Source organism: Carlito syrichta, unplaced genomic scaffold (assembly GCF_000164805.1).
Source record: "Carlito syrichta isolate Samal-C Ts95f unplaced genomic scaffold, Tarsius_syrichta-2.0.1 Scaffold289238, whole genome shotgun sequence".
In the NCBI taxonomy this organism is placed as follows: domain Eukaryota; kingdom Metazoa; phylum Chordata; class Mammalia; order Primates; family Tarsiidae; genus Carlito; species Carlito syrichta.
The window spans coordinates 207,157-279,245 of NW_007233334.1; positions in this window are offsets into that span (position 1 = coordinate 207,157).

Below are 72,089 nucleotides of genomic sequence, written 5' to 3' on the forward strand. Positions count from 1 at the left end.
CTACTCTGGGCTAAAACATTCTATTTATCAACTCATTTATTCTATCCTCCAAGCTAGATGTGATTTGACCTGCAACAGAAATGAGATTCAGGGAGCTTTAAGATTTCTTGTACAATGTCTCTGAGCTAAGTGGTGGAATCAGTATGCAAATTCAGCACTTTCTACAAAGCTCACGTTCTTCCCACCCCACCAGGCTCTCTCCTGACAGACTCTCTTGACAAAAAGCAATCTGGTTTCCTTGACTGAACTTCCCGTCTACTCTTGCTTTGGCATAATTATGGTCTGAGTTTCTCAAACACCTGGACAGAAATGTGTTGCCAAGTAATGTAAAAAAATTGCGTCCCCCACAATTTTCATAATACAGCAATGTTGATGCCGCCAGCAGCTGCTGCTTTATATGGGGCCTGCGGAATAAAGCCAAAAGCAGTTAAGCTGGGCCAAGTGTGGGTGGCTCTTGGAGATTTAAAGTCTTCCATGAATTGATGATCAGAGACTTCTCTAAATCCCAGCTCGGTACCATATAAGGTCACACATATAGACAGTTTTGAGAATTTTTTTTAGACAGGATATCACTCTGTCACCCAACCTGGAGTGCAGTGATGCTGTCATAACACACTACAGCCTCAACCTCCTGGGCTCAAGTGATCCTCCTGCCTTAGCCTCCTGAGAACTGAAACTACAGACTTAAGACACCATATCTGACTCATTGGGGGGGGAATTGTTAGGATGGGGTCTTGATATGTTGTCTAGGCTAGTCTCAAAATCCTGGGATCAAATGATCCTTCTGCTTCAGCCTCCCAAAGTGCTGGAATTAGACATGAGCCAGCACTTGGTGGAAAAGCATTTTCTCAGGACAAATGCTTCATGCCTTCAGGACTTGTGGTCCATGTTTTTGTCTAAACCTTGCCTTTTGATTTCATTTCTACTGTTTCTAGTTTCCTCCTACCTCATATCTATTTTTGTTCTTTCCATTCCCACTGTCACTAATATCAGGTCAATTCACCTTTTATTATGATTTTTTAAATTAAAACAACCTGTAACTTATTTTCCCACTGCAGTCTAGTGGCCTCCCTAGTTTCCTGTTGCTTCTATAACAAATTATACAAACTGAATGACTTAGAACATTAGAAAGTAATTATTCTCTTATAGTTCCACAGGTCAGATGTCAGAAATTGCTTTCCCTGGGGGAAAATCAGGACATCAACAGCATTGGGTTCCTCTGGAGGCACTAGGAGAGAATCAGTTTTTCCTTGCCTTTTTGAACTTCAAGAGATTCCTCACATTCCTTGCCTCATGGCCCCATTGTCAAAGCCAGTCACTGTTGGCATAGAGATTCTTCCTCATTACACAGACTCTGATTCTTTCTCTTCTGCCTCTGTCTCCTACTTACAAGGACTCTTGTTATTATGAAGGGGACTCTGAAAAAGAAAGAAAGCAGAATTATATTTTGGAGGGGGCCACGTGGTAATACAGGCTTCCCCTGTTAGGTAAGTGTCCTAGAAACCCATCAGCATCAGTGTACTAGCTAGAATTGTTGTGAGAAGATGCTTTCAAATTCAGTGAAAATTTTTGGAGATTCTTTTAACTGATTTGCCCATTTGATGATGGGTGATTTACATAAACAACCTCCGCATGCTGTGTTGAGTTTCCAGCAATTTTTGACCAAAAACAGCATAACCCTTATGCCCCACCCTTCCTATTCACCCAATCTTGCCATGAGTGACTTTTTTTGTTTCCCTGGATGAAAAATGTCCTCAAAGGGAATTTTTGATTGATGTGGAAGAGATGAAATAAAAAATGGCAGAAGCATTAAAAGGCATCAAAATTGATGAATTCAAAAACTGTATTTGAACTGTAGAAAAACCCTCACAATAGGTTTATTGCATAAAGCAAAGAGTACTTTGAAGGTGACGGAAGCTTAAATATGTAAGAATAAATACACAATTTTTTATGAATAAATTCCAGGCTATTTTAGGTTCCCCGTATTGTACCCACCTTAATAATCTCCCTGACTTGACTTAACTCCCCATACTTAAATCACATCGACACAGTCCCTTTTGCCATCTAAAGTAATATATTCATAGGTTCTGGGCATTAGGATGTGAACATCTTTGTTCTTTGCTATGTCTCTAATGATTTGATCCCTGCTGAGCTAAAGACCCTTGTCTCCAGATCCCTCTCCAAATGCAGATGAACCACAGCAAATGACATACAGTATTGCCAATCCGCCTGAGTTTCCCCTTCTGTAAAATAGGAACATTAATAGATTTTTACAAGGGTGCTATAAGAAGTATTTAACTCCATTCACTGTCCTGAAAAACCTTCAAGCCCATATTGATATGTGTAATCCTGTGATTTGTATCTTTAAATTTTGCTGTCTCATAAGGTAGTAGCGTGTAACTAGCCATGTGTAACTATCTAAATTGAAATTAAATAGAATTAGAAATTCAGTCCCTTCATCACCTGAGCCACATTGCATGTGATGGCTAGCAGCTACAATATTGGGCATGGCAGGTGTAAAACATTTCCCTCATTGTGGAAGTACAATTAGACTTTCCTTTAAACCATTCACACATGATACCAGGTTGAATTACACAAAATTATTCTTTTGGTAAATCCAAAATAATCAACCATCAGTAATACTATAGGGTTAAACCAAATGCTTCTCAGATGCCCATAATCACTTCAGACTCAACGTATTCAACAGAAACTTTCTCACACTCTCCTTACCTTAAAAAAAATGGTCAACTAAGAATGAGTAGAATCTCAAACCTGGCTTATGCCTTTACTCTGTCTTATGCACAGAAAACAGTAGGAGCAGTTTCCAAATCAGTTTTATAAACCAATATTTTAAAAATTTGCAAAGTTTTTTATATATATAAAACAATAAGTATGTCCTGAGATTGAAACATGGCCTTTTGCAAAAACTGTCCTGCATTTTGGATATTTGCACCTGGAGTTCTCCCTCTCTCTCTCTTTAAATTTAATACAAGTATTTAGCATTCCTAAAGAGTTCTTGGCAAGAATAAACTTGGCTCTTCTGGTTTAAAAATTATGGATGTGGTGGTCACCATAGGGAAAATAAAGGCAATTTTTAGTGATTTAATGGGACACCTAAGACTCTAAGTTTTGCATTTTCGCATCTCTATAAAATTTCATTAAGCCTCGTATTAGATTTCCCTTAACTAACTTAAAAATCTTAGTTTCATATTTACTTATTTTGTACTCCATCAAGTAGCTAACACAGCTGCAGACCAAGGGAGAAATACTAGAAGGAAAAAACCGAGAGTGCAGGGATGTCTGATTTTTGATTGTTGAATCCCCAGCATCTAGTGCAATGTCTGTGACACATAGCAGATGCTCAAAAACTATTTAGGAGTGATTGAGATACTCAATATATACTGTATTAAATATTGAGAAAGATCAACCCATACGATTGTAATGTTATATAAACACTCCCACATTATTTAATATAGAATATAAGGACATGCAGGTTCATATTTTTGCATCTTAGAATGACAGTTCATGTTGGAGTCTTAGCTTTGTATGGTACAACACTCTCACTTTACAGATAAGGAAACTGATTCCAAAAACTAGCATAGCTTTCTCATTTGGTGACAGCAAATAAGTGCAAATGTAGCAACAGTAAAACCATGTGACAGTGAATTATTGTTAAAATAAACACAACAACAACAACAAACTACCATTTGTACAGCACTGACCAAGCGCCAGAGACTATTGTAGCTTCTTTAAATATATCAGCAATTTTAATCCTTATAGCAAAGCTATGAAGTGACTGACTTCACTATACCCATTTGACATAGGGAAAATTGAAGAACAGAGAGGTGAGATGACTCCCCCAAGATTGCCTGCTCATACCAAAGCCAGGAAGTATCCTTCCAGAGAAACTTCACTCTTAACCACCAGCTATCATACATTGCATGATGAATAACCACAAAATCTCACTGTAGTAAATCACTTTTGTAAGGAAAGGAATAACTTGCCTCAAAAATGCCTGACCTCTTCTGTTTAGGCAACCTGGCTAAGGATTCTCTGAGCACAGCCAAATGCAGGCTGAGAAGCTGAGCTGAAGATAGGAAGAAAAATTGCTCTCTGCAATCAAGTAATCAAAGTTTTAGAGTAGCCCTTCCTGACTCCTAAGAGATTGGTTTGCAGTTTTTTTCATTTTGACTTTCCCCCCCTCAACCCTGATCTGGACAACCACAGGACAGAAGAGTGGCATTCTTTCCTGATCTGACTTTGAGTCACTTTCCCTGCCTTATGTAAGTAATTTGATTCTTACAACCCTGCCCGTGCACCTGTGGCAGTGAAAAGGAGTCAACTTTTTTGTTTTGGTATGGTTTCATTTGACTGCAAACAAGGGTGGGACAGAACAGATGACAGCCTCTCTGAACTTGATATCTCTTTGAAGAATGAAACTAGATTTCTATTTAAAACACAGAAAATTCTCAACCTCAAAGGCCTTGAGTTAGCAGATGATCAGACATTTTCCAGGCAAATCTCTGGAAGATTGTCAAAACAAACACAGTCTTTCTTCTGGTCGTGGCAAACATCTCGCTTCAACTGTCTCATAGAAAGTAGAAAGATGACTACTTCCATAAAAAATAAAGTTGCCAACTAATGCAGAGAATTATGGTGTATCTAAACAAAAAAATATTTTTTATTGTCGTTTTCTTAAAATTTTTATCGTCACTTCCTTCTACAAAACAGAATAGTTACTCTTCCCCTACTCCCATAGGCCAGAAATAAGCATGATGTAAGGTTTTCTATACAAAACTGAAATTCCATATTTAAGAGTAATCTTAAACAAAATTGCAAAACCAATAGAAAACATTCCTTAACTACAGAAATACCCCCTTATGTTATTTTATATTTATAGTTTGAATATATTTGTATTTTTCTCCCTCATATTTTATTACCTAGAATGCCTTCTCTATTTGGTTACTAACAGTGTGTGGACAATATACTCTATATTTTGTGCCAGACACTAAAAGTACTCAGAATGTACTTATTAATTAAGTACATGATTGCATTTTATAGAGATTCATGACATTAACATTGTTGCCTTGAGACATTTATTTCAGGTGTTTGGAGATTCTTTTATCTTCTAAGCTTGAGGCTATGCCTTGGAAGGCAGACATGGTCACAAGTGTGTGCTCAAGATAAATTCATTTCTATGCTTTATTCAATCAGTCCAGTGATGTTCAAGAAAACATAGAAAAACCCTGCAGCTACAACAGCAATCAAACAAAACTTCCTCTTTAAGATTTACAAAACACAAAGGTTGTTTGGGACACTGTTCTCTTGCATGTTTTAGTATTGAATGGCATCAACAAATAAATATCTGCTTTGCATAATTTATAGTATCATGTACCTATTGCCAAAATATCATTGAATAATGAATAGCCACAAAAATCTCTGTGATCTAAAACAATTTGCCTTGATAGTCCATATATCTCAGAGGCCATCTGGATGGCTCTGATGAACTTAGCTAGGCTTACTTAGATGAATGAAGGGTGTCAGCTGGCAGTTGGCTAATCAAAGTTGACCTTTGGTGGATACATGGGTAACTTAATCCACTCCACATGTTGCTCATCCTCCAAAAGTTTAGCTGAGGAATGTCCTCATGGCAGAGGTTCAAGAGAAGGCAGAGTACACAAGAGTGACTCAAATCTATGCTTGCATCACATTGACTAACATCCCTTTGGCCAAAGCAAGTCACATAACTGAGCACAGAGCCAAAGGAAAAGATACATTGTCCTGCCCAAAGTGTGAAATTCAATTGGCCCAATTATGGGTCCAAGGAAGGATGATGAATTGAGAATATCTTTAGAATTTACCACACCCATCATTTGGAGAGAAAAAAATACATTAAAAAAATCCAATCTAATCACTAGTGAGATTAGATAATCTCTCAAAAAGATTAAAGACTATGTTTGAGTTCTAGAATAATAAACGAGATTAACAAAAGGTCCATGTAACATAGACAGTAGCAATTTGTGGGTTGAATCCTATATAAACATTGATCTATGACTATACACTGGAGATGTTTGAGGCAAAATAGGCAGAGAATATAAGGATAAGATAGAACAGTATCCATGAATATGAATATGGCAGAAAAGAGTCTCTGTGAAAAGTATTATTAATTAAATTGGTTTAACACTGATAGAATTTGACTGAAAACAAGCAAATAAAAATACTCTCTGGTCTCCATGCTGTTAGTCAAGTACTCTAAAGTACCTCAGGTCGTGGGTACATTTTATTATTCCAGCTTCCAATATAATTTACTGCTTCACATTCACACATTCTCTCATTTAGCTAAGATCTCTGAATAAGATCTCCCTAGAAGGGACTTTACTTATCTCAAAGATCCCTTCCCTACCCAGGAAGGTTCAACATCTCACCTACATCAACTTTCTACAGAGCTCTTGCCACCAAAAGAGACATTGTGCTGTTTATTGTGTGTATCTCCTTGCTGTCCAACCACACTCCATGTAATGTAAAAGTCTCTAAAAGCAGGGATGCTGCATAATCACTTCTTGCTATATCCCAATATCTAGCATAATTCTAGAACATTGCAGGTACTCCCTCCGATTTTTTAAGTTAATTGACTAATTGACTGAATGAATGAATAACTAAATTGCTATTACTTAATCCTATATGGATCCTTGGAATACAATTGAGCTGGTAGAGTGGCTTTAACAAAATGTGGCTATACTGAATTACGTAGTAATAGATATTTGACCAAAATAACTTCTTGGCAAATAAGCTGTGATAGTGACTGATACATGAAAAATTGGCTATATTTTATATATTACATATTATTTTATAGATGTTCAAAATTTCAAAATGCAAAATAACGCTCTTTCACTCTAAATACATAAAGTATATATTTTTCATAAAATTGCATCTTTCTGTGAAGTGTTTTTAAAGTTTCAATATAAATTTCTCTTGGAAGTCTAGGTCTCCTTAATCATCTTGGAAATCTATAGTACAAGTATAGATAAAGTTCTGAAAAGTTCTTAGTAAAAGAATCATTTGGTTGAACCCAGAAATCTCCAAACAAATTAGACCATGAATCTTTTGATTAATTCATTTACTGACCTGCATTACTTGTCACTTTCTTCGTTTGTTTGCATTGTACATAGCAATTTATATATTCAGTGGAATGTATTTTAAGAAAGATTTTCTATTTGGCGTTGCTTGCTTATAACTGAATGTCTTGCTTAAATTAAATATGGTTTTTCCTAAAAGTGTCCATGGCCCCATGAGCATGCCATGGCATTAGCCTGGGCAACAGAGTGAGACTCCAACTCAAAAACAAGTGTCCAAGCCCTCATCATGCACTTCTCTTTAAGAGACTCTTAGAATATCTGTCACTCAGTGACCAAGGTAGGCTTAATACTAGAACCAATCTTGGAGTCATTAGTAGAGACAATATTCAAGGTTGATGCAGCATTGAAGCGCAGAGATTAAGTACAGGTGAGACTTAGAGATGTTAAACTACGGACTGGACAGTCTGTCTGCCCTTGTAGGCCAAGTCTCTACCTTTCTCCACCCTATCCTCTGCTTCAAGAAGAGAATCTCTATAAACCTTATCTGAGGTTTCCTTTCCCTGTAGACTCTTGCTTGCTTCCCCAGAAAGACACTGATAAGAGACACTGACAAGAGATGGGGCCAGGAGTTTGGAGTGGGAGAGTGAAGTCCTAGTAGAGAGTTGGCAGTGCTTTTGCAAACAGTCCTTTTAGATTCTCTCTCTGTCTCTCTCTCTCTCTCTCTCTCTCTCTCTCTCTCTCTCTCTCTCTCTCTCTCTCTCACCCAATGACTACTACTTCTTCCCTCTGACCCTTCTGCTAGGACCTGAAATAGTGTCAGGTTTTTCAACTCCTGGTGTTTCACTTTATCTCCATGGCTTGCCCTAACCTTGACTATACCCTTGAAAAATAACTTTATCAATCTCTCCTCAGTCATCTGAGTGTATGGACTATCTTTTGCCTTCTAGGACTGGCTAAACCATTTTACTTGTATAGAATTCCATACCTAAAGAGTGAACAAGCCAGGATTTGAGCTCAGATCTTTCTAATCCAAGGTCTGCTCTTTTTATCATTACTCTAAATTTTATCCCTGATGAGGATATTGATGTTTTCATAAATTCTGAGTTTCTACTTACACATACACACACACACACACACACACACACACACACAGTAACACAATTAACAATTATTGAGAACTTACTATATACCAAACACTATTCTAAGTCTCTTATACATGCTAATTTCTTTAAAAGTCACCATAAGCCTAGAAAGTGAGTTACTGCTCAATATCATACAGCCAGTGAAGGGGATATGAACTTAGGAAGTGTGGGACAAGAAACTGAAATTTTAATCACTACTGTATACTGTATTGCCTTGGTAATATACAGCACAATGGTAATATACAGCAACATCAGGCTATAAGTATGTATATTTTACACTATAAAACTTTCCTTTTTCTCCAATGACCACTGTGTCAGTGCCCAAAGTAATCACAATTTTTAGTCATTATATGTACCTTTCATTATGAGAAACATACAAATAACAGACTACAGTTTCCCTAGTCCATTAGGAAGTACAAAAAGTACAAACCACTTGAGAAAAAATGATATATCCACAAAAAAGTTGGAATGCAAGAGAAAGCATGCCCATGACCCATGTTATTTTTAAATTTCACAAAATGCAATGAACAGAATTTTAGCCCTCATCTTGGATAAAAATGTCAAAAAGCACTCATTACCAAATGACATTTAGGCGCTTGAATATTTTTGCCATCTGTCTTCTTTCTGCCTCTCACCTGTACAAATGGCATTTATCTCTGTTGACATCCTGATTATAATGTTATCACTGCTTTTCATTTACTTCTACTACCCCATGACAGGTTTCTTTATTCACATGCCATTCATTTGACATTTATTTGCTTTCCTTAATTTGTGTTTAAATATGAATTCCTAAAATCTGCCTTGATTATATGTTGCTGCTAAGCTGATATCGCTCATTACTTTTAAGACTATTTTCAATAGAAATAGCTAGTAATATCCATTTGCCGTTTTTATGGAAGTAAGAATAACAGATAACACACATGGTTGATATCATACCTTGATTTTGAAATTCTGACATGTGAGAGTAGTAAGCTTATCTTTGACAAAAGCATTCTGTCTACGTAACGGTTAATTGTATATGTCAACTTGACTGGGTCACAGGATATCCAGATATGTTTAGGCATTATTCTGAATGTGTCTATAAGGGTGCTTTAGAAGATTTTAACATTTGAATTGGGGAACTGAGTAAAGCAGATGGTCCTTCCTGATGTGAGTGTTTATCATTTAATCCACTGAGGGCCTGATTAGCACAAAAAGGTGTGAAAAGTTGACTGCTTTCTTCCTGAATTTTGAGCTAAGACATCAATTTTCTATGGCCCTCTGTGCTCCTAGTTCTCAGGTCTTCAAACTAAGAGAGGAATCTATATCACTGACTATGTAGACAATTATCTCCACCACTGGCCTTAAAAGTACGATATTTGCCCTCCTGGGTCTCCAACTTGTAGACAATCAGTCACAGGAATTCTTAGTCTCTATAATGGCATGAAGCAATATTGTAGAGTAAATCTTTATTATTTATCATATAATGCTATATAATAAATACAATGTAATGGTGAATTGATTTTAAAAAATACATGCACGGCAGTTATGGAAAAAGACTAATTTGGCTAGAGGGAGAAAAAAGAGAAGGAGAAAACAAGCTATTAATGAAAGAATTTTAAATGACTGCATCCAAAATTAACAGAATGTATGTTATAACCTCAATTAAGTACTTATTTAAAATTATAGGTAAAAGGAAATTTAAAAATTTCAGTGTACAAATTTTAAGTTGTAAAAGCTTTAAAATTCATTGATTCATTCATACATTAATTCAACTACCACATCAAAAGTTCTTCTCTGTTCCTATGACCTGCAGTAATTAAAGCTGAACAATGATCAACAATAAAACTAAATAATTTCTTATGTTTTCAGACCACAGTGCAGAGCACTCAAAGATATCTTACCCTCTTAATATTGTTCAAAATAAGTGGAACATCTCAAGACTGTGGAGCAATTTCTTCACTAGATTTTAGTCTTTCAAATTGACTTTCCAATTAGTGTAATTGTTTGTGCTACCCAAGACACCCTCAAGTCCATGGAGACACTTAAGGTATCTTTTCAGGAAATATACAATCAGTAATTCAGAGCTATTCATCATCTTTGATGAACTGAAGTATTTTAAGATCCATGACTCTCACATTAGATGCTAATTTCATTTCTCCAATATTGAATTATTAGCCATTCTAAAATACCACCAGACAAGAACTATATAAAAAAAAATTACATCCATTTGTAATCAGCTACCATCTTGGTTAAATAAATCATCCATGTTTAATTTTGATAGACAAATAGCTTTCTCCAAAAGCAGTTTTATGGAATGCTGAGGAAAGTATACTCACCTAGAGAGGGTAATGTTAACTGCATTTATTCTAAATTAGACTCTGCATTTTGTCTACCCAGTGATTACTGTTTTCAAAAATAGACTCAACTCTTGTCTGAAAAGGCAGATTTAAACTAATGAATTGTGTATGTATTATAAACCTGCATTTCAACTTACATAAGGTTTATAAATTGTGAAATTTACCAATAAAAATGTTTGTGAGGCTTTTACCACTAAGTAAAGAGAAATGGTACCTTCCACATGCCTTTAAAGGAAAAAAATATATACATGCCAGGAGTAATTAGTAGAATCCAGATATATGCTGGATGAAGATTTCCCTACAATGTAAGATTTTAGTATCAAATCTGGTATCTCTGTCAGCAGATAAGAATGATTACAGCAAATGATAGAACCCTAAAATGCCACATTCAGTTATGTAGTCTTTTACTTACAAATCCATCACATTATATTATTATGTTTTTTCCCATTGAAATACCAGAAAATAGGCAAATCTCATCTCAGATGAGTTGACTTTTTTAATGGATGGTCACAGATACACATAATTCTTACATACTTGGCTTTTAAGTTATGCTTCTTTTTAATGAAATAACTCATTTCAAGTCTAATTAGTGGCTGGTTTCTAGAAATAGGAATGTCTCTTTCCCAACAAGAAGAGTTGCTGAATGGCTTTTAGCTTGTGAATTAATGTGTCAATATTTCACAGTATACCATATATCATAGTGATTAAAATGGCTTTTTGTGTGATTGTTTTTCTCATTACCCAACTGACTGTTGGGAAACAATTTTCCACGAGGCTGTCACATTTCTGCAAGCTTTCTATAGTGAAGCACCAACTGCCCTTTGTTCTCCACTAACTATTTATGAATATTTGTTAGTTTGACCAGAAACTAATGTCTCCCTCTGGAGCAAGGAACAAGTATACATCAGTCAGTCCAGTATAATGAAGATAAGGTCTCACTTCAGAACATAGGGAAGCACGCTGTCTGCCCACTACAAAAGGTTAGGGTTCCCTGACTCCTTTCCTGAAATGCAACTCACAACAAAAGCAGGTATTATGTGGCCCCTTTCACATCTTTTACTGAAAACCGGGGTTTGGAGAACACAAAAGTACTGATCTTCTGCCTACTCTTATTGGGGCTGAATAATAAACTGTCTTCTACAGCAACCATGAAACTGTGAGAGGTTAACCTGTAAACTTGCAAGTAGGATAAAATCTCAGACACATCATGGCTCTTGGAATTGATGGTACTTTTTCATATAATGAAAATATGGCTAAACTCAGTTTGGTATATCCCTTTTCTGTGTCTTTCTGGAGAATTTAGAGTCTATGCCATGTAATCTAATTGATACTGATGATACCTGCACTTTTATCATTCTTTAATTCAAGGCTTTTCAAACATTGGATATTATGATTTTGTTACCATCATAAAGTGTTAAAACTTGATCTTTACACAAATCAGTTTGTTTTTAACTAAAAATCTATTTATTTAAAAATGTTTTTCAAGAAATATCATTAATAAGTTTAAGAACCGGTGTCAATTAACATAAGTAGACAGTTGCATTAAAACAAATTAGGTGACATCAGACAGAAAAACATGAGTTAAAGTACTATTACCTTTGGGGAGAATCTACTGTAGATTATTGGCAAGGGTTCCAAAGAGAAGAGAACCAATGATGGCTGGGAATACAGGAGTGTGTGGTGTGTATAAACACGTTTGCTGAAGCAGAGAGACTGCTGAGAAGGAGAGGGGCAAGGAGCACTTCTTATACTCTCAGACAATTTCCCAAATAGAAAAAGAATTCTACCTGAGGTAGAGAAAGTAAAGTTGCTCCCTTTATGAACACTAGTTTGAAGTTGGTAAGACAGACAGTTTTGCCAAGGCAGTCTCAAGCAAATCGATTAACCTCTTAGCGAGGAAGTAAGGACCTTGTTCATTTTGGTGCTCCCAGTGCTGAGCACCCAGGAAGTAGGAGCTGAAAAAGTATAAGTACAATGGATAAACATGTCAAATGAAAGAACAAATCATCAAAAATATGTGTAAGACAAACAAGAAGAAGAGTGACAAGGCTGTCCTTTTTGATGAATGCGCCTGCTGGAGCAGAAGAGAAGATGCTGAGATAGTGTTGGGTGTAACCAGAAGTGGAAGAGACAGAACTAGAAGGGGCAGAGAGCAGGGGTGATGCAATCGCCACTCGTGTGAGCTGATTCTCTATCTGCTTCCCCTATGTCCCCACAGCAATACGCGAAATATCATGTCACTGTCTCCTGGGATTTATTTAACCCATGGACCCTATGACATCCCATTCGCTTGGTTTTTCTCCTACTTTTTTGTCTTCTTGTGTCTGTTTGGGGTTGACGACTTTTCCTTTCACGGCCTAAATTTGGGAAAGTCACACTTCCTCCATGCCCACTTCACATTCTTTTCTCTAAATCCTGGAGAACCCACCCTCATCCTTGGCATCCACATCTGTACTGAAAAGAATCCCTCTTGCCTGAGCTTCCTGTCACATGTGAATCTGTTTACTAGACATTCTCACAGAGGTCTTCTGATATCATCTCAAATTCAATGTGTATGCATCGAACTTTTGATCTCTAATCCACCTTTTCCTCAAAATTATTTTTCTATTTCTACATGTGATAGCCCTATACTCAAGGTACAAGACTCAACATCATTTCTGATAAATCCTTCTCATTTTTCCTATCTTAGAAACTGACAAGACTTCACCAATTTAAATGGATTATTTCTGCATCTATCCATTTTTTTCTTCACAACTAATATTCCTTTAGACTACCTCTGTCCAAACTACAGACATACGTGGCAGCAGAGCACTTACATTGTGGCAAGTTAGCCTGAGGAAATGAATTCCTATTTTATTTTAATTAATTTTGACATAAACACAAATGAAAAATATTTTATATAATGATATATTGATTATTTATTAACATAATAGTGTATAGGTTTGTTGTGCTAAATGTAGTATATTATTAAAATTAATTTTACATGTGTTTCGTCTTACTTTCTTCAAGTGGAGATAAGAATAATTTTAAATTACATGTGTGGTTTACAACACATTTCTTTTTAAATTCTTTGTTTTTACAATTTTTTAAAAATTTAAATAGGGGCCGGGTCTTTCTATGTTGCCCAGGCTGGTCTTGAACTCCTGGTCTCAAGTGATCCTTCCTGTCTCGACCTCCCAAAGTTTTGGGATTAGATGTGTAATCCACCATTCCCAGTCTTACATTATATTTCTAGATGGTATTTGTTTAGATCATAGCAAGGATAAGCAAAATGGGGTTAATTGATTTTGAATAATTATTGTATGAACAGTTGCATGCTAGACATTCTATAACTTGGATTACGTAATCTTCCAGTGATTTCTAACAAATATATACGCTACTCCCCAAATTTACACGTGAAAAACAGAAGATCAAGGAGAGAAAGAGTATTGCACAATGTTACCAGGTTAATAAACCTAGCGCAAGAATTCAAATTTGGGTCTGCTAACATAAATCCAATATATTTCCACTTGGTTAAACTGTGTGTTATTGTAAGAGCTTTGGGGAGTACAAAGGGCTGTTCAGGCTTTAAGGGAGACTGTCACTGCTAAACATGGTTTTTGGAGTCCCAGTTTTGTGTGATGCAGTTTGGCTAGTTCTCTTGCAGCAGCTGCTTTGGCATCTACATTCATGACACATCCCAGGGTACTCTCCATTCTAGTGATACTTCATGTCTGTAGGATCTGACCCAGCTGTACAAACCCAGAGCTGTCTACCACCTGGTCCAGGGGAAGTGACTCAATACTGGATCACAGATGCATGCCCAGAGTTATGGCTGAGGCAGAACTGTCTAACTTCTGCTCAATGTGGTCAGGCATGGCTGCTTTCTGGCTTCATCCATCTTCCACCTTGGCAGAAACAGGGTGTGGGGGTTGATGGATTTCTTGTGACATAGGGCCTGTTACCTTTGTACTTTCAGCTAAGAATAAAGTTAAGCCAAATCCCTTTATGACCCACCCTAAGAAGAATGCAATCTGTGTATGCTTGGGGAGAGGGTGTTAAAACTTCTCCAGGAATGTCATTTTCAGTCTGCAAGCATAGACCAGTGTGACAGTTTGTGGAGTTTCACAGAAGGATTGCATTTTTTAAAAATACTCCTTACCAGGCTATGCTAAATTTTTCCATCTAAGATACATGCTTTCTGGACTTTTCCATCTGACAATTCAAATTAAAATTAAAGGAGTTATAGTAATTATTTTTAGCTAATGCTTTAACAAGGTTGCTATGAAAGCAAAGCCTGGTAAAAATTGGATATTATATAGTGATAATAAATAACAAAAAGAAATATATCTATAAAGACCAGAATTTACATTTCTCATAAGCACTTATAACATGTTTTATGCTACTCATTTCTTTTAATCTGCACAACTGTCCCACATTATGCATATGATTATTAGCCTAATTTTAAAGAGAAGAAAACGATGTCATTAAACAATTTGCTCATAGCCTTACTTTTCAAATTATACAGCCAGAAACCAAATCATGACCAGATTCTTTTTTTGTTTAGTGTATTACCAGTTAAGTGTGTTGCTTTTGGTATCTTTTTCTGATTAAAGACACAAAATATGCCTCCATTTTCACTATGAGTTCACTGTAAATACATTGAATAAGCATCATTGAGCATTTTTTCTTTTCGAGAAAAAAAAATCCATTTTTGTACAACTATACAACACATAACTGGTGACTTCGTAATTCAAAAATTCCATGGCCTTAAATACAATCTCTATGCTAATGACTCCAAATACACACACCCAGCACTGCCCTTTTCACTGAAGACCAAAATAAAAATTGCCTGCTTGATGTCTTGGCAGACACAAGGGCTGCAAAAGATATTGCAAATTCAACATGGGGAATAGAACTCTCACTCTCCAACACTATTCCACTTCCTGTTCTTCGCAGTTCTTACTAGTCTTCACGGTCTCTGAGGGGACAATGCCATCTACCTAGTTGCCCTTACCAACATTACAGAAGCATCCAGAATCCTCTTTATCACTTGCCCCTTGTATCCAAATCCATTAGAAATTTCTGCCAGCTTCACCTTCGAATGACATCCTTGATCTAACTGCTCCACAGCTTCATTTCTCATATTCTACTCTGAATTACCATAATCGCCTGTCTAGACTACTGAAATGGCCTTTCAATTCTCCTAGTTTTAATTTATATGTAATCATAAACTCTTAAAATTGAGGTCAAATTTATAAACAGTTAAAAGGCACTTATTTCAAATGTGCTATGTGAAGATTTTCAATGGATGTATATACTAATCCTAATCAAGACATCAAATATTTGTATTATACTCTTTATGAGCCCTTCTAGGCAATCCTTAGTCCTCTCCTTAGACAACCATTATACTGATTTCTGTTACTGTGGATTCATTTGCTTTCTCCTGAGCACAAATAAAAGGAACCATACAGTATGTATCCTTTGGTACAGATTTCTTTTGTCCAACTTAATATTTGTGAAATTCATTCATGTTTTCACATGTATTGGTGGTTTATCATTTTTTATCATTGAAAAAAATTTTATTGTGTGCATAAATAATAATCTGTATTTCCATTTTCTTGTTGGTGACTATCAGGTTGTTTCTAGTTTTATACTATTTTGAATAGAGATATAATCAAAATCTGAGTACAAGTCTAAGTATGTACGTACATTTTTATTTGTCTTGCGTAATATCTAGGTCTGAAAATGTTGGATCATGTGTTACACGTCCTTTAAACTCTACAAGAAATTGCCAAATATTTTATATTTTATTTTTAAAAATTATTTATTTTTAAATTGTTTTCAAGGTGTACATATGCAGGCTTGTTACATAGGTACATTGCATTATGGTGAGGCTTCTACTGAGTACATCTCCCAGGTGGTCACCTGGTACCCAGTAGGTGGTTTTTCAACCCTTACCTTCCTTCCTTATTCCTCCCTTTAGGTATGCCCCTGTGTCTGTTATTCTCATTCATGTGAAAGTGTGTATTCAGTGTTTTTTTTCCACTTACTAGGGAAAACATGTGGTATTCAATCTTCTGTGTCTGTGATAGTTTGCTCAAGATGATGGTCTCTAGCTGGATTCATCTCGTTGCAAAGGACATCAATTTGTTCTTTTTTTTTTTAAGAAATTGTCAAAAGTTTTCTAAAATTTTTGTGTCTCACAAATAATGTGTAGGAGTTTCAGTTGTTCCATGTCCTCTTTAGCATTTGGTGTTGCTAGTCTTAATTTTAGCATTCTAAAGGCTAAAGGAGTGGCCAGATAAAGTGCAGCTTGTTGTTTCAATTTGCAATTTCCTGATGACACAAATACACTGAGCACCATCTCAATGGCTTATTGACTATTTATATATTTTTTGTTGACAGCATCCATTCAGTTGTTTGCATCTTTTCATTGGATTGCTTTGCTTTTAATTATTAATTTATGGATTTTTTTGTATAGTCTGTATTTAAGTCTTTTAGATATATTTATTACAAATATCTTCTCCCAGTATGTCTTAGCTTTTTTATTTTATTAAGAATGTCTTTTGATTAACAAAGGTTTTAATTGTTTTCATGAAGTTCAATTTTCCAATTCGCCTTTTTTTCTTCTTACTATCTGTACTTTTTTGTGTATTATTTAAGAGGTTGTTTGTAACTTAAGGTTATGAAGATAATTGTTTGTTTCTTTCTAGAAGTGTATAGTACTGGCTTTCATGTTTCAAAATCTAGACTGTGTTATTTTTATGTGTATGAAGTGAGACAGAGGTTGAAGATCTTTTTTTCCCCCCACAAAGATAATGTTTCTCCCTTTCTTCCCCCATAGCCCCCATAACCAATTTCGGAAAATAGTTTCCTTAAACATTGAATTGACTTGGAGCCTCAGTTGAAAATCGGTTGACCAAAAATGAGGAAGGCTATTCTACATTCCCTATTCTGTCCCATGGATTTGCTTATTCACATGCCAACAACATACCTTCTTGATCATAATGGCCTCATAGTTATTTCTGAAACTAAGTAGTGTGAGTCTGCCAACTTTGTTCTTTATTTTCAGACTGCCTATTATAGAACTTTTGCATTTTCATATAAAATTAAAAATTAGCTTTTCAATGCCCATTGGGAAAAAAAGGTGTTGAAATTTTGTTTGAAAATTCCTGGGACTATATATTGATCTTGTTGAGACTGTATATATAATCTGAGTCTCCATTTGTTTATTTGTTTATTTAGTTGTCTTGTTGTTGTTGTTTCCCCCCAGAGGTCTTGAATATTATTGTTAAATTTATTCCTAAAGATTTTATGCTTTTTTATGCAATTAAAAATGAAATTTTAAAATTTTATTTCTTTTTATTGGCATTTTAATCTAGTGATTCCATGTCCAGAATCCTGGGCTGGAAGGTTGAAAGACCCTCTTGGTAGGAGCTCAGTAAGAGGAAAAATTAAATTGTTGCTTAATTGATGGAGAAGACAGAGTGGTTGCTGATTAGTCCCATGTTTTAAAGGGAAAGACCATTTAGAGTTCTTTGCAAATTTGAGGGGAGTTAGTGGGCTTTCTGGGAAAGAAAGCCCTTCCTCACTGACCTGGTCCAGAGATGGAGACAGGGAAGTAATAGGAAGGAAGAACAGTTATGTGCTACTGCTATGCAGAAATACAATTTTTGTATAATAATCTTGTATATTGTAATCTTGATAAATGCTTACATGAGTTCTAGCAGTTTTTTGGTGCATTCTTTATATAGTCTATGTAAGCCATCATTAATCTGGTATTACTGAAAGTTACATAACCAAACCTATGTAACCATCAGTAATGAAAGGAACTTAAATTATTTTTCCCAATATCATTGTCTTTTACTTATTTTTCTGACATTATTGCACCAGGTAAGACCATAAGCACAGTGTTGAATAATATGGTAAGATCAGACATCTTTGTATTATCCCCGATTCCCAGTACTCTCACTTAGAAAGTGTTCATGATTTCACTATTAGGTGTAATATTAACTTTGAGTTTTTATGATGACCTTCAGTTTTGATGATGACCTTGAGTATTGACAATTACCTTTGAATGTTGATGATGACCTTGAAGAAGGTCCCTTCTGTTCTATTTGCTGAGATAATTTTTTAAACCATAAATTGAATTAAATTTTGTCAAATGCTTTGTTGCATTAATTGAAATTGTCTTTTCCTTTTTTATTCTACTTGTACGGTAAATTTAACTGATGCTCTCAAATAAACTAAACTTACATTCCTTATCATCTGAAACAACTTGATCATGATATATCCTTTTTGAATAGTGCTGAATCAGTTTGTTGAAATTTTAACAGTATCTCTTAGGTGAATGAGGGGAGACTCTCCAAAAACTGGAATTTAATTATAAAAATTATGTATTAGCCAGGCTCGGTGGCTCAGCCTGTAATCCCGCGCCTTCGGGAGGCTGAGGTGAGTGGATTGCCTGAGCCCGTGGGTTCGAGACCCGCCTGGGCAGCGAGACCTCATCTCTACAATAAATCAAAAAATCAGCCGGGTGTGGTAGCGCATGCCTGTAATTCCGGCTACTTGGAAGGCTGAGGCGGAAGGATCGCCGGAGCCCAGCAGGTTGAGGCTGCGGTGGCCGGGAGCAGCCACTACATTCCAGTCTGGGCGACAGAGTGAGACTCCAACTCAAAAAAAAAAAAAAATTGTGTATTTATTCTTACATGTTTAACATTAGTGGCCTTCAAAGTACTCTCTGTTTAGTGCAATACACCTATCGAGATGCTTTTTCCACTGCTCAATTTGTGGACTCGTTAATCCTGATACCTTTTAGTGCTTCTGCCATTTTTTTGTTTGTTTGTTTGTTTGTTTTACCTCTTTCACATGGACAAAATGTTTCCCTTTGAGGACTTTGTTCATCTGGGGAAATAAACAAAAAATCACTCTGGACAAGATTGACTTGAATAGATTGAGTGGGGCACAAGGTTACCTCGGTTTTTGGTCAAAAACTGCTGAACACGCAGCACAAGGGGCTCAGGTATGTTGTCGTAGTGGAAGAACCAGTAACCTGCTTGCCACAACTTGGGATATTTCTTCTGCAACACAACCTCTCACAACAATGCTAGCTGGTACACTCATGATATGAGATCCTAGAACACTTAGTTGTGGAGCCCTTACTATAACAGATCAGTCATCCAAAAGATAATTCCTGTGTTTTAGGGTCCCCTTCATATGTCCAACAATGTTGATCTTAAATTTTTTTTTCTTATAATGTGTTTGTAAGGGCTTTTCATCTGGGTTATGCTGGTATCACAAAGCATTTAAGGAATATGTCTTCTTCCATTTTCTGAAAGAATTGGCTTCTTAAATGCTTAATAGGATTTAATAGTGAAAATAACTATTCCTAAAATGTTTCCTGGGAAGGCTTTGAAAGGAATTTTTTTTTTAGTTTTCAGCTAGGTTTTCAAATTTATTGACACAAACATGCTCATAATATACATTATTGTAGTCTTAATAGTCTTATTATTGTAGTCTTACATCAGTGATATTTTTCCTTTTTGTGTCCACTGACCCTTTTGGATTTGATGGTTGATAGTTTTTACCTCATCTGGAAACTAGTCACCTTTACTACATTATTTTATTTTGTCATTCCATTCTGTATCTCTTCTTCAGGAACTTCAGTGAGATATTATTACTTGATATTCTCTTAAAGGCTATTGAGACTATGATCACTCTCTCTGTTCTTCAGCTTAGAAATTTGTTATTGCCCTAGTTTTAAATTTACCTTATGTCAAATCTATAAAATAAAAAAAGCAAATATTATAATTTAAAGTTTTAGAATATTTATTTTTCCATAGTTTTTATTTCTCCTGCATTTCTCCATCACTCTATGATTATTTTTTCTTTAAATCTTGAAAATATTTATATCACCTGTCTTATAATTATTTTCTGCTAATTTCAACTTTTTGTCATTTTGGTTTCTGTTTCCATTGATGGTTTATTTGTCAACTGTTGATTCTGAGTAGAAAGTGTGTGTTTCTTTATTGACTTGGTAATTTTTATAGTATTCTGGATATTGTGAATTATGTGATTGTAGACACTCTTGATTTTATGCTCTTTTAAAGAGTGTCTGTGTTCTCTTGAGCAGCTAAATTACTCGTTGATCACACTGAATTTTGTTTTATGCTTTGTTATGACAGATGTGTTTTAGTTTTGCCATTAGTTATAAGGCAAATTTCATAGTTCTGGGACATTTATTCTGGGACTTCATCTGTGCTTGTAAGTTGTGATCTTATTGGGTTTAGAGGGAATTCCGAGGTTTACCTAGGTCCTCTATTTGACTGGATTCAAACTCTGAACTTAGTGTCGCAGGCCGTGGGTAGCAGCTAAAGTCTCTTCCAGCTCTGCTTCCTCCAAGGTTATGACATATGCCCCTCACATGCATAATTTAAGACACAGCCAAGTCTGTGACCGAAGCAGAGATGCCAGTTTAGGGGCCTTCCTTTCTGAAGTTTTTATCCAGAACTACACTCCCCAATTTCTAGTCCATCTGGCAACCCAAAACTCCATTCTCTTTTACCTCCTAGCAATAATACTATAGTTTTCTACTTGAGTTCTAATCAACTTGTACTATACAGACTGGAATGTGCCGTCAGTGGAAAAGCTGTGAACATTCTATTCTCTCTCTCTCTCTCTTTAATTTATTTGTTATTCTTTTTTTTATTTTAAAGATGTGGGGTACAATTCAGGGTTAGGTAGGTATACAAACAATCATCGTACAGTTATGGCCAGATGCAGGAGTTCGAGGCTGCTGTGTGTCATAATCACATCACTGCACTCGGCCTGGGCAATATAATGAGACCATGACTGAATATAAATAAAAATAAAAATGATTGCTATCAGGGAAAGAGTTCTGCCATTACTAAAACCAGACTTCTGTCATAAAGATTTTTTTAAAAATATGGAGCATATTCACCTGCCCTTGAATCTTACCAGTTACATTTTTCACTTGGAATAAAATCTTAGCACATTGTGTACCTCAGTGCTTCTCAACCTAAAGTGCACATTGAATGATAAGGAAATCAACCTACCTTTTGGTTACATCCCTAGAGATTTTTTTTAAAGCTTCCTAGGTAAATCTAAGGTTTCAAACCTCTGCCTTACATAATTCGCCCCTGCCTAACTCTCCTTCACTTTCTTAATCGCTTTTCTTACTAACAACATTACTGTTATGCTGGCTTTTTTTTGTAGTTGTTACTTCACAAACACAACATTTTTCCTCTACTTTTTCTGCTTCTTGAGACACTGCACTCTTATGTCTTTTGCATGTATGTCTGAACTTAAATGTCGCCTTCTATAGGGGTCAATTTTGTGTATCAATGTATGACAATTTTATGTGTCACAATGCCCAAATATTTGGCCAGATGTTATTCTGGATGTTTCTGTGAGAATGTTTTTGGATGAGATTAACAATTAAATTGGTAGACTTCTAGTAACATAGATCACACTTCATTATGTGGGTGAGCCTCATCCAATCAGTTCCAGGCTTAAACAGAACAAAAGACAAACCTCCTCTGAGCAAGCGGGGATTCTGTAGCAGATGGCTTTTGGACTTGAACTGCAACATCAGCTCTGCCCAGGCCTTCAACCTGACACCCTTCAGACTTGCACCATGACATTAGATCTTCCACAGGTGTCAGGATTATGGCCTTTGGACTTGAATCACAGCATCAGTTCTTCTCTGGTCTCCAGGCTGCCAGCTCACCCTGCAGATTTTGGACTTGTCAATCTCCATTACTGCTTAAGCCAGTAACTCAAACACGTTGTCTGCTGTGCCTACAACATTTAGCACTTGCATGCAAATGCTTGCTCAGTGAGTTATAAAGTGTATAAATTAAAGAATAAAATAGTGGTTGGCAATATGTACTGTGAAAAATGTCCCAGAGAATTGAAATAGGGGAGTCTATTTCTAAAACAAATATTTGAGTTATAATAACATTTGCAGACTTCTTCAGGATCCTTGACCTGTTTTCAATTTTGTACATATACATAAAGCAACACAAGTCTTGAAATTAGTGTTTCTCTGTATCACATATTTAATCTTTATATTGCAATTTGGCAGCCAGTAATATCACTGTGATACAGTAAAGCCACTGTATCACCTTCAAGTTAAAAATTCAATTTAGGTTGGTGCCAGTTTTATGGTGGATCTCTGGGAAAGACTATATATCTCCATATTCATCAATTCACATCAACCTTACAATGCTTGACTTGGGTTCTAGCATGAGTAGGAATGATCAGATGTCAAAAATCAAAGAAATGAAGGTAAATCCTTGTCTTCCTATGCATGAAAGCATCAAATAAATCCCTTAAAAACCTTTCTCTATCTTTACAAATAAAATGAGGCACCATGAGTTTTATATCCTCATCAACAATATCTTTAGACCAAAGGAAAATCTTTGTTATGTTGATACAAGAATTACTTCTCTGTAATGTTCGTTATTGGTGCTAGTTCCACTGTCTGGAATAGCACAGATGGCATTTCTTCAGGCACATGATCATTTCTGAGTTACATGAAGCCAAAAAACCTGTCTACACATGGTTTTGTCTTCTCTTCCTCTGCGATAACTTTGCCAATATCTTTCAAGAGATCCAAATAGGACAAGGATTCTAGATCTTGGCCTTCCTAATTGCTCTCTTTCTAGATGCTTTCAGTGTGATAACAGACTCTTGTTATGTGTCCCCCATCAAACACCACATGAGGTCTGGCTACAAATCAGAGCATGCATTCACTCCAATTGATCACTGAAGCCACAGGCACCCTTATACTGAGAGAAATGTGGGTTTTCTTTACATTAAACAGAAGAAAGTATTAGGAACCACATAGTCTGCTTGTTCAGCTCATTATCTCTGACTGTGCCTTGCAGTCTAACTTGTTTTTCATTTTATAATCCTTCAGAAAGCAAATATCCCAAGACAGAAAACAAACAACCCAAGAAAAACAGCTCTCTGCTTACACTGATGGGCCACTGGTGCACTAATGTCTAATGATGTACACTCAAAGTTGGAAATATAAATAAAGAAACCAAAGTTCTGAAACTGACTAGCTGCACACATAGGAAAAATGTAGCCACTCCTTAAAAGTCTTTTAATGTGTATTTATTTTACTATTTTTTAATGGGGACTAGCAGGACAAATCGATGTTTCCATCAGAGAGAAAGTGCCTTTTAAGTGCAAAGCATTTTTCAGAAGCTCCTTCCAACACCAGCATAGATGGTATCACCAGAAGAGGGATTGTTTAACTAAAGGGGATCATTATCTGTCACTGGGATTTCTCATCACTGAATAAGCAATTAGTTTGTCAAGGATGGACTGAGTTCTTAAGACGAATGTCCAAAAGATGCTTACAACACCTCTCAGTGTTCCTGACAAATAGAAAGATTGGTTTACATGTGGAAATAAGGCTTTGGCTGTTTGTTTCCAGGAGGAAAAAAAACTAGTGTTTAGAAAGTCGTTCATTCTGTTTAGTTTGTCTCTAGTGTCATTTTTTAAAAAATTTAAGCTAATTATATACATGCTTACTTTCCCCCAATAACTAACTGCATGTTTTAATGCAGAATTGCAATAGTTTCACTAATACCCATCTTTGTCCAAACACAGGACAGATAAGAGACACTGAGGCACAGTAAAATAAATACTACTTAGGGGAAATGACCTATCCTACAAAAAAGGTTCTGACTATTCTTGCCATTACTCATAAGATCAATTGCGTTAGAGTGATTACATTTGCCCTGAACTTATAAAGAATGACTGAAAGAAGATAAGTGTAAAAGTGAGTAAAGCAGTTCTACCTACTTTGAAGCAAAATTGTCTCCACTAAATTGAATCTAACATGGAAGGAACTAATCAGATTTTTCTCGAATTAGCAGTTCATTGGGTAAACAGATAAAAGGGTACCTTTAAGATAAATGTTCTTAATATCAACTCCATAACATGGTAAACTGGATTTGCTGTATTCATCATAAAAAAGCATTACAAACCACTTATAATTACTTTTTAAAGAAAAATGAAGACTTACAGGTTTATTATATCAGAACTATGGTTTTAAATAAGTTGTGGAAAATACTTTGGGTTAATTTCTTATTATAATGATGTATCTATTGAAAAATGGTGCTCTAACACTGTAAATAAATACAGCAAGTATTTATTTACCTGTTTCATCACAAAGTTCTACAAAATAATGAAGCAATTTTTAAAAACTTTTGAGTATAAATATACAACTTCTATTGGCATTTCAAGGGTTTTCCTTTCACTTTAAAAAGTTTTAAGATAAAATGATATTTTACACAAAAATTCAAATTAGACTTTGTTTAGTCTTCTCTGATTTTTTCCTTCTCTCCTAACCTAGTGTCCACAAATTGGTAAACCTAGGTTTGAGATCCATCTGGGCAACTTGGCGAGACCTCATCTCTACAATAAATCAAGTATCAGTCGAGCGTGGTAGCGCGCACCTGTAATTAAGGCTACTCGGAAGGCTGAGGCAGAAGGATCACCGGAACCCAGCAGTTCGAGGTTGCGGTGGCCGGGAGTGGCCACTGCACTCCAGTCTGGGCGACAGAGTGAGACTCCAACTCAAAAAAAAAAAAAAACAAAAATTGGTAAACCTAACTTGGGGTGTGTGTGTGTGTGTGTGTGTGTGTGTGTACACATATATATAGTGTGTGTGCATATATATACAAACACATCATATACTGTATATATGCACACACATCTATTCATAAATACACACTGTGTACAGTATAGTTCAATCTAATTTTAAAGCATTATATAAAGGGCCACATACCATAGATACCCTTCCATAACTTATTTTTTCAATTTAATATAATTTTAAAAATTCTAAATTCTTTATACTGATACACGGGGCTACTACAATGGATGCATTTTTTTTTTTTTTTTTTGATCCTTCCGCCTCAGCCTTCCAAGTAGCTGGAACTACAGGCACACGCTACCACGCCCGGCTAATTTTTTTTTTTTTTTTTATTGTAAAAATGAGGTCTCCCCAAGTTGCCCAGGTGGGTCTCGAACCCACGGGCTCAGGCAATCCACTCACCTCAGCCTCCCAAGGCACGGGATTACAGACTGAGCCACTGAGCCCGGCTACAATGGATGCATTTTAAGTGCAGCATAGAATTCCAGTTTGGAACTACAAAATTTGTTTATCCAGTCTCATAATGATGAATATTGCATTTTCTTCAAATTTCTCTTTTGCAAATAATGATTGAGTAATATTCCTGTAAATATAAACTGGTGCACATGTGTAAGGTTTTCTTTGGGTTGCTGAATATCAAAGTGTGATCAGCAGAAACGTGGAGTCCCTGAGGGCTTTTTAGGGAGTCAGAAAAAAAAGTAACTTTGAATAAACATAGCAAAGTATTATTGGCCTTCTCACTTTTATGCTTTAGAATTTAACAGAAGCTGCTAACATGTGGTGGCAGCATTATTCTGATGATTAATAGAGAGACTACGTGAGTATTTTTGTATTTCCAAGACTCAGCTTTTATTTTCTTTTTTCTTTTAGAGATGTGGGGTACAATTCAGGATTAGGTATACAAATGTTCATTATGCAGGCTCCCTTGTTGATGAGGTGTGCCTCCCCTTCCCTTGGCAGTTTCCCACTACTGCCAATCCCTTTCTTATAGTATTATGATAATTGCTCAAGGTTCGTTTATGAGTGAGAACATGTGATACTCAGTTATTTATTTCTGTGACAGATCATTCAGTATTATAGGCTCTAAGTCCATCCAAGTTGCTGTGAAGTTCATAATTTTGTCCTTGTTTATGACTGCATAATATTCCATCATGTATATGTACTACATTTTTTTAAATCCAGTTCTCTTTTGATGAACAGCATGGTTGTTTCCATGTTTCTGCTGTTGTGAATAATGCTGCAATAAGCATACATGGCAGATATCTTTTTCATAGAGTGATTTGAGTTCCTCTGGGTATATTCCCAGAAAGGGGATTGCAAGGTCATATGATTTTTAGATCTTTTAGGAGTTGCCAAACTGTTTTCCAAAGAGGCTGTACAGTATACACTCCCACCTACAGTAATTTTAATATTCAATATGGTAACTATGAATATATAAAATCCACTTAAACCAAAAGTGTTTCATGTAATCAATATTTTTTTAAGATCGTAAAGTGGCTCAAAAACCAAAATTGCAAAAATTACTGATAGTTGCAACATATACTTAGAAATATCTAGAAACTAAAATTTTACGATACTACTTTACATTCCCATCAGGAATTCTCCTTTTCTTCCCTCCTTACTTGATTTTGTAAGACTGATTAATCCTTGGAAAAATAATAGGAGAAAAATAACACCTCAAAGTTTTATCTATTTTTAATTTTATTTTAAATTGTTAAATAGTAAAGAAAAACAAAGCATTATACTATTTATATATCCACCCATATTTAATATTTTGCCACATTTATTTATTTTGCTAACAAACTTAAAAACATTAAAAAAAATAAAAATACTTTTTGAAAAATATGTGCTATCTTCCTAACATATTATGTATGCAAAATATGCAATCTGGATTTTGTGACTTTTACTTTGTATCAATGACATTAAATTACACATATCCATCATCAACTTTTTAAAACTAAATATTATTTTTTATAACGATACAAGCAAATGTTTATAAGCTTGTTGCTGTATTTATAATGATGCAAGCAGATGTTTATTCATTAAAACCAACTCCCTAGGATAATGTCTAGCAGTCATTGTTTTAATTTTCCTCTCTATTGATGGCCATGTTAGTTATTTCCACATTTTTCACTATCCTACGAATAAAGGCAAACTCTCTCAGAGTTTAATAGGAAAGAATGGAATGTGTTTATACACATTTTATAAAGCTACTTTGTCTCCTCTTCTCTCACACAGAGGATACATTGGAGTAGAGCGTCACTGGAAGCCAGGAAGTTACCGCAGTCATTCACCCTCGTGAACTATGTTAAGTAGCTTGGACTAGGATGATAGCAGCCACAACAGCAAATATAGAAGGGATCTAGAGGTATTTAGGAAGTAAAAAATCAACAAAACTTGGCATAAAAAATTGGGTGTGGTGAGTAAGAATGAGGGAAATATAATTTAGGAAATACTAATTGCATGTTTGCTTTCAAAAAAAATAATTGCAAAATATGTACATCTGGAAGATATACTGAACCATAGATGTATTATCTCACTAAAAATCTTTTCCCTCATCAGAGTTATCTTTCAGGAACCCTTGTTTCATTAGAGCATCCTGTTGTCACCCAATCCCTTATCTCACATACACTAGTGCATGTCTTTGAGCTCTTATCCTTAAGTTTATTCCTATTTAAGCTACTGAGCTCTTTTTGTTTTTCCCCATTGATGCTTTTGTTCTTTGCTTTGCTTTTCACTTTGTCAAGTATATATGTTAGCTGGTGTCTAAATCCCTCCTTCAAGGTCCTGTTAAAAAGTCTCTCTTCACTCACCCACCAGCAAAATTAGCCTCCTTGTCACATACAAACATACATATATAACTTTGTTATCATTTTATTTTTCATTAGCTCTCTTAATGCAGGGACACTAGTGGAAGCCAATTCTTCTCTTGTAAAATTGTTTTCTTATTCTAAAGACAGACTTTTAGCTTAAATGTTTAATGGAGCATTTTTATTATGACTGTATGACAGAGCTTATGTTATATTGAATGCCACAGCACTGTATGACAGAGAATATGTTGTATTGTTACCCTTTCTATTTGTTTGTAATCTTTTTGGTCTCTTTTTGTCAGATGGGAAGTGCCTATTGATCTATTGTCAAGCTTACTGACATCATAGGCATTCAATAAACATTACCAACTACTACTATAAGCACCTAATATGTACCAGTCACTGTTTTGGGTTATATAATAAATGAATATATCTACATTTCTCCTGAAACAACAACAATTCTTCAGTCCTCAGTTAAGTTTGTCTTTAGCTGGACTGATTGGAGTCAGCCTTGCAGGGCTCCTCTGCTCTGTCTCTCTCCTTTCAAACATTTCTTCTCTAACATTTCAGGGCTTGTGACTGTCCAGAACTCAAATCCCAAACACAATGGGTTTTCTATGACAGATTTAGTTACCACAAAAACCATGGTAAAAACCAGGAAAGCCAGAAACTCTCTAACACCATCTCCTTCTTCTACAGGCATGGTCCCTCCCTCATTTGCCTGCATTTGTCTGCCCTCTGCTACCAGTTGAATTTTTATTTTATTTTACTTTTTTTTTCTTTTGCAGTTTCTAGTTATTGTCTTGGGAGAATAAGTATAATTTAGTTACTTAGTTATTAACCTGTATTGTGCTTATATTTTTATTTGCTTATCTCGACTCCAAATTGTATTCTTTCAAAAACACAATTCTAACATTATTTAACTTTGTTTCAATCATATCTAAAAAAATGAGAACATCAAACATTTTTATAGAACTGTTCCCTGATGGACATTTAACACATGGTTTAAATTTTTCACGATTGGGAAAGTTGCAATGCTCTTTTTTACATTATTTTAATTATTAATTTTATATCAGCATCACAAATTTGACACCCTCTATTAACCATTTAAAAATATAAATGGTAGATTATTTCCAGTAGCTTTTAAAAGTAAAATATTAGTAATTAAGTACTCCCTGTAATATTTTTCTATGTAGAGACATATATACAACAAAGACCCACAAAATACAGAAAAATCTCTGGGAAAAAAATATTGCTGCAGAACAGGCACAATAAAAATGCTCCATTAAACATTTAAGCTAGAATTCTGTTTTTGAAACAAGAAAACGACTTTACAAGAAAAGAATTGGCTTCCACTAGTGTTCCTGCATTAAGAGAGTTAACAAAAAATAAAATTACAACGAAGTTAAGTATGTATGTATGTATGTATGTATGTATGTATGTACGTAAACAGGTATGTATGCATGTCTTTTAAATAAAATACAGATGTGGTCTCACTCTGTCACCCAGGCTGCTCTCCAACTTGGCTCAGGCAATCCTTCTACCTTAACTTCCCAAAGTGTTGGGATTATAGGCACGAAACCCCACATACAGCCCAAAGTTAGCCTAAAGATCTTAATTAGTTTTTATTCAAGATTCTGGCATCAGACAGCTCTCTGAACTAGAAAAGTTTCTAAGAACTCCAAAGCTGTAATGTAATCAGATGACATATAAGGATAGAAAACGGAAGTGATGCACAGAGACAGCATAATGGGTTACAGCTTGGAGTTTTGCCTTATTTGAACCAGTTCACCACCTGCAACTGAGTAAGTTCAGCTGCTGTGACCGACTAAAACTCAGCACTCATTTTGAGTTGAGTACTCCTAAAGGAGGCTTTACCTTAGTCTACATACCAAGCAAGGTTGCAGTTTGCCACAAGAGGGCTCAAGTCTGGAGGCCTCCTCGAGCTTAACTTGTTTAATTTAACAGGGGCAAATGATCAATTTTTCTCTAAGACCTCAATTATTCCCACAGGTTTCATGCTGCTTGGTTTTGAGTTAAGCATAGACAACATGCATTCCTCAGAGATTCTCTTTTTACATAAATTCTTAATGAATAAACGTGAGAATTTGAATCCCCATACTGTTTCTTCAAAAAATTTCCTTGAAAAATTTCCAGATGTGGGCAGGAAGAGAAGAACTGCTTGCAGCCAACAAAGGGCAGTTGGATATCCCAGGTATTTATCTCAAGGATACCATGAATAATAAATGTTCTTTAAAGAAATTGTGTGCTATAAAAAGTGAATTTCCTATATATTTCCTGAAACTCCAAAGTCTACTATTTCAGCTCTAAATTAAAGCATAACAACGATAACCCTTAAATTAGAAGACTTGACATTTTTAAGATCTATTAGGATTAAAAATAAGAGGTGAATAAAAAAATACGAATATTTATTGGGCACCCATCATGGTTCGGGAAAAAAGGTGGGCCATTGAATTATTCTATGTTCACAGTGCGAGTGCAGCTGATGGGTTGCAAACACAGCCAAAAAGACATATTCTAGTCTAACCTATTCACAGTCTTATTAAGTCTCTTTTTCTAGACACATACAATCACTTTTTCCAAATCATTATTTTCACCTACTATGTTGCTTATTAGCCCTTCTTTCTTGCCACTAATCCACTTTGATTCATTTTTCTAATTTTTTTTTCTTAAAACACAGAGCACTTCCTTATTAATAATACGATTTCCTTTCCTACTGTTTTTTCTTCACTCTCAATCTAACCCCCACTTGTTCTCCCCTTTTTGTCTAAATTCTAACATGCATTTCTCTCTGAGACCTGAAAACAAGTGTCTTCAAAAGAATTAGATAGTGTTAGAACTCCATCACATTAACCTCTGTCTTTATTCTTTTACCAAGATACTAAATCTACATGACAAAAATTAAATTTGAGGTACTAGATTTTAAATCTAGTGGGATGAAATCATTCTACTTAATTGCAAAATAAACTGCACAATCACATCCCTATAAATAGTGAGTGAAATTCTTCTCCAACACATTCTATCCTATTCACTTCTTTCTGAAAGCAACTATAAGTAAAAATAATTTAATTGAAGCCAGATCCATTTCTCCAATAAAACAGAGAGAATATTGTGTAGCGGGGTAATTTATAGAAGTACTAATTCTATTTAGTTCTCATTATTATAGGAACCTTAACAAAATTAAAATAATAATAATAATAATAACTTGGATGAAGGGCAGCCAACCTTTTGTATTTAAAGATTGAGTTTTTTCACATCAGTATTTCTTTTAAGAAATTAGTCTGCGACACACTTTCAAGGTCATGAGTGAAGTTTCCGCTCATATTAGATGAGAGTAGTGACTCAATATGAAGAAAGATGACTTCCCAAAGACAGAAAAAGTCACATTATGGGAAGGGGAACCTCAAGTAGTGGAGATATTTGTACTATCTGAGAAGTAGGTTCCAGGAGGCAAGATATTAAGTGCTGCAACTTAGAAGCCTTGATCAAAACATTTGCATCCAAAGTTGGCACAGAAAAAAATAAAACTGAATGATTTTAATGAATAATGATGATTGTACACAGAAGCAATCAGCAAAGCAGTCACAAGGGATAGAAGACCAAAGACCATTTCTGAAATATTTATGTTTATCTAAGCTAAAGACAATACCCAAACAAAATTAATTGGTTTAGTTTTGTTTGGTTTTTCTTAACATATTTCCTTTACCTCTCCATTGAAGAGCAAATGCATATCATTTATAAGGTCTAACAATTAAGTTTGTGAATTCATCCTGAAAAAGTTCTACATACTTCATTGCTGAATATCACTATGGTCACCTTTAATGTACTGCCCTTGGAAATCTATGCACTGATGCCAGTGCCTAGCCCACCTGTCAAAGCAAATTTGGAGCTCTTTTTTCTGAAATGACCATCAGAGTTGTCGTTGTTTTACCCTTGATGTCCTGAACGTCACCAAAAATGTCTTCCTTTCAAAACTGACTTTATCTTTGGGTAAAGAAAAAAGTCATTATGTGCCAGAATGGGTGATTAGGAAGGGTGCTCCAATACAGTTATTTGTTTGTTGACTAAAAACTCTCTCTCAGATGGTGCTGTGTAAACTGGAGCATTGTCTTGGTGAAAGAGCTCCTTCAGGACCATTTCTGTACACACCTCTCTTATGCCAAGATTTTCAGTTAAGATTTTCCTGTTTCTTTCTCTATTGATGGTTATTTGGTCTGCTATGCTTCTCCCAATCAGTCAGTGATTTTGACGTGCAATTTCATGAATTTTCCATGAATTCCAATGTTTTTTCAGTTCTACTTGCTACTAGCCATCCTGACCTCTATTAATCAGTGACACTTTCTCCCCTCAGGAAAACAAACAAACAAACAAAGACATTTAATCCATTTGTACACTGCCATTTCTTCATGGCATTATCCCCATAAACTTAGTCTAAGTGATTTCACTTCCACTCTTGCCCAGTTTAACAAGAAGTTTAATGTTTGTTCGTTGTTCTAATTCAAACTCCAACTTTCTCATGACGACAACTCTGATGACCATTCCAGAAAAAGACTTCAAAAATTGCTTTGATGGGTGGACTAGGCGCTGGCATCAGTGCATGGCTTCCCAAGGGGAGTACTTCAAAGATAATGATAGTGATATTCAGCAATGAGATATGCAGCACTTTTTCTAGGATGAGTTCGCTAACTTAATTGTCAATCCCTGCTGTATACCTGCTCTGGAGTTTGAAAAAGCTGCCAGCTACCAAGTGAGATAGAAAATGACCAAATACACCCAACATGGTAGTGGGAAGGCATTATTCCTTATGACATAGTCAGTGGTTTGTTCTTGGGGCAATTGTTTATTCCACAAAATGGTGTAGGGTATTGAAAGAGTGATTATTGGTTGACTATTGGTTGTTTATGTACTAACAAATTCTCTTACAAATCCTCTGGTTCTAATTTGGAGATTCCCCTCAACTTAACTAAACTTTAGACAGGTTTCTTCTAGGTAATAGACCCCTGATCTTATTTTTCTTAAAGCATTTACTTTAGAACATTTTGAATTTTACATTCTTTTCTACCCTTTGAGATATAAATATCCTGCAGCCACTTGCCAGTTTTAAAATCTAGTCATATCTTTCTAAAGGACCTGTGGGCTATCCTTTCAAACTGTATTTATTTCAATCACTGAGAGAGTCTCTCTCTCTCAATCTCCCTAGAAAGATAGGGTCCTAATTTCTGTAGGCATCAATTAACACAAATGGCCTAATCATAGTAATCAACCCCCCATTAACATGACTCAATGATTTAACACAGCTCAACCCAGCCCTTAAAATCCTCCAGTCTTTTGTTTCTGAAAAGTTGAGTTCCATCTTTCTCCTCTACTACAACAGTCTAGAACAAAATCTTCCTTGCCTGCTTAACTCCATCTGCTACAATTTTTCTTTGATAATTCCTCCCCACTCTCAGTTCACACAGCTTAGGTTGAGCTACTTCAAAAAGTATTGAAAAATAGAAAGAAACACTGCAGGTCTTGGTGACATTGTTTATGCCTTTCTATCAATCCATAGCTGAAGCAAGAACTACTCCTAAACTTTTCATGTGTGGAAGCCAATCTATTTCTCTCTTGCTCCACTCTCTCTCCCTCTTCCTCCCTCTCTCCCTCTCCTTTTCCCTCTCCTGCTCCTTCTCTTACCCCTTTTTCTCAGTCCCTCTCTGTCCCCCTCTCTCCTGCTCTCTCCCTCTCACACCCTCTCACTCCCTCTCCCTCTCTCTCTCCCCCTTCTCCTCTCCTCTCAGCTCCCCCTTCCCAATCCATCTCCCTTTGTTTTTCTGAGTCAGAGCCCCACTTTGTCACCCAGGCTGGAGTACAGTAGTATAATCAATCACAGCTCATCATGGCCTTGACCTCTTGGGCTCAAACAATCCTCCCACCTCAGCCTCTTGAGTAGCTGCGACTACAGGTATGCACCACCACACCTGGCTATTTTTTTCTCACAGATGAGGTCTTCCTGTGTTGCCTAGGTTGGTCTTAGACTCCTGAACTCATGCGATCCTCCTGCCTCAGCCTCCCAAAGTGTTAGGATTACAGGCGTGAGCCACTGTGCCCAGCCTCTCGCTCTCTCTCCCTTCCTTCCTTCTTTCCTTGCTTCTTTCCTCCCTTATTTCCCTCCTTCTTTCCTTCTTTTTTCTTTATTCAGTTATGATTGAGAGGCTTTCTTTCTGCTTTCATCTTATTCTTTTTCATTCTCATCCTCAACAAAAGGCCTCCAAATTATCATAGTCAACAAGTAAAGGAATCAAAAGAGCTGCAGTTCTTGCCTGTGGGAAGATTGAAAATAAAAACTTGCACTGGGAGAGTCCACTTGGACCCTTGTGTATGGATAATAATCTGTCCTCCATCACACCCCAGAATCCTCTTGTCTACTATAAGGATGAGCCAGAAGGAACCATCACTCCATCTGACTGCCTGACTGACTCCAGGACACTTCTTGAACCTGGGTAACCCTGGGGGAATCCAGAGTGAGATCTCTTTCTGAGGTAAAGGAAGGATTGAATTTGAGGCTGTGAGCCTTGAAGAAAGAGGTGCTTGGGAGGTGAATTTGCTAATTCGAAGGCAGGGAGATCTTTCAGAGGGTCCTCACAGAATCCTCAGATCCTAGGTATCTTTCATGTAACATCTGAGAGGAAAGGAAAATCTAATCTTTCTTTCATAATTTCCTTGTGTAATTGCCTTAAACCTCTGGTAGGAACATTAGCATAACTTGTATAGCTTGCAGTGGGGCATGTTTGTTTCTAGAAGGGAGGAATGGGCTGGGTGGCTATTTTTTTCCATTATTCTGGGGCAGGGAAGGGGAGATAGACCAGGAAAGGGCTCATGGTGTTACAGGAGTGAAAAAAGCATTTATGATGAGCAGCTAGAAGAATTTGGAGAATATTGAAAGACTCATAGCTTTGTAGAAGTGTCCTGGAGAGGCCACAGGCAAGCATGACAGTAAAACCAAACTTTCGTATTCTCTCATGGGTTAGAAAAAGAGAGATGTGGAGACATGCCGTAGCTCAGTCCTGGGTAGCATGTATAGTTTGAAGAAGGACAGAACAATAAAAAAAAACAAAACATGAAACTACTCTAACCAAATAATTTTGGCTGAAATGGATAATACAAACATATCAGAAGAACAGTAAAATCTCTGTTTATAATCTTCTGATAAGATAATAATTTAATTTTATATCTTCCTCATCCACTTAACAGATATCTTCAAAACCTAAGAAAAATGTAGAATTCATAGTCACCTGATTTTGCCTGAGTCCTAGTATCCTAGTTAATTGTAATTTATAAGGCCAGCAATACACTAGTTTCCTGCACCCTGTAAAAAACAAACTCAGCACACTCGAATTTAATCATCTCTATTTCTGGTGATTCTAAGTTTTAAATGTAGTACAGGATTTTTAAATCTTTTTTTTTTGAGATTAAAAAAAATTTAAAAACCGAGGTATGAAATAATAAAAACCCTCCCCCAACAAGCCCTCTTCAAGAAAGCACCTCCCACAGTTTTTTTAAAGATAGCTTTAAATTAGCAAACAGCAAAACATGTCACGGAAGTTTAAACTACAATTTTAAAAAGCAGACCTAAGAATGCTCATATTTAATTATGGCTCCATGTAATTAAGTGTGGCAATCTGGTGATAAAACCTTTAAGTAATGACTCATAAAGAGATAAAAATGGAGCATGTGTTTAATCAGTTCACAGCCTTCCTCAGAAGCTGGCATCGCTCAGGTGCTAATGAGACACCTGTTGCCAGGGACACCAGAGAGAGCATGCAAATCAGACGGGGGACAGAGAAGAGGAGCACAGTCGCCGAAGACAAGGCATATTCGCCCAGATGACTGTCAGGAGGCTTCAGCTCTGATAACATATTTAAATAAAAGCATACAAACAATTCAGTATTTTTTAAAGCAGGGAACATAGAGAAGAGCAAAAAAAGCGTTTTTTTTTTTCCTTTCTCCATTTCAGTTATAAATTGTGGAATGCTTTTTTTAATGCTTGGATCATAATTTATCTAAGTCATTAATTGCCAGTAACGTGTAAAATTTCTTTTCTTCAAAGTTTTTCCAGTAATTGTGTATGTGCCTCCAAAAACATTATTTATACTACGTATTTGCGTTTCACTTCTTCCTACAGTGTTAAGGGGTTATTTTCTCAATTCCTCAAAAATAAAGAAAATTATTTGCACGTGGTACAAGAATAGAAAAAGAAAGTTATCTTCTGGTCTCTTCATGCATGGGTTGTGATCTTTTTCTGGCCAGGTTGTGTGTCATTTTAGGTGTTAAGAGATATGACCCTCTACATGTACCTGCTTTCCATCTCAGCAAGGAGAAATGAGGTGGTAATATCTGGTCTCCTATGGAACCTTAACAATGTGTTGGAATTTGACAAACCTAATGCCCCAATAATGAGAAATGGAGACAAGACCCTTACTCCTGAAAGATGACAGGTACCTTTGCTAGCACTTCCTCCCTGAAAGGGCTTTAGATTGTCATAGAACAACATCCTTCACTCTTAGAACTATTCTCTGTGGCCTATTCAGCCCTTGTCCATAAGCTGAAACCACTACCAAAGAGCTACTTGGCACTGAATTTAAATAAACACATGCTATATTAAAACACGCTTTAACAAAATCTCGGAAGGATGCTTTGCTATTTCTGGAAGTGGAAATTGCTCATGAGCTTCATGGAATGTTAGAAGTTTTGAAAGTTTGAAGCTAAATTACAATATGTAGATTTTTATTAAGCATATGCAGAGAAAAAAACAAATAAAAAAAGAGCAATGAATCATCCTTTCTGAAGCACGACAAGTATAATAAAATATTTGGGAGAAAGATGAGTGATTGAAAGATTACACTGGCTAGATACAGATCAGAAAAGTGACACTACAGATAGTAGTGCCACACTGATCGATTTCCTTGCTTATCTGGATAACACAAACTAGCATATGTCATATCCCAGCATGAGGAACACAAGCAACTTCAACAAAGAATGCTTGCTCTAAACACAGTGCTCTTGTAGCCAAAATAAATGGGACAACTCGCAAATGCCACATCTGATATTCCCAACCCCTCCAAACCCTCAAAAAAGTCAGGAGAGATTATTCAAGCAAGAAAAGTGAATCATTATTTTATAGATCATCTCTGATTAATAAATCCAACAGACAATTATTTGACCTCCCATTTAATTTTGACTTTCTAGGTGTGCATTGCTTTATGAAATTATTTTACTTGTCTATGTTATTTTAATAAAGCAAACAAATGAAATTCCTAGTGCCTGTGTAAACTCTGAAAGAGTCTTGACTTCAGAAATGTTAAGGTTATACATTAAATAGTTTCTTTTATACCTCATATTAGAAATGGTTTTGGTTCACACAAAATGTGGTGACCGTGAGCATGCCCCTGCACTCCAGCCTGGGTGACAGAGTGAGACTCTGACTCAAAAATGCTTTTTGGAAAACATTTATCATATAAAGTAATAGCAACTTGAATAGAAATTGTGTTATATACTTACACTGTATGTACCTCATAGTTTTTAAAATTAATTTTATATATTTGCATTAATTTGTATATGTCTACCAGAAAATTTCATGGGTTGTTTTCAGCAACTGACTCCTTTCTGCCAGTACCATATTATGTTACACAGCAACACACAAAGTTACGAGTTTTTTTCACAGACCTTTGCAGAAAAGCCAGAGAGGAGAATGAGAAAAAAATATTGATGATACAGGGAGAAAAAATGAGGGTGGATTACTTGGGGCATTTGTTTATAACCAAATCTGCTGATGCTCAGGAAGTTTGATCTAGACTTCAACTCTGAAATTTTATAGAACTGAAAACTCTGGAACTAAGAAAAGTGGTATATTCAATTATGTGATTTTAAAAGGATATGTGTATTTGAGAGTGTCTATCAAGTCTGAATTCCTTCTCCAGAGTATTTTTCAGCAGACATCCTTGCCTTGATTGGCAGAAGCCCATCTACACTAAATGGAAGCTGTCTTCATGCCAAGTGCCAGTTCCACTCACTTCAAGTATGTCTAGAGGGATTGCCACCTTCTGATGCAAAGGCATCGGTGGAAAGAGGGAACTTTTGAAGATGGAATGCTCTTCTTGGGATGTGTTGGGAGCAGGGGGGATGATTGTTCAAATTATTGCTTTTACTGTATTTCTTTTTTTGCTACATCTCAGATTTTTGCATTGTAAATTATGATTTATACTTTTTCAAAGGTCAGTTGCATAATCTCTCATTTTCTTGTTTTAGTTGTAGATTCTTGCTTAGGCACTTTCTCAATAGGTAAATCTTATATTTAAATGTTCTTTTTGGTTACACTTAAAATAATTGAAGTTTGTTCTTTCTCATTAGGAGGAATGCACTTCTACATTACTGTTATATCTCTCTTAGAGTAGTTGTACAGAATCGTGTTGCAAACTTTTGGTGCATAATGGTTAACATAAACCAAGGAGTTTCTGACTATAGCATAAACGACTGAGTATCCAAACATAGTATTGTTTCTGTTAAAAATATTTGTGATTGGCTCCTTTTCCATCCCTTCTCATGAAGTTCAAATATCCATTTTTACCTCCAATCTCTTAGGATTTTTATTGATGTGTTAAGAATTTTGTCATTTTGAAATTCGGACATTAAAAAAGTAACACCATTTACTAAATATTGCTACACTGAAAAATGCCAAAATAAATTTCTAAAAACCTATTACTAAAATCTTGAAGAAAAGTCCGAATATTGCCTCTAATACATTGCTGTGAAACAATAATAACACGAACTGGTATATCTTAGTAAAATTAAGTATCTACTTTGTAAACCTAATTTTTTCTAGGCAATTAATTTTCAATCTATTGCATTTAGGTTGTACACTAAGCTGTTTATAATTCTTAATTTATCTCTTTCAACTGACAATTAAAATAAATAATTATAAAAATAACGTTTTATCAGAACTTCTGATTATTATTTTGGAGTCGCTCATAGATAGCTGGCCCCTACACAGATTTTAGAATTACTTCCGCATTCTTTGGGAAATGGAGTCAGGGAAGTGTGCATGCCACTATTTTTATTATTGGTATCTTTAAAGTTCTTCTCTTTTTTTGACTTTATTAAAGACAAAAATGTAAATATTGCCATTAACCAAGGATATAATTGAGACTCTGCTTCCTATGCTTTATGTAATTTTTATATAACTCAAAACACTTTTTATTCATGCTTACTTCTTTAATAGTTTTTGCCTTTTTTTATTAGTAGACTATAAACATAAATCATTGTTTAGTATTATCATTCTGACATCATTAATTTTCTCTTCTTCAAGAATCCTGCTTCACAAAAGCAAGTGCTTAATCAACTAATATTTTGACTACTTTACACTTAAGCAGCAAACTGAAGAATTGATTTAGAATTTCATTTGGCACAAGAATGGATTTTCTTTCTCTGATCATTGAAGGACTATCACTCCTTGGAGATCATTATCCCAAGCCTGATGACCAGACAGACTTTCATCTCTGGTCAACCTACCACGTCATTAGATTTGTTTGTTCAGGCATTTTATTCATCATACTGATGCATTGCCTATATGCTTAGACCAGCATTAGTTAATGCTTTCTAGTCATTTAAAATTTGGTTAGATGCATGCAGTCATTGTTATTCAATTGAAAAGACTCTTCTGTAGTCATAACTATAACTGTCTGTGTCACAATCTTTAAATTTTATAAATATTTAAGGTACATAATAAACAAGGATGTATATGAGAATCTTCACACACACACACACACACACACACACACACACGCACACGCACACATGCACACACGCACACACACACAGAGTGTAGATCTACTAGAATTCCCAAACTGAAAGAGAATGAATTCATCTTTGCTGATAAGGTAACCTGTAATATTATGAATTTTCTGGTGACAGAACTGCTCACTGGCCAAGACAGGACTAGGATCATTTTTTGTGTGTGACTCTAGGTAATGATTTTCAGCAGCAAAGCTTTGTTATTTTAATTGATGTGTGGGATTGGAGGAGAGAAGTGGAATTGTGTGTGTGTGTATTTTGTGGATGTGTGTTTTGTGTGTGGCTTTGTGTATGAACTGAGAAAAATGGAAGGATTAGGAAAATTACTATAGGATTGAATGTTTATAAAGATTCTTGCTGAGGTATTGTGTTGCAGTATAATTAGAATTATTTTCACATACATTCAAAAGCAACTTTGAGAGGTATTAGACTGAACATTTGTTCTCAAAGAGTATGAGTATCACCATACCTAGGACAAAAGCACAAAATGTACATAACATATTACTGCTTAATAAATTAATGAGAAAACGAAGAGAAAGAGATTTCTGGTTGAGAACAAGAAGGTGAAGCAGGATTTGTGTGCTAGGGAGCAATGAATAATTCCACACGACTGATGACATGAACAGAAGGGGAGCTAGACTCACAGCTAAATCAAGTCCACATCCTTGCACACCTCCCATTCCACCTTCACTGTTGAACTCTGTTTCTGTTGTCACACAGAGAACTACTCAAGAGCACTGAGAAAGTGACATCTCTCAGGTTTCAGAAAAAGAACTATGTGTGCACAGTGAAAGAGAGTTTGAGATGGTGAGAAACAAAATCCTTAACACTACATGTGATTCTCTTCCTTCTTTACCTTAATCTTCTCCTTTTCATGTCTTCCTTTCTTCATTTTTGCTCCTTTTACCTTCTTTCTTCAAAAAGAAAATTCCTAGTATAAAACCGTGTGCTAAGAAAAACTGAAAGACAGGAAGGGAGAAAAGGGAAGGGTAAGGGAAGGTATAGGAGACAATAAATACATCCTTTCTGGCACATTTCTCTTAAATCTCCCTATCTCCTTCCCAATGCTCTCACTGTCTACATTCTACCATGCCCTTTCCTTCTACCACCTTCTCACCAGTTTGCCTCTCCAATCTCAGCTGTAAGACCTTTATCTGTTCCTCCATCTCCCAGCTTCCTTCTACTTAGATCAATGTAATCCACTTCTTGCTAAACCCTTCAACTCCCCCCTATGAAGTCTGTCCTTTTTTCTGTTCATTCTCCATTTCACCTTCATAAAAGTCCAGAAACTTCTCTGGTAAGTATCAAACAATCCTTAAAGGCTGAGAAGAGCGAGGACAAAGGATATTCAGCTATGGACTTTGGTGGAGGAGAGCTGGGAACATTTATACATGTATTAGGTTTGATATTATGGTAGTTTAGTTTTTTAAAAAAAACTCTCTTATTTCCCCCAAGACTTATTTATGTCTTTATGGCCTTTCTCTTTCTGCTTGAAATAACACTGTTCTGGCAAAATGCTGATATTTGCCTTTTGCCAAAACATGAAAGGGTTTGGATACAATTAAGAGACATTTAAAAATAAAATAAAATAAAATAAAAACAACCTTTCTGTTTCACAAACCTGTTTGTGTCATTGCTCAATTTGTCGTGGTTAATGTGAGGATGTGGTTTTTGTAATTATTTATGAAAAAAAATAGCTCAAAATGGTGTTAATAGGAGCATCCATATCCATGATTTTGATATTCCTCATAAGCTGAGAAAAGTTGGGGTCTTATGAGTAATTGAATGAGCCTCTAGAGATGTATATAGACGATGGCTTTATAAAGTGGCTTGGATGATGACTCAGGTGGAATGCTGCCTCCAATTTCAGGCCCATTATGGCTCAGGGGCAATGATGATGTGCACATAAAAGCTACAGATTGGTCCAGAATGGGCACTATAAAGAGAGCCTTTTTCTAATCATGTCACCATTCGTGTCTGCTGGCTTGGATTACAGCCTAGATGTTCAAAGGCAAGACTGTAAATGGAAAATATTGGGAAGTATGTCATCATAAGCCAGAGAGCTCTTTAAAAAATAGTAATCAGATCACCCCAATTCCCAATATAAAAATCTTCAATGGCTTCCAGGGCATTTAAGAAAATTTCCTTCACCCTGGATTAAAACACCCTGCGTGACTTGGCTCTTCTCTGCTTCTTCAGTGCCATCTCCTCTGGGTATCACCCTTCACCTACCAGATCTACACATTCTTTTACCTAGTGATAATCAGTGCCAAGTTCATTTCTGTTATGACCCTGCACTGGATACTCTCTACCTGAAATGTTCTCTCAAATGGCCTTTTTCATAGGGGTGTTGGGTTGAGCTGGTTTTGTCATTGAAGTTTCAGCTCTTTTCATCATCTCTTACACTTAACATTGTCAAGCAGTTTCTTATTTGTTGATCTCCTTTCTCTCCCCGCCCCCCCACATCCCTTCATGCATGAATCTACCTCTTCTCCCATCCTGGAATCTAACTTACTCATGACTCATGATCAAAAAATAAAACTGTCTCCCGGGACTACGGGTACTTTTCTTCATTAGTGCATGAGTCTGGGATTGTAATAACTGATCAAACAAGACATTTTCATAGTTTTAAACGCATTTTAAACTCTAATTAGGACTTCTGAGCAATGTGGTTTTATCTTGCTCTTCCTGGAATAGTGCAACAAAGCAGTGCCAACAGATGAAGTCTCTAGACTGACCCTGACATTTCACTCTAAACCTCTGTTTTCTCGGAGTGTCAAATACACACAGCACAGAGGCACTGACCTAAGATAGCCAGACTGAGGACCTGATCCAGCCCCAGGGACTTTGTTCAGAAATGGCTTAATCTATACCTGTTCCTTCAGATGTTTTGTTTTCTTCCAGTCTCTGGGATAACTACGATAGTTTTAGTCTCTCCTCACTGAGGGAGCATCTGGATATTTGTCTAAGAGAAGGTGTTGAAGAAATCAGTCTGGTCTCATTTTAAATCTATCTTTATCAGATTTTGCAAGGAAGACACACTTATGGAAAGAATAAAAGTGTAGTGAGACAAACTCAGAATGAAAATCATGACTATATCAGTCACTTTGCTCCATTAATAAATCTGTGTGCTATGTTATACAATAAATTTGGTAGAGAGTACAATACACATAAACACACACAAATAGGTATATAAAAGTTTAATAGGGTCACAGTCCAGAAAATTGAGAATAAAAAAGGAAAATTATTATTAATTTTCCTCTCTAAACATTCATTCTTAGCATTTTAGAATTTTATTTCTACCAGTATTTTAAATTTGGCAATTTTATATTAGCTTTAAATTCCAAATATCCTTTAATATTTTGTTCTCTTTAATATTCAATATTTTGTCTTCTCATTTTTGTAGAAGAATATTAATAACTGTCATTTTGTTCTCAATCACTCTTCAATTGATATTATTGTTTTGTATATAAATTGTTTTCAATTTTTCATTGATCAATTTCTTTTCTAAGTTTTATTATTATTAATTAAATATAAATACTTAGAAATATAAATTAGCTTTAAGAGGACAAATTCACATATAGACCTGAATCCATTTTATTTGAAATTTTAGAAAAAGTAAAGGTCATTGAAATTTTGAGTACTGGTAACTTTGCTGTCATATCATATAAAGTTGTTCTGATATCCAAATGCCTTAATACAGAAGTATACAAATGAGAAAAAAGACATTTTTCTAAGAAAAATCAATACTCCCATTTTTTCCAAAATATAAAAAGATTCACTTTACAAATCTCTTCTTCTGTTTAAAAGAACTTGAGAAAACCAATAAATCAATACTCTCAAATATTTTTAGTTTAAAAAGATTAAACTATCAATGGATCAAAGTACTAATAGTGCACGCCTAGACCCAAGACCAAAAAAAGAGTCACTCTCAGCTAATGATGTTTTTATTTTCTTAATTGATTTCATTGTGAACATATCCTGTGAGTTTCAGTAAAGAAAAGTCTGGAATTTCAGCATTATTAGAAATACTACAATCTGAAGCTATATTGCACCTGTGCTTTTCCTGTAACAAAGTGTCAGAGTTGGCTGGAGCTGAGTGGAGGCTGCTGCTTAGAAGGCCTATTTGCCCTCATCCATGCCTCCCACATGTTTCCTTTAGGTTCTTTATTGAGTTAGAGACTGCTATAATCTCCACAGTTCTGATTTTACAAAAGACAAAACTGAGGCACAGAGAAATGAATGATTTAACTGATCAAATGGTTAGTCATCAGCAGAGCCAAGACAGATTTTGAATTTTTAAAAAATGCTAAGTTAAATATTTATCCATGTAAAACTTTATTACTTGTGCAAAATAAATTATTATTTCAAGTGAGTATTTGTTGAGCACGTATATGCATCTGGCCCTATTCTAGGTGTTAAAGGGACAATGATAAACAAGACAGGAGTTTTTGCTCTTTTGGAGATTATGTTATCAGGTCTCAATGGACATCAAAGAGGAGTTAAACACACAAGTAATCATTCCAGAAGAGGTTCAGGCAATATTCCAGAGGAATCAACAGCTTCCTAATACCAGGAAAGGTTAATCAAGTATACTGGAAGAGAAAGGCAGTCTGTCAAGGAGGTGATTCCAGAGGAAGTGAGGATGATGATAGATGAGGGTGGTGTTAGAGATGAAAGATTTTTTTTGAGCCATTTGGTTCAAAGAAAAGAAGTGTTTTAAGTGTCAAAGAGCAAGGAAACTGAGATGAAGATTCCTAGAAGTCTTATTGACAAGGCAGGTTTGCATAGCCCTTTTTTGTTTTGTTTTGTTTTGGTTTGGTTTGGTTTGGTTTGGTTTTTTTCCCCTACTTGTATTTTTTAAAAATTGTATTTTAGAGTTGTCGGATACAAGTGAGGATTTGCTTCACAAATAGCCTGCATAAGGGTGAAGTTTGGGCTTCTAGCTGACCCTCACTCTGGGTATCTGGTCACTTCTAGCTGGACCAGATACCCATTGTGTTGCCACATGATTCCCTCCCTCCTCCTCCCTTCCTCCCTCCCTCCTTTCCCTAGCGGTGCCAAGGACTGTTGATCACATCCTTGTGCTAATGTGACTAGTGTTCAAGGTCTGCCTATGAGTAAATACATGCAGTATTCAGTTCTTTGTTTCTGTGAAAAGATCACTTAGTATGATGGTCTCCAACCGCATCCCAGTTGCTTTGAAAGCCATGAATACCAAAAACCACCATTAGCAAAGAAACAAAGTGTGAGGTATCACACTTTCAGACTTTAAAATTTATTACAAGGCTTCAGTAACCAAGAAAAAAAGGCATTGGTACAGGGATAGGCACATGCATCAGTGGAGTAAGACAGACATTTCAGAAGTAAAAACATGGTCCCTCAACCAACTCATCTTTGACAAAGTCACCAATAAAAATGACTGGGAAAAGGAGACCATATTTAGCAAATGGTGCTGGGAAAAATGGCTAACCACATGCAGAAGAATGAAACTGGACCCTTACCTATCACCATGTATAAAAATTAACTAAAAACGAATCACAACCCTTTGCTTGACTTTTGCTGTACTGACTTGTAGCAGTTAACATAAATGTGGATTTATTCTCCAATTTATGATCTTAAGAGTAAGGGTTCTTTCTGAGGTTCACCAATCACAACATGTTTTTGGAAATGATATTTCAACAATTCAATGTTGTAATTAGTGATATTTGAGCAATCTAATGAAATGATTGATGAAATAGGACTCTGCCACCAAACAAAGTGATTGGAGGAAAAAGGACAAATTGAACAGTTATAGATAAGGGCTATCAAAACTAATATGTGACGTTAGATGTTAGAAATAAAGATAGTTGTTCCCATTATTTTGGGAATAGGTAGTGACAGGAATGGAGCATGCAGGTGTTTCTAGGTGCTGGTAATATTTTGTTATTTGATGTGACTGCTACTTGTATAGCTGTATTTGGTTTGTAAAAAATTCCTCAACTACACATGTAAGATATTGGCACATTTTTGTACGTATATTCTTCAGCAAAACAGTTTAAACAATAAATGTAATAAAAACTGGCAGCTCACACTGTAATCTTAGAGCTTTTGGAGGCTGAAGATAGAAGATTGCTTGAGCCCAAGTATTTGAAATGAGCACAAGAAACACTGGGAGACCACATCTCTACAAAAGACAAAAGAAAAGAATTAGCCAGATGTGGTGGCATGTACCTGTAGTCCCAGCTTCTCAGAAGGCTGAGGTGGGAGTCACTTGAGTCCAGGAAGTCAAGTCTGCAGTGAGCTATGGCTGATCCACTGTGCTCTAGCCTAGGTGACGGAGCAAGACCTCGTCTTTACAAGAAGGAGGAGGAGGAAGAGGAGGAAGAGGAGGAGGAGAGGGGAGGGAAGGAGAAGGCGGAGGGGAAAGGGGAAGGAGGAATAGCAAATAAGCAATGCAGACATTACTGAAATGAAAAAATGATCAGGGAAATGGAGTCTTTTCAATACTTTAAGGAGGCCCTAAAAATAAAGTGTTGATTTTACATAAATAGAGACAAAGTGAAAGGGTATCTATTGAATAAGAACAACTTGACCACAGAAGAAAATTACAGAACAAAGGCATGGATCAAGGAGTTAACATAAGCTTCTTAAGTGATCTGTTCACCTTGGCACCTCCTAGCCACAAGTTTGTAAAAGTTATTCACCTGGGATTCATTAAACAGGTGACTTGCACCTGGGATTCATTAAACAGATTCCAAATTTCAGTCATAGTTGACTCATAATTTTTCTTGTTGTTGTTTTAATTCCTTACACGCCATGCCCCAGAATAGTGGTTCCCAAACTTGAGCACACTTCAGAAGCATGAGGAGAACTTGTTAAAATGTAGAACGCTGGGCCCTAGGCACAGAGCTTTTCATTGTCGTCCTAGAGTATGGGGTCCGAGATTTTCCATTTCTAACAAGTGTCTAGGATGGTGTTGATGCTGTGAGTCTAGAGACCACAGTTTGAGAACCACTGCCTGGGAGAATATTCTTTGCCCTTTCTACTAAATCTACCTCTGCCTTATCTTTACAACCTAAAAGAAAAATCACTGAATTTCCAGATGGCAAGAAACCTTAAAGATGATTGGTGAATCCAGTCCCCTTCAAGTCTTAATCATCTAGCTCAATGACATAGCTCCTTTCTCCTTTTTTCTGTTTATTTAATTCTTATTATTCTCTCAAGACCTATTTCACATTGCATAATGTGTCTACCATTGGAGCAGACTTTAGTGATTCCTTCCTCTGAATTTTTGGAGCACTTATAGATGCACAGATAATACTGAACAGGTAGTCTCTGTAGTGTTTGTCTGCGTATTTTTCTCTCAGTAAAGATATTGTCTATTGTCATCTAATTCACACACTAACCAAACAGGCACCACTACCACACACACCCACATACACACACACACACACACACACACACACACACACACCACACACACACACCACATACACACACATACACGCAAACACATACACATACACACTTCTAATGATCTTGACTTGTGTATCTACTGGGTGCCAGTTAAAACTTAAAACATTTTAATTTTTTGCAATTGCCTTTCATAGCACTTTAGTTTCCCGTTTCCCCCAGAACTGAGCAGAGTGGCTTTTGTATAGTAGATGGGTTCTGTACCAGAGGACAGAGGTCTTTTGTGTTTATCTTGAATCTCCAAAACCCAAGATAGTGTCTGGCACTTGTTTTATGCTGGGAAAAAAATATTTGTTGAAGGAATGGATAATGCAGAATGCATTTTACTACAGAAATATTGAGTATATAATATACCTCTAAACATAAAATTTGTAGGTGATATTGGAGATCAGTGCTAAGGTAAGTAAGAATTTAGTTAAGTTGCCTTTTCTATTTAAATCATGCAATGCCATTAAATCATACAATGCCATTAAGAGTACTATTGCAGCTCAGCCAAGCATCATTATTTAAATTTTCCAAAATTCAGCTATCACTTTAATGTTAAGGACCAGATTCAATCCTTATGTAAGTTTTTGGTTTCAGTCATGTAATTCTCCCACCATCCTCCTCCAGACGTTTTATCTTTTAGAATTGTATTTTTGAGTGCTTTACAAGAGAAAAAATCAAAAGTAACTCTTTTTACTTGGTACATAAATGCTTCACTTTTATAGACGTTGCAGCAGCTTGTTGACAGTATGAAAATATAACTGTAAGAGCAGAGCTTCCAGATGCCATATGTGATAAAATAACACAAGGCAACTAGGTAGTCTTTTGTGTCCTGCTATTACTTACGCTTTCTTATTTCATTATTTGCAACATTTGCCCCATGATTCAGTGCTAATATAAGATTCAAGCCGGGCTCGGTGGCTCAGCCTGTAATCCCGCGTCTTGGGAGACTGAGGTGAGTGGATTGCCTGAGCCTGTGGGTTTGAGACCCGCCTGGGCAACTTGGCGAGACCTCATCTCTACAATAAACAAAAAATCAGCAGGGTGTGGTAGCGCGCGCCTGTAGTTCCAACTACTTGGAAGGCTGAGGCGGCAGGATCGCCGGCGCCCAGCAGGTCGAGGCTATGGTGGCCAGGAGTGGCCACTGCACTCCAGTCTGGGTGACAGAGTGAGACTCCAACTCAAAAAAAAAAAAAAATATTCAATAGCTTAGATATTAAACTACTATAGGTTCTCAGAATTCATTCATTTGATTAACAAAATATTTGTTAAAAGTCTGATATGTACCAGACACTATTCTATCTGTTGGGAATACGGCATTGAAAAAGATAGACAAGATCCTGCCATCATGAAACTTATATTCTAGTGAAGAAGCAGATAATTAAATACACATGCACATAAAATACATAAATGAATGACTTCAGGTAATGATATGTACAGTGGAGAAGAAAACCCAGATCAGTGACAAAGGATATTGAGATGAACTTCTTTAGGTTGTGTGGACAAGGATACCCCCTCTGTAAAGGCAATATTTGATTTGAGAAGTAAAAGTTGAAAAAAAACTTCACCACCCAAGATACAGAGAGGACATTTCTGGACAAAGGAAAGTACAAACGTGAAATCACCAATGAAATAATGAGAGTTTACAGGGTTTCTAATGCTATTGCTGAATTTCTAAGAATCTTTGCTTTATTCCAAATGAATATAAATAGTAAATATTCAGTAGAGAAAAAAGCAGTGAGAACCTAAAACATTTCCGATCTGCAAAACCAGATGATTTTTTGTTTTATTTTGTTTTGTTTGGGTTTTTTTCTGTTTGTTTGTTTTTAGGAATTCCAATAACGAAGGTTTTTCTTACCCACTAAGTAGGGGTGGCATTCAAAATATTTATCTGCCAATCATAATGAACATTGGCAGGGATGCTGCTTAGAAGTTAGCTTTAGATGTATAGTGATAAACATAACATCAATAATACAGCACAGGCTGGAAATAGCTCTGCAAAAGAGAATAACTTTTGTAGTCTATCAGAATCAGAGCTATTACCATAAGCACCATAATTTCTTGTGGTTCTTTGTCACTTATATTGTTCATTGCCATAAAGTACAAAACCATCTAAGAGACAACCCAATTCAAAGATCACCTATTTTCTTAACCACAGTACTAGGTCCCCAACTCAGTGGTAGTCCCATTTGGAAATTTCATACTAGTTCAGACACTGCAAAGTATATATGGTTTGAATATACCCCCAAATTCATGTGTTGGAATTTAATCCCCAATTCCACAGTGTTGGGAGGTGGAATTTTAAAAGAAATGATTGGGTCATGAGGACAGAGCCCTTTTAAATGGATTAATGTCATTATTGAGGGTTTATTTTATTTTTTTAAAATCATAGTGCAGATTATTATAAAAGGCAGTCTGGCCCCCATCGTGTTGTTCTCCTTTTCTGTCTTCTGCTTTTCCACATGGGATGACCCTTACTAGATCCTGACACCATGCTTTTGGACTTCCCAGCTCCAGAACCATGAGCTGAATTAACTCCTTTATAAATTACCTAGTTTGGTTATATTCTGTTACAGTAATGTAAATAGGCTAAGGTATCTATTGTACTGTCAAATCTTACTAATTATTTATTCTACTGATATTTATTGAGTCCCTACTGTGGGACAGCCCCTGATCTGGGAACATAGGATGCAGTAATTAAAAAAAAAAATCCTAAAAGTCTTACCTCAAGAAGTTTTTATTGTAATGAAAGAGATCGACAGTAAACAAGATACAAAAGCAAGATGCAAAACAAAAGAGTTTAGTGACAAGAAAAATAAGCAAATCAGAGAATGAAAGTATAAAATGCTAATGGGAAATTAAAATTTTGGGTAAGGTGCCCTTATTAAGAGAGAGAGTCTGGAATCGAGACCCACAAGGAGATGAGAAAACTTTGCTTGTGGGGAAAATATTACAAGCAGAGAAAGTGGCAAGTGCCAGGGCACTGAGGCAGAGTGAGATAAGTATGCCAGCATACAAAGCCACCAGTGAAGACTAAGCTGAGTTCACAGTGGCAAAGCTCAGTAGGAAAACATTCAACTAAGCAAACAAGAAAGAAATAATCCATGCCTTGGGGAACACAACAAAGCCTTTAGCTTTTGCTCTGAGCAAAAAAGAAACCCAGTAGAGGTTCTGCATGGACAACCAACAGAATTATAACAGGATGGTTATAAATGCAATGTTGGGCTTTTTGGGATCATGAGCGTGCCCCTATCTTCCCTACCTTCACTTTGAAATAATCTGTATCATCATAAAGAAATTGATAGATCTTCATGGATCTTTTTATACTCCCTAAATTAGTACTTGGAATAGCTCTTGGTTTCCAATGCTGTACTCTAAGAGATATCATTTGAATAAAGAATCTCATACATCCATTTCTGTTTCCTTCTTGATTTGAGCACTTCTTATTCACCAAGCGTTATGCAAGATATTTAAGGAAATACTTGATCCAGGCAGGAATTCTAAGTAAAATTGAAATTCTAACTAAAAATTCTAATGCCTATTCTTTTTAGAGTCCCTTTAAGATACCGACCATAGAAAGATATAAAAAATTGTAAAACTGAAAAATATGCTTTTCGTATATCATAAACATTGACAAATTTCCTCTTGAGCCAATGTTGATGAGATGTGTGTGCAGTATGCATGAAGGATGAATTTGCTGTCCCCACAGAAGGCTGGTTTCCTTGGAAGTAGCCTGAAGAGACCCGGTCATGCATAATCCCATAAAAATAAAGCAGAAATAATATGAAATGTAAAATAAAACTTAACTGAAATAAATATTAACAATAATCATAATAATCATTCCATAGGAAAAGAAAAATAGGAATTTTGATTTGCCAAAAACTAACAAGACATGTCTGGAAATTTCAAAGATAAAGAAAAAAAATTCAAAATACATCTAGGCAGAAAGAGCTGTTTCTATGAAAACAGATCATAGATTGGTTTTATACTTCTTTTCAATCCCAAGCAATAGGAGAAATTGGCATAGAGTTTAGTGAGAAAAGTAACCAGTGAAGCTGCTGTTCTTATGTGGATGAGTGAATTATATTTCAGATGGAAAAGTTCAGAAAATAGAACACCTTTACAGCATTTTGGCAAATGGAGCAGGAGAGACATCAAATTTAAGTAACTTTTCCTTTTTTTGGTTTTATTCCTGGAGGTGCTGCAATACCTGGTCGATGCATAGAGTGGTGGAGTGGATGGAGCAAGTTCCTCTCCCAACATCCTGCTCCAAAAATACATTTAATAGGTTGTCCTCAGAGAGAGACAACATATCAGATATTAAACTGATAAGAAGAGATACTACACTTTATCTTAGCCAAAAGGCTGAGAAGTAATAGGTAACTTTTTTTATTAATAGTAGATTAATAAAATAGCTGCTGTGCTAATGTTGGTATAAAATAATCAGTGGTAAGTAATAAAACCAGTTAAACATAGAATATAGATAAAATACTGCTATAAAACTTAATACAATATTAAGAATACATAACGTAGAAAACATTCCAATTTTTGCTTTCAAACCTCACATAACCCTGGTACCTATATTTGACAAATGGGACATAAAAACAAAACTACAGAAAATTCTCACTTTCGTGTTTAGATGTGAACTAAATCAAATGCTGGCAAGTCAATTTAACATAATATTAAAAACAATACATTGCAAGCAAGTAATGTTTAATACAAGTACAAAAGAGTTGCTTAATAGAAAATCAAATAATATCAATCTTACTTCATTAAATCAATATTAAGAAGCAAATAATTTTATCATTTCAGGAGATCCTACAATGTTTGGTAAAGCTTAAGATTTAGGTTTGTGTAAACTGTTAAAAAACAAGGAATACAATGAATTTTCTTAACTCAGTAAAGAATAGTTTTGCCAAGCTACCAACCAACACTATTCTCAATGACTCAACAATATGGATTCAACATATTTAGAAAACTCTGCCTAGATTCTGAGTATATAAAAAGAAATCAAAGAAAGTCAGTCCCTATTTATCATGGAGCTTACGTGAAATGGAAGATGTGTTGAATAAAGTACCACTATGAAGTAAATACTTTAGTTGCATATTTGCCTGTATTTAGAGCATTCCAGACACAGGTTGAGGGTACTGAGGTAGGACTGATAACTGTATTGCCAATAAAATCAGAGGCAAGCCTTCATTACTTCTATCACTTTCAATCACAACTATTGATCAATGCCCTGAAAGGTCTAGGAAAGGCCTTTGAGAAAGGAGAAGAAAATGGAGCAGGTGGAAGGGGAGAGAGAGAGGAAGAAGAGGAAATGAGAAAAGGACGAAATGTAGTTAAAAAAAGTTCAAAAAAGAAGAAAATTATAATGAATTATAAATTATATAACTGTATGATTAGGCAGAAAAATAGCTATCAATATTTGTTGAAGTGTTTGGGTAGACAAGAAGTTACAAGCAAACTTTTTTTAAATTAATTTTTTCAGTGTGTCAGCAATAGAAAAAAGCTTACCAGAGCATAAGTTTCATTTTGAATATTAAGTAAATTACAAAATACTTAGGAATAAACTTAGAAATATTGGAAAAACAGTATGAGAAAATATGCAGAGCACTGCTAAGGAACACAGCAAAAACGTTAATAAACAAAGAAAATATGAAGAAGTCCTGAAGAAATGACTCATATTGAGAATTTAATTTAGAAGTAGAAGAAATCTGAGCAAAATTTTCAAAGATATTTTTGGGAGTCTGATGTGATATTTTTCTAAACTTAACCTACATAATAAAATAAGTGAATTCATAGCAAACAATTTTGAAAACAAGCCTAAAAAGAAAGTTTTACAGTATGAGATATTATAGCAATATATAATAATCAGAAGAAGCTGGAACATGCAATATAATGAAAAAATTAACAGATTATGATTTTTTAAAAAAGAACACCTACCTTTATTTGAAAATACACAAAAATTTAGAATATTAAGTTATTTTAAATTTGGAATTTAGAGGTTACACAAAGTGGTAGAGAAAGAGATCCATAACTTGACAGAAAATAAATTACAAAACATCAAAATGATTTATTTTTAAGGCATATATCAGACCTCAGAATTAGTTTTTGATCTCTGAAATATTTTCTATTCTAAGGAAATAAGAGAAAAATAATTCCGAAAATTCCCTTTCTATTCTTTCCTGAAATAATAGGTTTGACTCTCTACTGAACACAAGTCTTTAATGTGAGAATCTTAGTTTCCTGAATGTCTCCTGGGAAATAATATGGCACAGGTAAAAGACCATGGGTTTTTATCTTTCAAAACTTATATTCAAATTGTGAATATAATAGTTGTTAACGTAATCTTGGGGAAATCAACATTTCATAGCTCTAGCTTCCTCATTAATATAATTATACTAACTATATTAACTTTAGAGTATATAAAACATAAATTTTTAATTAAAAACTAGAAAATTCCCAAATGTCAAGTTACCTTTGGTAACTTTCAATTTCTAATCAAAGTGTTAATGTCTTATTTAAGTGCTTGACTTATTTTTACATGCCTCTGTGCCTTATATTCTTAGCACTCAAACAGTCTCTGGCCTTTAAATTGTTCAGTATTAGGGAAGTTTTAAAATCTCAAAACCACCAGGCTTGGTGGCTCAGTCTGTAATCCCACGCCTTTGGGAGGCTGAGGTGAGTGGATTGCCTGAGCCAGAAGGTTCGAGACCCGCCTGGGCAGCGAGGCCTCATCTCTACAATAAATCAAAAAATTAGCCGAGCATGATAGCGCGCGCCCGTAGTTCCAGCTACTCGGAAGGCTGAGGCGGAAGGATCGCCGGAGCCCAGCAGGCGAGGCTGCGGTGGCCGGGAGCGGCCACAGCACTCCAGTCTGGGCGACCAAATGAGACTCCAACTCAAAAAAAATAAAAATAAAAATAATTAAAAAAAAAATAAAAATCTCAAAACCATTTAGCAGATTATTTTGCCAGCAGAGATATATGTACGTTCCACTAATGAGAAGTATCCCATGAAATATTGAAGATAGAAAAGGACAAACCATTTTCCCCCTGTGAAAATAGGTAGACACACAAGCAGTGGCTCACGTGAGTTTCTCATTGACTTTCAGTTAAAACACCTTCAATATTAACGGACAGGTTAGAAGCCACATAAGCAGCTTCCTTTGGTTCCAATAATTCCTGTTTCTTTAAAAATAGAAGCAATTTCCCACGACCTTCACAAAATCAAATGCATATTGTTTGGGTGAGTTCCTAGTGGGTATCATTTCCTTTCTACTAAAAGCCTACTCTCAATTATAACTGCTCAAAAATGTTTAAAAATTTATTTTTCAAATATATTATCCTGTATCAGTCTATGATATTTAATTTCTCTACATTTAATGATAACATTTCTATGCTTCCTTAATCTTGTTTCTCTTTTAATTTCCCTAAGGGTATGACATTGAGCCTCTTCAGCTTTTCTGGCTGCAATTTCTTTATTATCGCCTCTTGTTTCTTTGTCATTCTCTTTTCTAAAGGTATCATACACATTTCCGCTTTCTCAGTCTCCTACCCAAAGAAGAGCTGTGTTCAACTTGAATTGCTGCCAAGTCTAGTGAAGTCTCCCAACTTGCTGATTTTAAGCAATTAAAGAGAGATGTAAATATCCACATCTGCCAATCAATTGATTTTTTTTTTTTTTTTTTACCATTCTGGTATATTTTGCAGATTTGATAGATGCAGTTTTCCTCTCCCCACAGACTACAGCTGTGAATTTGCAACTTTTGAATTTCTGTTCATTTGCCACTTGAAAAATTTGTTTGGAAAAATTAAAACTTTTTGTGCTGTAAAAAAAAAATCAGTCAGCATTCTCCATAAGTACTATATAAGGCAAGAATGTGGCAGGAGAAAGATTAGTGATCCATTCGATATGAATGGGCTCCAAAGGGCTTTAAACCATATTCCACACAACTATTTCTTCACTTCTACATCTGTGTGGATGGGTTTGCTCATAGAACTGGAAGTGCCCCAAAGCAATGAAATCCTAATGTCACAGAGAAAGTGCTTTTTATGCATCATATTTCCTGCATGCATAATTGTATATTGCAACTTTATACCCATGTCTACATGTGATACTTCCACTTAGTAACATTTTGCAAATAATTGAGTTTTCTTTTTGTGATCTAAAAAACAAATTTCTATAGATACTTGCTTGGATCTGCTCATTTATATAGCTTTTCCCACTGTGAAGTTATTGTCTTATGAAATGTTTTTTTTTCAGTACACCCAGTGTGATGGTGTCTAGAACAAAAATGCAACCCTTGACTCAAACTGATGATATTATATGCTATAATTCATTTATCTCACAAATGTTTTATTCACCTTCGGAGGTTCACTGTCACCATTTTCTGTCTTCAAAGAATAAGATGCTACTGCAATAGCATCTTAAGGTGAAAAGGAATACCGAGGCTCTGTGGTAGGGGTTGCTAAGCATCCTTCAGGTGGAAATGAAGCCTAAAGAGAAGAGGTTCCAGGGAAGAAGGGGAATAGGCCAGGTTGGTTGCAAACCTATTATCTTAGGATATTCAAATATTGTTCAACAGCCAAGAAATACAGCTATAAAAGAGATTTCAAATTGTAAAACTCATAAAAATTAGTATTTAGACTCACTAGCAGAAACTCAGATAACAAATTCTGTGTGTGATTCTCAAAAGCAACCAGTGTATTCATTTTATTCAATCATAATTAGAAGATGAAGTAACCTAGTTAACCTTTCAGCATCTCCTCAATAGATATGAGTGGGGACCAAAAAAAAAACCCAAGAATTTATTTATTAAAAATTGTGTATTATTCTTAAGGGTTTACCCTCTGGTCACCTTCAAATTATTCTCTGTTTGATGCAATACACCTATCGAGATGCCTTTTCCACTGCTCTAAACAGTTTTAGAACTCATTCATTTGGATGCCATTTATGCTTCTGCTGGGTTTTTTTGTTTCACCTCTTCCATATCAGCAAAACGTTTCCCTTTGAGGACTTTTTTTATCTGAGGAGACTAAAGAAGAAGTCCCTCTGAGGCAAGATCTGGTGAATACGAAGGAATGGGTATAGAGGTCATGCCAGAACTGTTGAACACTCAGCAGGTTGTGGACAGGTGTGCTCGTAAATCACCCATTGTGAAATGGGCAAACATCGTAAAAGAATCTCCACAAAAATATTAACTGAAGCCGAATGCAGTCTCTCACAACAAAGCTTTCTGGTGCACTGATGCTGATGGATTACTAGAACACTACCTGGTGGGGAAATCCTGTACTACAAAAGATAATTCTGGGTTTTTTTGGTCCCTCCCCCTCGTATATTGAAGGTCCAAGAATCAACAGATTAATGAACTCACAACAGCAGCCTGGAAATATTCTCTGAAATATATGAACTTCCAACTAATATCATAATAGAACCATCAAAAACCATTAGCAAACAGATAAATTATTCCAATTTTGCTAGTTGGAAAAAATTAAGTCAGGGCTTTCCCTCATACCATGTACCAAATATTTTATATATAAGTTAGTTAAATGAAGGATTGCAATCCATAAAAATAAAAATAAAATATGAGTTAGTATTTAGATAATCTTGGAGTATAGAATGGATTGACATAATTTTAGCTAAAATAGAAATTTCTTTAAAAAATTTAAATACAGCAAAATCCTTTTCCCCGATTATCTGTAATAATAAATGCTTTTTAATCAAATGAGAAAAAAATGTTGAAATGGGAAAGGAAGTGATCATACCAGACACTTTTCTGATGTCTTAATACTTTCCTGTATCTTTTCAATTCCATTTCTGCCCTAAGCATAAACTGGTTAGTTTAATATGGAATCCAGTTCTTCACATAATAATGAGAAGTTTTAGTCATCACAATTCTTAAATGTAACATTATGTGCAATCAACTTATGTCCAAATATTTTTTAAATTATGCTTCCTTATAAAAGAAACAGGAGAGTTTAGATAAGCTTCAGAAAATAACCGTATTGCTTAGATACCTGTACAAATTCTTTATGAATTGTTTGCCTTGTCTATCTTAATATTCCTAGAGACCATAACAGAATATGCTTCCACAGAAGGAGACATTTGAGAACATTTGGATCCCACTTTGAAAGTAGGATGTTTTATTTTCCTCTCCATTTCACTCACAATCAGAAGCATATGGAATGTTTCGTTTGCAGGCTACAAAATCAAATCAAACAAGCAATCCTGGGTTGGAACATATTTATTCTTCCTGTGGATCAGAAGTCTAGCGCTGTGTCCAAACTTCCAAGCCTATTACTTTCTCACTGTAGTCATCAAGGTTAATAGCTGCTTCTGTTCTCTCTGTTATTGTTTCTATTCTGGGTGGTGTGATCAGGGCAGGTCTTGTTTTTTTCTCCAGTGATTCATTATTCTGTCCTCTTCTTCAGTTTCTTGGAAATATGTTGTTTTACCTGAATTTTGTCAGTTGCTGACAAAATTGCTAGGTGTGCAGTTGGTCTGCTGATAAGTCTTTTTAACTTTTTCCTTGAGGTCCTTGGTTCTCTATCTGAAGACATTTTACCACCTTGGGCATCTTGTTCGTATAGTCTTGAGGATGACCCTAGTCAGGCAAATGGTAATGTACTGACAGCTAATCCCTAGGTCTCCCCCATCTCTCATATGAGGTGGAACCCACAAAATGGGAATTATCTTTTAGAAGGTAGGTTCCTTATGGTACAGGTTTCCCCTGCTAGGTACGTATTCTAGGAACACATTGACTTCAGTGTACTAGCTAGCATTGTGAGAGGCTGTGTTGCAGAAGAAACAACTCAACTTGTGGCAAACAGGTGAATGGTTCTTCCTCCATGACAATGCATCTGCTCACTCCATGCTGAGTGTGCAGCAGTTTTGCTTTTTTTAATAATCAATTTTTTTTATTGTGATGTTGTTGGGTACAGTTAAGGGTTAGGTATATAAATACGTTTCATTTAGGCACCCTATTGATTAGAGGTGCTTCCCCACCCCAGACAGATATTTGCTCGTTAATCCCATCTCCCTTCCTCCCCCATAGTTTCCCACTACTGTCAGTCATTTTCTTATAGTATTAGATTGGATGTTCAAGGTCCATGTTCAGTAGTTTTTGTTCAAAAATGTCATGATCCTTATGTTCCACTTACCTTATTCACCCTATCTCTCCCCAAGTGAAAAAGCATCTTGATAGGTGTATTGTATCCCATGGAGAGTACTTTGAAGTACTGAAGTTTAAACATGTAAGAATAAATATACAATTTTTTACACATAAATTCCAGTTTTGGAGGGTGATCTGCCCTCGTGTATTATATTCAATGTCCTTTTATACTACTTTCAAATAGTTCATTGAAAAAGTCTCACTACTTTATTCTTTTAAGTTTTTTCCTAGTTATATATTTCTTCAGAGATCTGTTAGAAATATTTAAATATTGAATTAAAATAGAATTAAATTAAATATATAAATTTGCTAGAGAATATCATTAAAATTAAACACTATAGACACACTGGTCTCCGGTTGCTCCCAACATGCCCAGAAATGTCCCTACTGAGGTTTCTCCCTGCTTTGGGCACTTTTCCCCCTGATATTGACAAGGCTTGTCCCTTCACTATCCTCAGCTTTCTGACTAAATGTCATCTTTTCATAAACATCTTCCCTGACCACTTACGCATATTATCAAATAGCACCATCTCCTCACACTCGATCCTTTTGACCTACTTTATTATATTATTCACAGCAATTATTTTTCCTGATGTTTATGTTATGTATTTATTTGTTTATTTTTTGTTTTCCCTCCAAGAACTCGACCTCCATAAGAAGAGAAATTTTGTCTGCTTAATGGTAATTCTTCAGCTCCTAAAACAGCACCTGACACATCAAAAATTCCTAATAAAATATTTAGAAGGAATAAATAGATTAAATTTAGATTGAACTTACATTCAAAAGCTTGTGACTTCTAAAGGAGTTCACTTTTTTGGTTTGTTTTTGAATTGGGGTTTCACGTTGTCACCTAGGCTTGATTGGAGTGACATGATCATAGATCACCTCAGTCTTGACCTCCTAGTCTCAGACCTCCCAAGCAACTGGAACTAAAGGTATGTGTCACCATGCCTAGTTAATTTTTCGATTTTTTGTAAAGATGAAGTCTCACTATGTTACCTAGGCTGGTCTTGAACTCCTCGGCTCAAGCAATCTTCCCACTTTTTTCTCCCAAAGTGCTGCGATTACAAGCATGAGGCACTGTGCCAAAAAGGGGTCATTTTAACCATCAGGTCCACAGTCTCCAACTTTCCACTAGCAGTTCTCTAAATATTTTCCTAAACTATTTTTCCGTGGGGGTACATGAAATGAGAACTTGTTTCACATTTAGCAGGTTACTGCCTGCAACTCAAACAGCCTCTATTCTGCCTAATTCTATAGTTCTTTGAGTCTGTGCCTGAAATGATCACACTTAGCCAAAATATTTTTCACAGATTGTTTCCAAATACTTTCCTGGATTTCAAACAATAAACATTAGTTTATGCAGCACCTACTAGGAGGCAGAAATTATGATGGAACATTCTGTAAATAAAGTATTTTTCCCGTTTTCAAAACAATCCTGCCAAGTATGTTGTATCAACTCCTATATTATTAGTTGAAAAATCAGAAAGTTGAAATAAGTTGTTCAAATTGACATAGTGAATAAGTAGTTCATCCAAGATCTGGACATAATAAAGAAAATCCAAATCCGGATTTTTTTTTTTATTTCTTCTCTCTCTCTTTCTCTCTTCAATGAAGGAGTTGTGTATTACCCACAATTATCCAAACAGAAAAAGTAGAGGGCACAACAGTCACCAGGAATGTTCTAACTTTTAATACCAATGACAAGTTCAGAAAGTTCCCAAAATGGTCCTCAGGTTCAGCAATTTACCAATAGGACTCAGAACTCACTGAAAACTATTTTGCTATACTCACAGTTATGGTTTATTATAAGAAAAGGATACAGATTGAAATCGGCCAAGAAAAAGAAAACTAACACAGAGTCTAAGAGGGTTCCAAACAGTAATGTACCCTGTCCTTTTCCATGGAGTCAGGATGCACTACTCTTTCAGCATTTATGTGTGACACTAATAGACTATTACCAACCAGAGAAACTCACCAAGATTCCTTATGTAGAGATTTTACTGGGGCTTCATTACAAAGGCATGACTGATGGACTGACTGTCTACATGGTAACTGATACTGTATTTTACAGAGCCTCCGCCCTAAATCACATATGACCTCTTTTTGGTGGTTAGACTTCATCCTGATGTTATTAAGTGGGGCCAGCTCCACCCTAAGATGCAGTGTAATAAGTGCCCTAAACAAAGGCACTTTTATCAGATGTGAAATTACCTCCTAGAAGCTGAGGGCAAAAGCCAGATGTCTCTCTGAGCAAGTCCAAATTCTTTACTACCCAAAACTTGAATCACTCATGCAGCCTGCAACATCTTGTGATGACAACATAGCCCGTTTTAATGACTAAGGGTGCTTTGCCAAATTACACAAACAAACTTAAACTTGTGGACCCAGGTAAGTCCTGCAACAGACTAGAGACAGGCTCATACACACACACACATACACACACACATACACACACACGTACATACACACACAGACCGGATTTGTTCATCATGTTAGCTGTTATCGCAAGTGCTGGGCTTCATCTTTCAAAGCTTGTTATAGGATTGACAGGTTTTTATAGTACTAAGCTGAGAGAAAGATCAGATGACAGCAAACGTGAAACATCAGGACTGTAAACTGCTAATTGCCGATTCCATATGTTTGCAAGGCAAACAGTGAGGAATATCAGTGGTGAGAAATTGCTGAAGTGTATACTTACATAGCTAGTAGAAAAATTGAATTATAGAAAAATATGCCGGGCTCGGTGGCTCAGCCTGTAATCCCGCGCCTTTGGGAGGCTGAGGTGAGTGGATTGCCTGAGCCTGCGGGTTCGAGACCCGCCTGGGCAGCGAGACCTCATCTCCATAATAAATAAAAAAAAAAAAAAATCAGCTGGGTGTGGTAGCGCATGCCTGTAATTCCGGCTACTTGGAAGGCTGAGGTGGAAGGATCGCTGGAGCCCAGCAGGTCGAGGTTGCGGTGGCTGGGGGTGGCCACTGCACTCCAGTCTGGGCGACAGAGAGAGACTCCAACTCAAAAAAAAAAAAAAAGAAAAATATATCTCTTACTAATTCTTGTCTCTTTCCCAAATTAAGAATCCTTAATGTAAAGATTAAGGACCCCTGAGTTTAAATCCTCCTTCTCAACTATCCTTTTGTAAAAAATCTTGTCTCTATGCTTGGGGGACAGAAGACAGGTCAGTAAGGTAATACTTTACATTATTAAAACGATTAATCTAGACTCTGAATTTAGACTGCCTGAATTCAATTCCAGATTTTTATTTTCACGAGCCACAAATCTCGCAGCTTCTGGTGCAATCTTCCAGATCCCCATATTTTTTTCTTTCTTTTTCTAGGCCAGGTGCTATGGCTAATCCCATTTGTAATCCCAGCACTTTGAGAGGAGAAGGTGGGAGGGTCACTTGAGCTCAGGAGTTTGAGACCAGCCTGGACAACACAGCCAAGCCTTGTCTTTACAAAAAATCCAAACATTAGCTGAATGTGGCAATATAAGCCTGTAATACAAGCTTGTAGTCACAGCTACTTGGGAGGCTGAAGCGGAAGGATTACCTGAGCCCAGGAGGTTTAGGTTGTGGTGAGTCATGATTGTACCACTGCACTCCACAGTGGTCAACATAGTGATACTCTGACACATGATAAATAAATATATATGATGCTTTTACTATTAAATACACCTAATCCAACATGTTCACTGACAACTGGGTTTAAATCTGTTAGATTTCTACTGTAGATTTTTGAGAAACAAAGTTTCTGAAGTAAATATCATAGCATCATCACTAGCTAGTATTAACCATAAAGACAGAAGAAGTGTTTAGCCTAATATAACCCTTGCTAAATGAATTAATGTCACTTTTGAATACAGAAGAAAAATAAACTATAGAAATGTGGGTATAATGGTTAATAGTATTGACTTTTCTCTAATAGCCCCAAGGATGTCTTGAGTCCAAATGAGAGGGAAGAGGAAAATTATGTTATTTTCTTCACAATGGAATAGGGAACCATTAGGAAATTTTTTTTCAATTCACAAAGCAGATAGAATTAAGAACACAGTGTCGTGAAAGAGAAATCACACAGAGGTAGTTAACCTCCTCAGGAAATCCTTTGCTTCTCCTTTTTTTTTTCCCAGTGGGTTACTCATTAAAATCTTCTCCCTTCTTTCTTCTTTTTTGATAAAGATGTGTTGTTATAATCACTTCTTAAATTGCTGAGTAGTTTAAAATAAAGTAGGGGTGGTTTGTTGGTAGGAATACTTGATTAAAAGTATCCATTCATGCCAAATATTATAGGAATATGTGAGAAGGAGAGATGCTGAGATATGCTAGAACAACTTGTAGGTGACAAGAGTGTGAAGACCCTTGGATGGACTCAAGGGAAAGCTTTCCAGGGCCACTAACAGAAGAATTCCCCAGAGTAAGTACTCAGAACTCCTGCTTGTTGGCTAGCTCTCTTGGGGACAAAGTGCATGAGTGACCTGGCATGTATGACTCCATTGGTGACAGCTGCCCACCGTGAGGAGACACCATGTCCCAGTGACCAGTAAATTCAGGTGAAACAGTTTCCTATAACATTACTGGCGCTGGCAACCAGCCAGTCTCTTCCAGCATCGTGTCATTGCCCAATAGCAATAACAGGAACACAGGTGACAAAGAATCTTGCATTTTGGACAATTTCATTGAGAAAGCACAAGGATAATGTCCAAAGCGATTTGAAGGACAAACTTCCATCATACTTGATCAAATGCTGAAGTGTTACTGTAACATCATGTGCTATCATAGGATCGTCCAATGGAAAGTCTTGGGTTTCAAGGCTCCAAAGGTGGGTGGCAGGGAGAGCCTTCGGGTGCCAGTCCTCGAGCATGGAATCTACCACTAGGAGACTTTGTATTTCGGTTCCTGGCTCTGATGGAAAACAGTACGCTGAAGGGTCTCTACAGGTGGGTTTCTGGAGTGAGAAGACAGGGGAGAAGTTACCTGCAGACAGACATCAGCCTTCTTGTTTGTGCTTCCTTTTGATCATCTTTGAAATCATGGCCAAGTCTGTGCTTATTTTGCAGAGTAGCTTTCATGAATTTATTTCATAGCAAATGTTAATATTCATAAGGTGCCTGGGACAGAATAATTTCCTCAGTTGTTTTCTTCTTTATTTTGGTTTCAAAGATAATCTCAGTCAAAATGAATACAAAATAGTTCCTTCTTTGGTGTATTTTTTTCTGTAAGTAGGTGGAATTATTGTTCTGATATTATAATAATAGTGAAATTACACATCATCATCAAAGTCAAGCATTCTATTTATAGTAGCATAAGTGGATACAAACACAGAATTTCTTGATCAAATATTATTATTTACTGCTATTATAATCTGATTGGCCCCCAAATATCACAAACATGTTTTGGTATCCTCCCATGTTCCAGGTGTGCTGTGAAGGGAGGCACACACACAACTATGAGGAACTGGCTGCAGCTTTAACAGAACTGACATTCTAATGAGAGAACAAGAACACAGTGAAAATACCATTCAGAACACAGCCAACTCCATGTTCATTGCAGGAGATGATTGGAAGGCCAGAAATAAAAGACGTAGATATGATGCTTCCCTTCAAAGTCAAAAAAAAATCCATTCATAAACATGAATAGTAATAATTCATAATCTAATATTTATCATAATATAATATGTTTGATATATTGTAGTACATATTATATATTGTTATAGATACTATATTTCTAAATTATATTCACTTACAACATATGTTATTGTATAATAAGGATAAATATCATAACTTCCATTTTTATTGAATGCTTTACATGCAATCTATAGTGTACTTACACTTGCTCTTTAATGTCGCTACCAGATAATTCTGTTATTCTCAGTTTATAGAGGAAGACATAGCAACTCTGAATAGATAAGTGATTTTTCTAGAGTCACACAAAATTTTCAGAGTTGATTTGTGGATCCTGATCTCTGAAAAAAAAAAATCTATAATCCTGCCTACATTCATGTCGATGATGATAAAGAGGAAGCTAATTAAAAATCATTGCTATGATATCTTGAATGCTTACTACATACCAAAAATCCAAAAACAGTTTTCACTGTGCTAAACATTTTACTGCCATTATCTGAAGAAGTTATCTCAGAAAAGTCAAATGATTTGATCAAGCTGAAGTTAGGAATTTCCAGAATGTCATGCTTTAAGATTTTTCTTCAATTTATTGATATCTCTATTATGTTGAAGATATTTTGTACATTTCTGATAAGATTTTTTCTTTGACCAAACTTTGGTCTCTGAGCTCTGTTTTTGACTAGACCAAACCTTGAGTTTCCTTGTCCTTCCTTATGGAATGTAGCCCTAGTCACTTTTGCAAGAACTCCTCACCTTTCCTATCTAACCATTCTTGATATCTGATCAGGTTCCTCATCCTCAAGACTGCCCCAGACAATGTCTGATCACCCTGGCCTTCTTCAGCAAGAATCCTGTTATATTGGTTTAGCCAGAATCCCTTTAACCCCTGACATTTTCTCTTGCTAATTTTCCATCCACTAGCCTTCCACCTTGCTCCTCTGTTAAGCTTTCCTTGTTGTAATCGAAATAGAGCTTAGGTATACTTACATGGTGAGTTTCTTGTTGCCCATTGAAATAGTTTTTCTGAATAAAATATGTTTTTACCACTTTACTGCCCACCTCAGTTAGTTAGTTAATTAGTTAGTTAGTTCATTCATTTGTTAATTTTTTAACACTGGTATACTCAGGTGAGGAATGTCACAATTCCCACCACTATGAAAGATTGATGACTGAAAATTAATAAGGCTTTTATTCTATAATTAAGAAACCATGATTTTATCACTGATCTGACACACTTAGGACTAGCTCTAAGGCCTGAGTCAAGTTATTTGATTCCTCTATACTTGAATTCATTGTCAATAAAGAAGTAAATTAGATTTGCATCAGAGTACATCTGTAAATGACATTAAATATATCACAATGTTGAGAAGATTAGGCACACTTGTGCAATGGATGCTATTACTGCTTAGCTGCCTTGCTTTCAAAAAGATTATTATCACTCCATAGAATGAAAGCAGCACATTATCTAAGAGCACCTGAGACAGCCACAACCTAAAATCTGCCCTGACCTGATGTCTTGCAAAATTTCATTTGTCCTTCTCTGAGTGTGTAATCTGGACCTCCGTAAGGCCTTATTAACATTGATTTCTTATCGATCTGTCATATGCCAATGTACTTGACATTTGGCTATCATAAAAAAAGGGAATTGGCAGATATGTGTCAACTTAACTTTTGTCCAAAATGCTATGTAATTGAACGGGAAAGTAATGTTAACATTAATGCATTTGATTTCAGTTCCTGTGCTCAATTGGCTAACATTTTAGAGCACCGACCCTTAAAATTCTAATGCATGTCAAATCGGTATGTAAATATCAGCAATTCTGGGGAGATTTGCAATGGAGAGCCATATGCTAATGAACAATATCCCAAGGAGTTAGAGATTTTTCCTTCCCTCTGAAATGTGAATCAGAAAATTGGAAAGCAAATCAACTTATGAAGTTATTTGAAGACTGAACTGTTTGTAACTCGATGTACAGTGCCTAGACTAGGACCTAGAATCATATAACAGTGACAATAAATAGTAAATGAATGTTATATCTTTTTACAGTCATTTGCCTATCTCTAGTGATAATCAAACAAAATTAAACATCAATTCCTCAACAATAAAACCCAGATTCAGAGAATTACCTAAGGAAAATACAAAACATGTGCACTTTCTATTCAGTTCAGAAAAGTGTTCTCATTCTGTTCATTTTGAAAACTTGCAAGTTTAGAGATGAAAATGCCCTCCTCATCAGGTATTTAAACAGCACGACTTGAGGTTTGTTCATGACCTTTATTTGTGAACAGACAAGAGAGTACTATTAAAAGTGTGGTTTTGAAATTCATTGCCCTTCACTCAAAATACTTTCATTATAGAATGACTGGTGGTGACTTCTACTAAAATATTGGAAAAGCAAGCTGGAGTAGCTGAAGGGCTCATCCTGGTGTAACCCATTCTAACATGCTCTAATGCCAGTGCTGTTACTTTTTTCCTGTGTAAAGTTTCTCAAGCTCTAGGTACTATGAAATGGAATAAGATGGAACTCATTCTTCTCAATGTTATTGCAAGAACTAAACATAAAATGCTTTACCAAATATATAACACTGTGTAGACATCAGTAATACTATTAACCGCATCCCTCATTTGTTGTTGCTACACAATAAACAATGCTGCCCCTGCAAAGTTTGAAAGACATCTTGTCTTCAGTCAATAGAAGTATTCTGTAAAGGGACTCCTCCACATTTAAATTATATTTTTAAAGCAGCCTATTAAAGTGCCTTTGAAAAGTTTACACTGCAGTTTCTCTTGCATATATAGATCTTTTCCTCTTGTAAAATCCCAGGGCATTTCAAATAAGGAAAGGTCATTTAGCTCATCGGGTCGATGATAGCTGAGATCCATTTCCCCAACAAGAAGCAAGGGAAGCATTTCTCAGTGTGTATCAGAGGGAAAAAAAAACTCTTAGGCCATTAGGACTAAAGCATTGCATATGCCACAAGCACTAGACACCTAATTTCATCACAGACGATTGATGATTCTGCCATCCGGGTGGAATAAGGCCCGGGACACTGGGACTCAGGGCTTCGGTAGGAAGGCAGGCTCACTGCAGCCTTTATCCAGTTTAAAAAATATTTTATTGACACATAGAGCATTCAGAGTCATAAAAATATATCATGTTTATCACTGCTTTTATGGCATGCATAGATATGACACAGGGGCATTGAGCCATACAGCATTAGACAAGCGTTTATTTCACCCTGAGCTGCAGGAAGAATGCAGAGCTCAGCTTCTACCCCAGGGGCCCAGCCGACAGGACGAATTTCATCAGAAATAAGCATTTAAGGAACACATCAAAATCAATGTACATGCATATATTAGTGAAATGTCCTGATTGAGTTTTCTACGTATTCAACAAGACCGTTTGTGATACATCAGTGCACATTTCTGTCAAAAGTATCAGATTGCTAAATTGGAGATTTTGAAAAAAATAATTATCTTTCATGGATGTGGGAACACAGCCAGAAGATTTACCTTTAAGCACTTTAACTAACACACATAGTTTATGATTACATTATCACCCAGACTCTGATATGCGTTTTTATGGAGAGCTATTTCCTGAAGAATTATGATCCCAGACATTTGGTTTTTGAGTGACTGAGTGGACAAACAGTCAAGTATGGATCTAGATTTAACAAAGTGAAAGTCTCCATTATCTACAGCCAGGTTAGGGCAAAGTTGGAAGAACAAAGTGTTAGAATGAGACCACAGAGTAGGCTTGCATTTGCATATAAATGGCAAATGTAAGTAAGTGTAAAGGAAGCATTAAGGAATTTGCATCTAATTTAAACCTTGTCCTTATTCAGCAGAGTGCACTTGTCACAACTTGTTGGGTTGCATTAGAAAGGTAGCCAGGGGTAGAGACAATATTGGAAAAGATGAAGGGAAATGAAATCTTTACAAAGAGGGACATGCATATTTGTCAAGTGCTCAGAGACTATTGTAAGACCTTCCCATGGAGTGATACACCTCTGACCAAACTAAATGTTTAGCTCATATAGAGGCATAGACAATATCTCCAAACATTATACCACTCCCTGGTCCTCAATATCTTCCTGCTTCCAAACAGGTTTCTATTTTTCTTTTAGACAACATTACGGATTTATTTTTCTCTTTTATTTTGTCTTATTTTATTTTATTTTAGACAGACTTTTACTCTGTCACCCAGGCTGGAGTGCAGTGTGTGATCATAAGTCACTGTATCCTCTACTTCCTGGGCTCAGGGGATCCTCCCTCCTCAGCCTCCCAAAGTGTTGGGATTTCAGGCATGAGCTACCATGTCTGCTTAATTTTAAAAGAAATATTTTGTAGAGTCAAGGTCTTGATAGGTTGCTCAAGCTTGTCTCAAACTCCTGGCCTCAAGCAATCCTCCCACCTGAGCCTCCCAAAATATTGGGATTACAGGCATGAACCTCTGGGCCTGACCAGTTTTCTTTGTATTAAAAAGTGAATGCATATGACTACTTTTTCCTCTAATGGACTTTAAACTCCTTCAAGGCAGAGACCGTCTCACTAATGTATATGTGTTCCATAATTCTCACTATTCCTTAAGAGTGCAGAAAGTGACATATATTAGACCCTAAATAAATAAATGATGAACAGATGAATAACGGAAGAAGGGAAAGAAAGCTTCCATGTACAGTGGCATCATTATAACATTTCATTTATAGAGTACAACATTCATGAACTGAGATACATCACCAACAAGAGGAACTATTGAAAAGAGAAAATTAATTTAGAAGTGTCGACTGAAGAATGATGAGGTTCATAAATTTAGAAAGGAGAGTTTTAGATTAGTAAACTGAGTTGGTGTTATGGGTATGCAAAGAATTGTGCAGAGGGTAGATAAGGAGAAAGGAAATTTATTCAGAAAGTGGACCAGAGAGAGGGTAGATCCACTTCTCCTAGAGTGGAGAAGGGGCCTGTCCCTCAAAGGAAACACTGACGGTGGATGCTTGAGATTGGGGGCTTTTACAGCTTTCTTTTAGAAGGGCAGGTAAGCATTTTGGGATGAGGTAACACAAAAGTTGTTGCCACGGTGATGGGGTGGTGGTCTGATGACCAGATAGATGGGGGAGGTCAGTCATGGGTCACATAGATGAGAAGGGCAGGGTCAGTAACTGAAAGATGAATCCTTGGGACAAAGGTGAAAACCTAAGAAAGGCTGGGCCAACAGCTGAATTACAAATTCTTAGATGATATTAATCTTAGCATCTTGTGAGTAGAAAGAAACCCACCTGGGGACCAGAAAACTGGTTGTTCTTTTAATGATTAGTGTTGTGTATGCAACATTAACCTAAGTATATGACCAGGTCTGCTCAAGGTCAATGACCAGAGAAACTGCATTTTGGGCTCTGTCCTTTCAGAGAACTTTATTCTTCACAAAGAGTAGCAACCTGCAAGGTGGCTGGGGAGCAAAGCCTCCAGCCAGAAGTTGGGAACGGATACTTCACTGGAAGGGCAAAGAACACAGGAATTTATGTGATAGACAAACATGCATACTAAATAAGTTATGGCGGTATCATGAATATTTATGAAAGAAGAAGCATGTGCATGGCAGTTGAGCTTCATATGCCTTCATGGGTCCCCTGTGCCCCAAAAATGATGGCTTTATCATGATCTGAAGGTGAAGTTTTGGACCCTGTGATATCAAACGGTAAAGCAGAGGGTGAGAAAACCCTCACTGTGCATCTTCTTTAGATTAGCCAGGACCACTGTTTGGCCAGTGGTCTCCTATCAGGAAGAAATGCTGGTTGGTTGTTTGGTTGAAACCACAAAAGGGAGGGACAGATCAGTGATTTGATAGCAGTGGAGTCTTCAGAAAGGACTGGTTTCTGTTTAGCATTTAGCAAAGAAAGTTTAATGACAGTTAGTCAAGTAGAGGGGTATACAGACTCCCCATCCCCATCCTATCATGACTGATAACTCAGTTTTCAAGGTTACTCTGGGGTCTCTTTGGCCAAGGGTGGTAAGTTCAGTTGGTTGAGGGAGCTTAGGATTTCATTTTTATTTTTCAGTAGTGAACAATGGAAGAAGACATGGTTTTCTTAAGAAACCAAAAATAAAAATAAATGGCCTTCATTGCAAACTACCTTGTATGTTTTCCAAATTATTCTGATTTAGCACTTAATTTTCCTTGGGTCCAAGTCAAACATACATGAGCAGATATGGTCTCAGTATCAGGAGACTCGCAGTGGTGGACACAACTACAGCCTATAGCCTCAAGTCAAAGAGTAAAGCAAGAAGAGGTTTCTGTGTCACTAAAAATAAAGATCTACATTATGTTGTTTTATTGTGTTTAAAATCTGGTGTCAGACGCCATATAATGAGCCAGACAACAGCAGGTTTCTTTTGTAATAACCTGGTAAGACATATTGAATTCCCTTGTGTATTCCAAAATGAGAGCCGCATAGAAGGAATCGTTAGGCTCTTTTGCACTGCGGAGTCATTTACCTGTTCAGGATGGCTTCTGGTGGATTGTAAAGAATTGCAGGCAAGCACTTTTCCCTTGGTGGAACAATTGCTCATGTAGAGTTTAACTTGTCTCTATAGCTTCCAACATAGTTTTGAAGTGTGCTATTTAGAGGAAAAAAGAAAAGTTGTTTCCAAACCAGAGGTATTAAAAACTAGAAAGAAAAAAGTGATGGACTGGGGTGAACCCCAGAATAACTAGAATTATTTTTGGAGGGCAAGCCCCTTGTAGTGCAGGCTTCTCTACCAGGTTGGTGCTCTAGGAACGCATCAACATCAGTATACCAGCTAGCATTGCAGTGAGAGGCTGCAATCAGTTTCAGAGAATTTTTTTGGTGTTTCTTTTAAGGCATTTGCCCATTTAATGATGGTGATTTATGAGTCCACCTGCCCACACTGTACTGAGTGTTCAGCAGTTTTTTAACAAATATGGCATGACCCCCATACCCCACCCTCCTTATTCACCTGATCTCATCCTGAGTGGCCTTTTTATTGTTTCTCTGGATGAAGAAAATTCTCAAAGAGAAACATTTTGCTGATGTGGAAGAGGTGAAACAGTAAATGATGGAAGCACTAAAAGGCATCAAAATTGAGTTCAAAGACTGTTTTGAGTAGTGGAAAAGGCATCTCAGTAGGTGTATTGCATCAAACAAAGAGTACATTGAGGGTGACTGAAGTTTAAACATGTAAAAATAAATATAAAATTTTCAATAAATAAATGCTGGGATTTGGGGACACCCCTCATAAATTCCATCCCGTCTAACCTATCCTATTTTAAAGCAGGAGTGCTCTAGCTGTAAATGGCTTATGTCTTGACTGGCAGAGTGCAAAGATGTATCATGAAGCAGCTCTGTCATTCTTCTGCTGTGTAGTCTTGGGTAAGTTACTTAACTTCTCTGTTGTCTCAGTTCCTTCTTCTGTAAAAAAGAAGGATAATAAGATTCTTATTTCTGAAGACTTAATGAGATGACACATATAAAGCATTTAAAACACTATCTCATAGTAAGTTGTTCCATGTGTTAAACACTGTTCTCGAGGCCAAAAAGGTCATTTAGGAGTCTTGGGCAAAATGTATGTTTCTTGTCTCTTTGGCATCCATTTCATGGTGTGATAAAATAGTTCTGTACTTTAAACCCTCCTTCTTTTCTTTTCTTTTTTTTTTTGGAGTTGGAGTCTCACTCTGTCACCCAGACGAGTGCAGTGGCCGCTCCCGGTCACCGCAGCCTCGACCTGCTGGGCTCCGGCGATCCAAGTAGCCACCTCAGCTGTCCAAGTAGCTGGAACTACAGGCGCGCACTACCATACCCGGCTCATTTTGATTTATTGTAGAGATAAGGTCTTGCCAAGTTGCCCAGGCGGATCTCAAACCCGCGGGCTCAGGCAATGCACTCACCTCAGCCTCCCAAAGGCGCGGGATTACAGGCTGAGCCACCAAGCCTGGCTGAACCCTCC